At 35.8% G+C, this 72,089-nt stretch overlaps 2 pseudogenes; both read right to left on the bottom strand.

Moving 5' to 3' along the window:
- Positions 1–14,884: 14,884 nt before the first annotated feature.
- Positions 14,885–15,026, bottom strand: LOC123387141 (annotated as a pseudogene).
- A 3,556-nt stretch (positions 15,027–18,582) lies between these two features.
- Positions 18,583–24,207, bottom strand: LOC101693709 (annotated as a pseudogene).
- Between the last annotated feature and the right edge of the window lie 47,882 nt (positions 24,208–72,089).

Here is a 72,089-nt window from a genome sequence, read left to right as displayed (position 1 = left end):
GCCTGATGGTAATATTGTCAGTTGACATAGGGTTATAGAAGAGATGGCAAATAATTCATTGAACTAGCCAAGATCACATTTCAGAAACAGGAATTCTCAAAACTTATTGGATTAAGATAACCCGTAGATTTTGAATACATTAAAGTTTTCTCCAGGTGCTTTTTTTTTTTTTTAAGATTTTATTTATTTATTTGTCAGAGAGAGAGAGAGAGAGAGCGAGCGTGCACTGGCAGATGGAGGCAGAGGGAGAAGCAGGCTCCCTGCCAAGCAAGGAGTTCGATGTGGGACTTGATCCAGGACGCTGGGATCATGACCGGAGCTGAAGGCAGCTCCGCAACCAACTGAGCCACCCAGGCATCCTGTCCAGGTGCTTTTTAATTTATTGATGAATCTACAGTAGTTCCATTGCTAAGAACATGCCATCATAGTGATAAAGGATTTTGCCCAAAAATATGCAAAAGGATTCATATGTTGAATATATCAGCATATTCCATAATCTTAGTTGGATATCGTGATCATTTAAATACATGTTGGAAAATGAAATATATAAAAATGTCACATCACTGATTTGTAGAATGATAATATGTGATATAACTAGAAATTTACCTGGGAAGGTATGTGTGGTAAGGGATTTTCAGAATCCTTGAGAAATTTTTGGTTGAGTGTATTTCCTAAGGATGATGGATATCTTATATTTTAGATTTTGTATCAGACATGTTATGATAGTCCTGACCTGCTTTATTTATAAAGGAACTTAAGTAATCAAAATCTATCTTGAAAGAGTTGGTTCTTTTATACTTCAGGGGCCAATAATATAAAGATAAGCAAAGCATCAGGATAGTGATTGTCTCTGAAGATTGCTGAGACAATTTAAAAAAATTTATGTATGGAAAAACAGAATAATGTAAATATTTCAAAATTTCAAATTCAGCTTTTCTATTTTTTCTTTATTCTGGTTATTTCAAGGAGGCATGTATGGTCAGATACTATGTATAAAAACTGAAGGAACCATAGTTTTCCTTGAGTGAAAGAAACATTTTCTCTAACTACAAGTTTATGGTAATTTTGTATCCTCCTTTTTTCCTTCAGAGATAATTAAGATAGCGTCTTGTTCTAAATAGTAGAGTATTATGAAATTTTAGTAGAATCACTGAGAATTAGGACTTACATGTGGTCTTGATTTAGGTCATGTTATTATCTGTTGGTCCTGCTATTTTTGTGAGCAAAGCTTAAAGTGAAAATTACTCTGTGGACTCTAATGAATCTCTGTATTTTGTAGACATTATGACAACTAATCCTATATTAATCCCATCAGATAAGAATTATTAGCATTTCAAAAATAAGAAAATAAAAGTTTGAAAGACTGTATAACTTGTATGAGCTACAAATTATCTAAGGGTGTCAGAATTGAAACTCAGTTCTATGCCCATCTAAAGCCCATGTTCAGAAACAGTAGTCATTACTAATTCTGTCATGTTTCTGCTCATAATCTTGGGACCGTTTTCTTAACATTGTTCATTTTTACCACGAACACTTTAAAATGTTTATTTGAGTAGGAAACAAATGTTATCAGTTTATCTTTATTGTTAATTCCCAAACCCATGATTTTGATCCTTTAGTTTTCCTTGTTATAATCTGAAGCCAGAGAGCCAGAAGTGGATTGAAAAATGGCTTGAAGTGACAAGTGCTTCCATTAGTCTTCCTTCTTTTTAGAAAACCAAAGAATGACATCTTTTTTCTTTCCATTGATCTCACTTATAGGCAGGGGTAGGAATCACCAGATAGGACTGTTATATGAATAATGCATTTGCTATAAGATAGAATTTAAGAGTTAAGTAACCTCTTGATTAACATCCAAATTTGTCATTTAAATATTTTTTAGGATTGCAATATTGGAGGATATTGAGCTTTCTCTTCTTTTTTTCTTACCTATTTCTGTAGTTGTAGATACCAACCTACATGCTTAAATCTGATAGATTATCTTCTAACTCAAAACATTTTTTAAAAACTGGAAAATGAATCCTGGAACGTCGGCATCCAATTTCCTAACATCTCTACTTAGATACCTCATATCACTTATCCCAGTAACCACTATCCTAACACTAACCTACTATCCAAACATTTCAGCTTTAGAGCAGTCAACAAGATTAGTAATTACAGTAATTAACCACAATTATAATAAAACACATGAGATAACCACACAGTGGACCACAGACTTCCTCCACTCTGACCAATAAAGACCTTAGTCTCTTTGCTGAGCCATTCCACCAAAACAAATATGGTGTAGAGCAAGTACTGACATTTGACCAAATATATTAGCAGAACACAATGGAGAAGATGAGGGAAATAAACACTGTTTCAAGAAACAGGAAAAAGATGTACTATAAAATATACTTTATAAACAAACTTTTATTTTATTTTATTTTATTTTTTAGAGATTTGACACAGAGAGAGAGAGAGAGAGAGACAACAAGAGAAGGCCATAGTAGGGGGCGTGGGAGAGGGAGAAGCAGGCTTCCTGCTGAGCCAGGAGCCCAATGTGGGGCTCGATCCCAGGAACCTGGGATCATGACCTGAGCTGAAAGCAGACATTTAACAGCTGAGCCACCCAGGTGCCCCAATAAACGAATTTTTAAGTTTCATCCTTCGTAATCTGTATGTTAACAGCATAGATGTAGATAGATAGTATGTGTATACACACAGGTAAACATACGTATTCTCATTTGTTAATAATGTCACCTTTTTATCTGCTATCCTAATATTGTCAGATTACATTTTTTGATGTTTCTATTAAAAACAAACGCTAAGTGAAGGGTCATAGATATTTTGATGTAGAGTGTGTCACCTTGATATGCACAGTAAAAATTTTAAAGAATCAATAACATTATTATTTAAAGTAACTTTTCTCTAGTCAAGTCTTCAAGTTTAACAAAAAGTCAAGTTGATAATGTAGTTAAGTATCAAGTTGATAATTTGTAGTTAATATAATTACAAATTACCTCTTTAATATGATTGTGATAATTTAATCATAGGCATGTACGTATATATGTTTATATGTGTACACGTGTGTGTATGCTTAACATGTAGGTTTTAATATGCTTATGCTTAGGTTTTAGTTAGGACTATGCTAGTATAAATATTCAAGATAGTTAAAGCAGATGATCATAAATTATGAATGGCTTTACTTGATATCATTTTGACTTAATGCCTCAGGATGTCCCCCAGAATTGAGGGGGTGTATTTGAAGAATCTGGTCTGCCATACGTTTTGTACCTGACCTAGTACCATTTCTATAGAGACCCATTGCCAGGAGATTGCTTTAGTTGTACATGCTGTGAAAGTGTTAAGCAACGTCACGATGAACACAGGCCAGACTAATAATCTCCCTGTGAAGTATTTTCCTAGTTTTAATGAGAGAGTGGTTTTTGAACTTCTGTGTGGAAGAAGTTACATTTTGAATAACTTTGAGTTTAGTCAGGAAAAAAAAAAGGTGAAAATGTTGGGAAAATGTGCTGTATTACTTAGAGGCAGCAAAGGCGAATCCTGGACAGCATTTTATCTTTTGTGTTTATCTTCTAGCCTCTTTCATACTATGTGTTAAGTGGTGTGTGTGGGTGGGGGGGAGCAGTGCTATTAAGTTAATATCCTAAGAGCCAGCAGTACAACTCCATTTAGAAGGGAAAAAATTTATTCCTTAAAAAAAAAACTTGATACGTAATTGGTGAGTTAATGTTTTTGAAAAACTTAGGTTTGCTAACCTATCATTTTCAGAAGTCCATCATAGAAATCTTTGGACAATTCTGTATTCTGTATGTCCTATATGTGAGAATTCTGTAAGATGAGCACATGTCCCATATCTAGGCACCTGGTTATAAGAAGCGAAGCTATGTTGGTGTTAGGGAAGGATTATTGAGCTGGGATGGCTAGGTTAGATACCTAATGGGTTAATGTTTTACAGGGCCAAGGCATATAATCTTGGGGACATTTTCTACCAGACAAAATCATTTACATTTGTGTCATACAACAATCTACCAGTTAGCCTGTGACTTTGCCTTCTAATTAATAGTATATACTGTCAGTCAAAGATGCTGTCTCATAGGTAATTAAACAGTCCTTAAATGGGATTGCTCCCATGTAAATGCCCTAGTGTAAAATTAAAAAGATCTTCTGCTTTCCCTTTGCCTTATTTCTAAGTTGTGAACATTTTTTTTTTCCTTAACAGAATAGTTATTCGTGTGTGAGTAGCACTCTGTAAATGTTTTTAAAACATAGGAAAATGATTTAGGTGGTGACACACTGGGAGCTTATGCTCGGGGCTAAACTTTGAGTATAAAACCCATCTAAGATAGGAATTTCTTTTTTGTTTCCAAGAGGGGGGAGAGATGAGATAATGGAGAAGGGGCCAGAAAGAACGCGAGTCAGGGAGAAAACATGAGACTGAGCACTGCATGGGGGAAGGCCAAGAGAAACCAATAGTTGTGACATTACCAGAAGGAATTTTGAAAACAGAAATATCTAAGACTTTGAGTTTTTGTACTGTGCAGTAGGAATCTAATCTATTTCTCTTGTCTTCTATTCTTCAGTAAATTCTGTGCTCATGAATGCTTTATGTGTGCTTTTTAATTTTATTTTTAGAAACTGATTAAAGGGCTCAATTACACTGGTAGATTATTCATTTATAAGGCATTTATGTACTAATGACATTTGAACCCAATTGGGTGCTAAGCATGTATGATTTTCTGGATATACTGTGTTTAATCAACTGCAGAAAACAAAGAGCCTTTATGGATCGTATAGCTTAGCACAGAAGTCAGGCAATAAATAAACACATAAATATGTAATTATAACTTTTGGTGAGTGCTATAAAAATAGGATTTGGTGATAGAGATTAGTAGGTTTAGAGATGTGTTTTAATGATACCATCAAGGAAAGCCCCTCTAGGAGGAGGCCTTGAGGCAGACCTGAAATAAAGGCCACCCAAGGAAAAGGAGGTGTCCCTGCATTTTTTATTTTTTAAATTAAAAAAATTTTTTTTTATAAACATATATTTTTATCCCCAGGAGTACAGGCCTGTGAATTGCCAGGTTTACACACTTCACAGCACTTAACCTAGCACATACCCTCCCCAATGTCCATAACCCACCTCCCCTCTCCCTCCCCCTCTCCCCCCAGCAACCCTCAGTTTGTTTTGTGAGATTAGAGTCACTTATGGTTTATCTTCCTCCCAATCCCATCTTGTTTCATTTATTCTTTTCCTACCCCCCAAACCTCCCACGTTGTATCTCCACTTCCTCATATCAGGGAGATTATATGATAGTTGTCTTTCTCTGCTTGACTTATTTCACTAAGCATGATACGCTCTAGTTCCATCCATGTTGTCGCAAATGGCAAGATTTCATTTCTTTTGATGGCTGCATAGTATTCCATTGTGTATATATACCACATCTTCTTTATCCATTCGTCTGTTGATGGACATCTAGGTTCTTTCCATAGTTTGGCTATTGTGTACGTTGCTGCTATAAACTTTTGGTGCATGTGCCCCTTCGAATCACTATGTTTGTATCTTTAGGGTAAATACCCAGTAGTGCAATTGCTGGGTCATAGTGTAGCTCTATTTTCAACTTTTTGAGGAGCTTCAATGCTGTTTTCCAGAGTGGTTGTAACAGCTTGCATTCCCACCAACAGTGTAGGAGGGTTCCCCTTTCTTCACATCTTTGCCAGCATCTGTCATTTCCAACTTGTTAATTATAGCCATTCTGACTGGTGTGAAGTGGTATCTAATTGTGATTTTGATTTGTATTTCTCTGATGCCGAGTGATGTGGAGCACTTTTTCATGTTTCTGTTGGCCATCTGGATGTCTTCTTTGCAGAAATGTCTGTTCCTGTCCTCTGCCCATTTCTTGATTGGATGATTTGTTCTTTGGGTGTTGAGTTTGCTAAGCTCCTTATAGATTTTGGATACTAGCCCTTTATCTGATATGTCGTTGGCAAATATCTTCTCCCATTCTGTCAGTTGTCTTTTGGTTTTGTTAATTGTTTCCTTTGCTGTGCAAAAGCTTTTGATCTTGATGAAGTCCCAATAGTTCATTTTTGCCCTTGCTTCCCTTGCCTTTGGCGATGTTCCTAGGAAGAAGTTGCTGCGGCTGAGCTCAAAGAGGTTGCTGCCTGTGTTCTCAAGGATTTTGATGGATTCCTTTCGCACACTGAGGTCCTTCATCCATTTTGAGTCTATTTTCATGTGTTGTGTGAGGAAATGGTCCAGTTGCATTTTTCTGCATGTGGCTGTCCAATTTTCCCAACACCATTTATTGAAGAGGCTGTCTTTTTTCCATTGGACATTCTTTCCTGCTTTGTCAAAGATTAGTTGACCATAGAGTTGAGAATCTATTTCTGGGCTCTCTATTCTGTTCCATTGATCTATGTGTCTGTTTTTGTGCCAGTACCATGCTGTCTCGATGATGACAGCTTTGTAATAGAGCTTGAAGTCTGGAATTGTGATGCCACCAACTTTGGTTTTCTTTTTCCGTATTCCTTTGGCTATTCGAGGTCTTTTCTGGTTCCATATAAATTTTAGAATTATTTGTTACATTTCTTTGAAAAAAAAAAAGGATGGATTTTGATAGGGATTGCATTAAATGTGTAGATTGCTTTAGGTAGCATAGACATTTTCACAATATTTGTTCTTCCAATCCAGGAGCATGAACGTTTTTTCATTTCTTTTGTGTCTTCCTCAATTTCTTTCATGAGTACTTTATAGTCTTCTGAGTATAGATTCTTTGCCTCTTTGGTTAGGTTTATTCTTAGGTATCTTATGGTTTTGGGTGCAATTGTAAATGGGATTGACTCCTTAATTTTTCTTTCTTCTGTCATGTTGGTGCAAAGAAATGCAACTGATTTCTGTGCATTGATTTTATATCCTGATATTTTACTGAATTCCTGTACAAGTTCCAGCAGTTTTGGAGTGGAACCTTTTGGGTTTTCCATATATGGTATCATATCATCTGCAAAAAATGATAGTTTGATTTCTTCTTTGCCAATTTGGATGCCTTTAATTTCCTTTTGTTGTCTGATTGCTGAGGCTAGGACTTCTAGTACTATGTTGAACAGCAGTGGTGATAACAGACATCCTTGCCTTGTTCCTACCCTTAGTGGAAAAGTTTTCAGTTTTTCTCCATTGAGAATGATATTTGCAGTGGGTTTTTCGTAGATGGCTTTGATAATATTGAGGTATGTGCCCTCTATCCCTATACTTTGAAGAGTTTTGATCAGGAAGGGATGCTGCACTCTGTCAAATGCTTTTTCAGCATCTATTGAGAGTATCATATGGTTCTTGTTCTTCCTTTTATTAATGTATTGTATTACCTTGATTGATTTGCAGATGTTGAACCAACTTTGCAGCCCTGGAATAAATCCCACTTGGTCGTGGTGAATAATCTTCTTAATGTGCTATTGGATCCTATTGGCTAGTATTTTGGTGAGAATTTTTGCATCTGTGTTCATCAAGGTTATTGGTCTGTAATTCTCTTTTTTGATGGGATCCTTGTCCGGTTTGGGGATCAAGGTGATGCTGGCCTCATAAAAAGAGTTTGGAAGTTTTCCTTCCATTTCTATTTTTTGGAACAGTTTCAGGAGAATAGGAATTAATTCTTCTTTAAATGTTTGGTAAAATTCCCCTGGGAAGCCATCTGGCCCTGGGCTTTTGTTTGTTGGGAGATTTTTTTTTTTTTAAAGATTTTATTTATTCATTTATTTGAGAAAGAGAGAGCACTAGCAAGCAAAGAGAGAGAGGAGGAAGCAGGCTCCCCGCCGAGCAGAGAACCCAATGCAGGGCTCGATTCCAGGACCCTGAGATCATGACCCTAGCTGAAGGCAGAGGCTTTAACCCACTGAACCACCCAGGTGCCCCTGTTGGGAGATTTTTGATGACTGTCAATCTCCTGACTGGTTATGGGTCTGTTCAGGTTTTCTGTTTCTTCCTGGTTCAGTTGTGGTAGTTTATATGTCTCTAGGAATGCATCCATTTCTTCCAGATTGTCAAATTTGTTGACGTAGAGTTGCTCATAGAATATTCTTATAATTGTATGTATTTCTTTGGTGTTGGCTGTGATCTCTCGTCTTTCATTCATGATTTTACTTATTTGGGTCCTTTCTCTTTTATTTTTGATAAGTCTGGCCAGGGGTTTATCAATCTTATTAATTCTTTCAAAGTACCAGCTCCTAGTTTAGTTGATTTGTTCTATTGTTTTTTTGGTTTCTATTTCATTGATTTCTGCTCTGATCTTTATGATTTCTCTTCTCCTGCTGGGTTTAGACTTTCTTTGTTGTTCTTTCTCCAGCTCCTTTAGATGTAGGGTTAGGTTGTGTATTTGAGACCTTTCTTGCTTCTTGAAAAAGGCTTGTATTGCTATATATTTTTTTTTCTCAGGGCTGCCTTTGCTGTGTCCCACAGATTTTGAACCATTGTGTTTTCATTATCATTTGTTTCCATGAATTTTTTCAGTTCTTCCTTAATTTCTTGGTTGACCCATTCATTCTTTAGAAGGATGCTGTTTAGTCTCCATGTAATTAGGTTCTTTTCAAATTTCCTCTTGTGATTGAGTTCTAGCTTCAGAGCATTTTGGTCTGAAAATATGCAGGGAACGATCCCAATCTTTTGATACTGGTTGAGACCTGATTTGTGACCTAGAATGTGCTCTATTTTCAATAATGTTCCCTGTGCACTAGAGAAGAATGTGTATTCTGTTGCTTTGGGATGAAATGTTCTGAATATATCTGTGATGTCCATCTGGTCCAGTGTGTCATTTAAGGCCTTTATTTCCTCATTGATCTTTTGTTTGGATGATCTGTTTCAGTGAGGGGAGTGTTAACGTCCCCTACTATTACTGTATTATTGTCAGTGTGTTTCTTTGATTTTGTTATTAATTGGTTTATATAGTTGGCTGCTCCCATGTTAGGGCCATAGATATTTAAAATTGTGAGATCTTCTTGTTGGGCAGACCCTTTGAGTCTGATATCGTGTCCTTCCTCATCTCTTATTATAGTCTTTGGCTTAAAGTCTAATTGATCTGATATAAGGATTGCCACCCCAGCTAAAAGCTGGTTTTTTGAAAGAGTCAATAAGATTGATAAAGCACTGGCCAAACTAATACAAAAGAAAAGAGAGAGTGCCCAAATTAACCAGTGCCAAGAAAAGTTGTGATAAAGAGCTTGGCATGTTCAAGGAAAGGAAGAACATTTAGGATGAAAGGAAGGACAGATCACATTGAGTTGATGTGGTAGGCGATGTTGTCCTGTTGGCAGCTACATCAGTGACTAGAATTAGAGAATGAGCCTTTTGTGAGTTTTTAGCTATATGGGGAATAATTTGGACTTTACCCGATTTGGAATGGGGATTAAAGTTGTTGGTGAAATTCATTTGATATTCAACTAATATTTATCGCTTCTATCCAGTATTCTAAAATGCCTTGTGCTTGCTTTGACAGCACATATACTAAAATGCCTTGTGACTTATACCAAGCTTACTCTAAGAGGATATGCTCCATACTTATGTGTAAATTATCTTCAAAATTACCACTTGGCTTGTTTATTCCAAAGACGTCATTTTTTTTTAATGGGCTCTGGCCTCTCTTATTGTGACCATATCCATTTCTGAGGTTGATACCTAATGGTATTTTTTCTATTTCACATTCATGTGAAAAAGAGTGAAGCCTCCGACAGTGCTATAGTATTATTCAGGTTACACAGACCAAGCCTTGTCCTGTGATGTCTAAACACATGGCACTGCAGAGAATTGTTATAGATGTATATGTCACCAATTAGAAAAGCCTATTGAGGTTTCTTTTTCAAGATAGGCCAATGGAATTTAGCTTAGAGTATGAAATAATCTGCTCTGGAGTCTTACTGAGTCTGAAAAATTCCTGTCCAGGTAAATGAATTCCATTAGCATCAGTTTTGTCTCCTATTACGGAATTCTTTTTAAAACTCTTTACTTCGGGAGCATCACTTTATATAATTGAGGACAATTTGTAAGAAGGTGGCAGTATGCAGCTGGATTATAGCCGATGGCTTCATTAAATACAAATAATAATAATGATTAATAATAAACAACAATAATAAAAATAAACAATATAATAAAAATAAAAATAAATAATAAAGAGATTTCTCTTAACCCCTTAAATATGGCTTTTCTACATCCCTGCCTACATGCCGAGATTGCTGATGTGTCCTGATAGCAAAACTTCCTCCATGTAGGGTTATAATCATTTTTGTACATTTTAGGGTGTATATCTTTAATACTGTCAGCCCCTAACTTCAATGCTGAAACACTAATAACATTAGTATTAGGAACAAAACTAGGAATACTACAAACAATTAGGAATCAAACAATAGTATTTTTTGCATTTCTGAATAGTTTCTACTAACAATTTCTACTCTTTATAATTTCCTCTGAAAATAATTTAACAGCAGCATCCCCATAAAGGAAACTACTTGATGAATAATCTAAGTGCTGCTGAAAAAATAATTGAGAAGTAGGCTAGAACAAAGTCAGTTCACTCTAACATATACCTGTGTCCCTTCATTCTGCAAAGAAAAATGGAAAAAAAACAGGTTATAGTTGGTCTTTCTGTCAGACAGTTTAAGGACTTTATTTTTTTTTATTTATTTTAAAGATTTATTTATTTGACAGAGATCACAAGTAGGCAGAAGGGCAGGCAGAGAGAGAGGAGGAAGCAGGCTCCCTGCCAAGCAGAGAGCCCAATGTGGGGCTTGATCCCAGGACCCTGGGATCATGACCTGAGTTGAAGGCAGAGGCTTTAACCCACTGAGCCACCCAGGCACCCCAGTTTAATGACTTTAAAAAATAATTTATAAGATACAGAAGTCTGTCCTTAATGAGCATTTTCCTCAAATATGCATTGATATGTGGCATGCACATTTAGGGACTTCAGGGACCTAAAATTTTTAATAATTGGAAAAGTACAGCAAATGACAATTTAAAAATTAAAAGCACAGGGACGCCTGGGTGGCTCAGTGGGTTAAAGCCTCTACCCTGGGCTCAGGTCATGATCTCAAGGTCCTGGGATTGAGCCCCGCCTTCAGCTGTCTGCTCAGCAGGGAGCCTCCTTTCCCTTCTTCCTCTCTGCCTGCCTCTCTGCCTACTTGTGATCTCTGTCTGCCAAGTAAATAAACAACAACAACAACAAAAAACAAATAAAATTAAAAACACAGAAGATGAATTAATTCACTTGACCTAAGATGTTTGTACATCAATGAAAAGAGCTAACACCTGGCTTCCCATGGAGGAGCAACTGAGATGTATCTCATGGCCATAATGAAACCTGACCAATAAAGGCAGTTTGGGAAATAAGATTGTTGAGATGGCATTTAAACATGGTTAAGAAATCACCCTGTGTTAGGACAAATGTTAGATTGTTTAGAATAATTTACTGAATAATATTTTGCTGAAAAGTTTAGAAGATCATGCTCATGTTAGCTTTTTATTTTCCTTTGAAATGTAAAAAGCTCAGGAATTTCTATCCCTTAAGAGAGTTGTCAGTTACTCGTTTGTTGTATTTCGTATGTTTATCTTGGAAGTTGTTTGTTTGTTGTTACTCAGTTGTGAATAATGAAATAATAAGATTAAAGCAATATTTGATTACATCTGTCTCTGTTTTGTTACCTTCCTTCTTTCCCTTTTAGATAAGTAAATATCTTTTATAGTGTTGGGACAATATTTAGAGAAGAAGAAAAAAATAATAGAAATTGTAAATGTTTTTCAGTTCACAAAGCCCCTTCGAACAAATAATGTTACTAGATAAAATAGAGATTTTTGGTGAAAAACACAAAATTTAAGAGCATGAGGTATTATTTATTAATAAACTTCATAGAAAATGCAATCAGAGGACTTAATTTTCCTTTTACAAACAAGTCCATTTAAAAATCTAGTCTTAAAACTACAACAGTAGGCATAGTTAGGTTATAATAAATAGAACCTATAAAGAGTCATGTCTTAGAAAACAGTTGTCATAATCTTCTGGCTCTTCCTTCTGATCCCACAGTAAAGTTTTACCTAGTTAGTCTTTCTAGCATAATTGGTTGATTAGTTCAGCTTCCTTCTCAAAGTAAAGGAGAAAACTTAAGCTCAGTGGCATCCTTTTTTTTTTTTTTTATCTATCCCATTCTCATTCTACTAGCCTCATTTTCTTCTTAGTTAAAAATAAGTCAGAGGTTTATATACTTCCAACAGCTAAAATTTACTACTCAGCAAGATAAGAATATGGGATTTAGTATGGTGTATATTTTTATTACAGAATATTATTATCTTACAGATTATTCTTTATTTAGAACTCTCAAAGGAAAACTGCCCTGGATAAGTTAAACAGGTAAGGAAAACACTCTTTAAGATTATTGAAATAGAGGTCAAGACCATTGCAGTAGGAGAGAGAAGCTGAACTCAACTCTGATCGAAAGGCTGCAAAATTTTTGAGCACCAAGGTGAGCTAGTGAAAAACTAATGGGGGAATGCATTAGAAGGTAGGTTTATCAAGGTGACTAGGTTAACTGTGTTTGCCAGTTGGGGATTATGGAAATTAAGCTCTACCCACCACTTGGAACACTGTCTTTCTGGATGATTATATTTCAAAGGATTTGGCTCCTAGGTCTTTGAGAAAGATGTTCCTTGGTTATAAAACTGGCAAGATGCTGAAGGATTTATATTTCAAAGAGGCAGAGAATGAATTTCCAATAGCAGGTTTTCTAAAGTAAGAAAACTTACTCCAGTGTTCTGAGCAAGAGTACTAGTTTTCTGAAGAAAAAAAAGGAATGTTAGAGGGCTAGAGTCACAAAAGAACCTGTCTAAAGTTTAATCAAGCTGAGGGTTGTTTTGATCAAAATGAAAATCAAGATCAATTGGCCATGTTTCCAGAGGTTATCTAATACTCTTTTTATAAAGGCTATTTTATTTCCAAGTAGTTGTCAAAACTAATGAACCATTGTGTCTATAAAATATATGAATACAGTTACACTGCTGCTGTCATTGATCACTGTAGCTTTATCTCTAGATTCTAAATTTCCAAAGTATAATTGCTTCGGGACAAAGCTCTCCCCACCAAAATTCATATGTTAAAGTTCCAACTCATAATGCAACCAATGTTAATAAAACTGTATTTGGAGATATGGTTTTTAGGAAAATGAGGTCCTGAAGGTGGGATCTTAAATCTGTAGGTCTGGTGGCTTTATATAAGAACAGAAAGAGAAGGATATCATTATCCTCCATGCAAGGACATAGGGAGGAGGTGGCCATTTGCAGACCAGGAAGAGAGCTATCATTAGAACCTGACCATACCTGCACTGTAATATTGGAATTCAAGCCTCTGGAACTCTGAGAAAATAACTGTCTGTTTAAGCTGCCCAGAATGGTATTTTGTCATCGCAAGCCAGGTACAGTAATGACAATAGCATACTTCAAAATGTACTGTATAGATGGGTTAATGTATCCTGAAGCATAGTCTTCAGGAGTACTTATCTGATAACTTCACGTCTAAGATGACTTTTCTTTGCAAGAGGATTGATGTGCATTTTCAGTGAATGAAGACCACAGTCCATTTGGTAATTTATTTCCCAAGTTTTTTGCTTGTATTTATCAGGTAGTAGACTTTTTTTTTTTTTTTTACATTACACCTTGGAGTGCAGTTAGGGGAAGGATAAAGGCAGCTAGTGGTAGCTTTTGACTCAGTACCTTTCAACAAAATCACTGGAATCCAGTCCCGCTTGTGGTGTGTCTTTGGGTCAGTTTCAGCTGCATATAATGGGGTGGGTGGGAAGCAAGACCATTTTCTGAATTTCTTCCACTACTATGAGTGAGTGGTTGGTGTGGGGATGAGGAGGGTGGACCCCTATACATAGTTTTTTCTTACTTTAAATCATTTCCATGAGATGGTAATCCCACTGGATGAGGGGACTTGACTGCCTTGTTTATCTGTATGGAGATAACTTCTAAAATAGTGTCTGGGACATAATCTTTTAATCAGTAGTTTCTTAACACACGAATGAAGTAAAGAGTAGAGGGAATTAATACTGCAAACACAGATGAAGGCCATTTTATGAGCTATTATTTTAAAAATGTTGAAAAAATAGATCTTTCTGTAGGTAGTAAAGAACTATTGAAAATTTCCAAGAGGAGACTTATTTGTTTTGCACTAATTATGTTTTTGTTTGTTAGACCAAATCAGTGCCTTTTTTCAAAATAATCATTTACCTTTTTATAGATGCTGAAAGGACAATTAAGAAGTGATTACTTTAAAATTCTTTGGATTTGAAACATTTTCTGTAAAGTTTTGAAGCTAGGTTTATTAAGAAAGACGGAGATTAACTGTATAAAATTGGCTAAAAATGAGGCAAAAACATTTATGGTAGCAGTCTAGGACATGAGTCTATTCAGTTAGTTGGAGTACCAGTGCAATTTTTTTCTTTTGGTTTTGAGTGAAACTGAAGGAAATTATATGTGAGGTATAATATACATACAGAAAACTGCATGTATCATAACCCCTTCAATTAATTTTCATAAAATGAACATTTTCAGTTAATCTTTGACTGGGAAGCTCCCATCATGTAAGAGTAACAATTCCTCTGCCTTCTAACATAGATTACTTTAGCTTGTTTGCATATTTTATGTAAATGGACTTAAACTACATGCACATCTTTTTTTCTAGCTCTTTTGCTCAATGTTATGTTAGAGTCAACCATATTTTTTCCTGGTTTGTAGAGTGCTAATTCTCACTGCTGTATGAAAATACATGCATGCATTTCTACTGAATATACACTTAAAGAACTACTGTATCCCAGAGTATGTAGCTGTGGCCAAAATTTTTCCAAAATGACACATTCAGTTTACCCACTAAACAGGAATTTTTGAAACCAGTATTTGAGACCATTATTTCACATCATTCCCAACACTTGGTATTACCTTTTAAAAATTGATTTTAGCCTTTCTACACTTGATCTTAGCCAAAAGGCTGAGAAGCAATTGATTTTAGCCTTTCTAATAGAGATTTAATGATAAATGAATTGTGGGTTTTGTTTCCTTATTTAAATAAGTATGTGTGCACCATTTCACCTGAATGTGCACTGTTTCACCAGAATGGCATTCTGGTCATTAAGAAACTTTCTTTTGTGGGGTATCAGGTCTTTGGCAGAAGTCTTCAGTTGAGTTGATATGTAAGAGATCTTTATATATGATGCATGTAAGTCCTTTGGGTATGTGTAATGCAAATATCAATCATCACAGTTTGTATTATTTTCCTTATTGTTTAATGAACAAAACATTCTATCTTAATGTGGTTCAATTAATTTTCAGTCATTAAACAACCCTTTTTATCCCTTGTTTAAAAAATATCTCCCCACTCCACATTCATATAGATGTTTCATATTTTATTTTAAAATATGCATTGTTTGGGGGCGCCTGGGTGGCTCAGTGGGTTAAAGCCTCTGCCTTCGGCTCAGGTCATGATCTCAGGGTCCTGGGACTGAGCCCCACATCGGGTTCTCTGCTCAGCGGGGAGCCTGCTCCCCTTCCCTGTCTCGCCTGCCTCTCTGCCTACTTGTGATCTCTTCTGTCAAATAAATAAATAAAATCTTTAAAAAAAAAAATATATATATATATATATATTGTTTTAACTTTTGTGTTTGGGTTGGCAGTCAGTCTGGATTTGTGTGTTGTTAATGATGGATGGGTCCAGGTAGATTTATCCCATTAGAACATTTACTTTATCTCATGCCATTTATAGAAAAGACCACTTTTCCGCATTGTACTGCAGAATTATTTTGTCATAAACTAGGTGACTGGAATGTCTACACAAATTTGTGCACCCTCCGTTTTTTTCCATTGGGAAGGTTGTCTGTCCTTGTGCCTATCCCACATTGTCTTAATACAGCTTTATAGTGACCCTTGATACTTGGTAATGTTAGTACTTGAGATTTATTCCTTTGGAGATTGCTTTGGCTATTGTTGGCCTTTTACATTTCTGTAATAGTTTTAGGATCGTCTAGTTTCCACCAAAATTCCTGAGATTTAGATTGGGATTTATACCACTGATCTACTGCTGCACAATGAATCACCTTCAAATCAAACAGCATAAAGCAATACGTGTTCTCTCAAACACTTAGCTATCTGATGGTTCTGGTATCTCTCAGGAGGTTAGAGGCAAGATGTCATTTGGGGCTGCATGCCTATGAAATGTGGACTAAAGCTAAACTATCCACGTTTGCTAAGACTCGCTGTTGACTCACTCAGTTCCTCACTATTAGCTGGGACTCTCTGCCGGGGAGCTTGAGTGATCTCAAGGCATGGTAGGTAGATTGTTTTCCTCAGAGCAGATAATCCAAGAGAGAGAATGGTGAGAGAAAGTGACCAAAATGGAAGTTGTAGAATCTTAGATAAACTAGTCTCTGAAGTGATAAACTATCATTTCTGTAGCATTCTGTGTGTCACGTAGACCAACCCTGGTATAATGTGGGAGCCCATTACAAAGGGGTATTAATATCAAGGGATGAGGATCATTGGAAATCAATGTAGAGTAAGGGTTTCATTAAATCTGTAGATAAATTTTGAAAGAATTGGTATCCAAACATGATTGAGTCATATAACCAAAAACACAGTACAACCCTACATTTATTTAGCTCTTTTTAAATATTTCTCAATCATGCCATTTAATTTTTAGTGTCATTTTCACACATCCTTTGTTAGATTTACTTCTAAATATTTGGCTTCCAATGCTGCTATAAATTATTTCATTTCTAATTCCTATTGCTGCTGTGAGCAATACAATTTAGCACATTGGTCTTATATCTAGTGAAGTTTCTTAATTTGCTTAGGGGTTTTAAATTTTTTCTAACCATTATTTTACATATTCTAAGTTCAGAGATATGTCATCTATTAATAATACTTTTATCATTTTCCAATCCTTAATGCAATTTTTTTCTTCTTGCCATTATTACATGGATGAGGATTTCTAGTAAATATTTAAGAGAAGTGATGATGATGAATATTATTGTCCTTTCTACTGATTATTGAGGTATAATATGCATACAGTAAAGTGAATATCATAAATGTATAGTTTAATTTTTGCAAGCAGAACACACCCATCCAAAAACTCAACATTAACAGTTGGAAGTGTAATCAATGTCTTGACTTCAGACCACATACTTTTACCTGCTTTTATATTTGTGTAAGTGGAATCATACAGTATATGATCTTGTTCCTTAAATTTTTTGCTTTGCCACTCATATTAGAACTTGTAGATACTCTTTATATGGTAAAGTAAATTCCCTTCTATTTCTGGTTTGACAAGAGGGCTTTTTAAAAATGATACATGGGTGGTGACTTCTATGAAATTCTTTTACTGTGTCTATAAAAATAGCTGTTTTTTCCTTTATTTTTTCTGTTAATGTGATCTTTCATAGTGATTTGATTATTAAATCAGCTTTTCATTTATGGATAAGTCCCTTTTGGTCATGGTGAACCATTTCTTTTTAATTATCACAGAATTTGACTTGCATATATATTATTGAGGATTTTTGTCTATATTCTTGAGGATGATTCCTTGGTACTTTGCTTTTTTTTTTTTTTTTTTTTTTTTTTTTTTTTTATAATGTCTCTATCATGTTTTGGTAGCAGGATTCTTCTGGCTTCTTAAAATATATTAGTGAATCTTCCCTATTATCAGGAAGAGTGTTGTGTAACATTAGTATTTTCTGTGTATATAATATTTCATAGAATTCACTGATAAAAACATCTAAACCTAGGTTCACTTTGGTGAGAATGTTGTCAATAACAGATTTAATTTCTTTACTTGATAAATGAAGTAATTCCAGTTTTCTATGTGCTCTTACCCCTCCTATAGTTTTATTTTGAGGAGTTTTTGCAGTTCCTTCCAATATTCTAATTTACTACTAAAAAGTTGTTCATAATCTCTTATGATCTTTTTTGATCCAGTGAGGAAAAGTATAGATGCTACTGTATTGCCATTTGTCATCCTTGATTTCGTTGTCTTATTCATTCTATTTTTTTTTTTTTTTTTTTTTTTTTTACTCAGTCTTGCTAGGGGTTAATCAATTTTATTCATGTCTTCAAAAGTTTAAAGATTGCTTCTTTTGAATGTTTGCATTACATTTTATTGATTTGATTTATTCTTTTAATTATTTCTTTTCTTTTATATTTCAGATTTGATTTAGTTTTTCTTTCCAACTTTTTGAAAGAAAAGCATATATAATTTATTTTCAAGTTTCCTATTGTCTAGTACAGGCATTTAAAGTTATACTTCTGTTCCTGATTTTAGAGGAAAAGCTTTCTCAGCTTTTCACTGCTGAGTATGATGTCAGCTGTGGGCTTGTCATATGTGGCCTTTATTATGTTGATAAAGGTTCCCTCTGTACCCATTTGGCTAAAGACTTTTATCATAAATGGATGTTGAATTTTGTCAAATTCTTTTTTTTATTAAGATGATCACATCAACTTTTTTTTTCCAATTTGGAAGTAGTCATGTATTAAGTGACCAGATTACAAAAATAATCTTGGCAGACACCTTAGTTCATCCTACTAATAGTCCTACTGATCTGGTCCTCTCTGTCACCAGCATATCCACCTTCAACAAAATGGATGGTCTTTTTCTTCATTCCCCTCATGGAGTAGGTAATTTGAAGGGCTATAAGAAGTTGTTTGCTTCTTTGAAATGTTTTCCCACATTATAGACCTTGTGAATCAGATCCTCCCCCATGCAGATGCTGCCATATATACCAAGAGATTGCTCAATCAACATGTTGTCTGTCAGGGCAATGCACTTCTTACTTATTTTGCCATCACCACACTCATAGATAAATTTATTCACTGGTTTCAAGTTTGGATATCCCCATGCTATATATGGTTCCACAATTGTTAGGATGTTAACTGAAGCCTTGTTGAACTTACCAAGGTGCCACTGAAGATCTGATGAAGGCAAAGAAGCAGCAACACCTTTCAAACCTTTGAGTTCACACCATTGACATCTCTGATCCCAAGAAGATGCCAGTTTGTATTCCACAGGTACACAGAAGTTGCCATTTGTTCTTGACATTCTCACCATTCACATCTAAGTTCTGTACATCTGCCTATATTCCTTGTGGTAATGGTTAGCTTTTTTCATAGATAAGCTTCCTTCTTGCCTTCTGAAACATCTTGTGGGCAAACTGCTTTTTTCAGACACTCGGTCATCAACTCTGCATAATTCTTTTGCTTTTTCTTAAGGTTTTCTGGAATAGCCAGTAAAAAAAAAAAAAAAAAAATGATCATATAGTTTTTATCCTTCATTTTGTTAATGCAGTGTATCACATTAATTGGTTTGTATATCAGTGAATCATTCTTGTATCCCTGGAATAAATTTTACCTGGTCAGGGTACGTGATCTTTTAAATAAATTGTTAAATTCAGTTTGCCCATATTTTGTTGAGTTTTGAATCTATGTTTAGAAGGAATATAATGTAATTTTCACTTTTTCTAGTGTTCTTGTCTGATGTTGGTATCAGGTTAATGCAGGCCTCATAAAATGAATTTGAATGAGTTCCCTCCAATTCTGTGTCTTTGAAAGAGTTTGAGAAAGACTGGTATTTATTCTTTAAATATTTGGTAGCATTCACCAGTGATGCCTTCTGGTCCCAGACTTTAATTTATTGGAATATTTTTGATTACTCATTCAATCTCCTTACTAATAATCAGTCTGTTCAAATTTTCTATTTCATTATGATTCAGGCTTGTTAGGTTGTTTGTCTGTAGGAATTTATCCATTTTTTTTTCTATGTTGTGTAATTTGTTGGTTTTGAGCTGCTCGTAGTAGTGTCAAGGTCCCTAGTATTTCTATAGTATTAGGTGTAAATATCTTTCATTTCTTTTTTTAATTATTGAATCCTCTCTTATTTTCTTAGTGAGCCAATGTGGGTGAACCTTAGGGACATTCTGCTAAATGAAGCAAATCAGAGAAGGACAAATACTGTATGATGTCTCTTAATGTCATCTAAAGGAAAAGGAAAGAAAAAGGCTTATGGGTAGAACAGATTAGTGGTTTCCAAAGCATAGGCAAGGGTTCTGGCATGTAAGAAATGGATGAACTGTTTATATTATTTTTAATTTAAATAAATTGTTTTAAAAACAACATAACAAATTATTACTTTAAGCCTCAAAAATAAAGCTACCATCTCTCTCTAAATGCTGCTTTAACTATATATTTCAAATTTTTTTCCTCAGAAATTTTGAAATGTTGAGTTCAAAGTATTTTGTAACCTTCTATTTTTGTTTCTTTTATCTTTTAGAGAAATATTTAATTTCCAGGAAATCGGGAATTTTCTTGTCTGTATGTGCCTGTTCTCTTTCTCTGTTTTAATTCCTAACTTTCACTGTGGTTAGTTAACATACTCCAAATAAATGTGGAGTATAATATACTCCAAACCAATTCTTTGAAGTTTGTTGATGCCTGCATTATGGCATTGCCAGTGTTAGTAATATTTAATATGCACTTAAATGTAAATCTTCATTGTTGGATGCGGTATTCTAACCATGTGAAATATGTTCATTCTACTGTTTATGTAATCAAGAACTTGAATGATTTTCCATATCCTTTCAGCTTCTGATTATCATGAATTGCTGGTACTATGTGTAAGTCTTCCATAGTGATAAGTTTGTTTCTTCTTTTAGTTCTGTTTTTACTTTATATATTTTGAGATCATGTTAATAGAATCAAACAAACTTAAAAATTTTGGTAGCCTCCTTTGTCATTATGAGTTGTTATTCTTTATGTCCAGTAGTGATTCTTGAAGTCTACTTGTTTGGAAATTAATGTAGCTACATTAAGTTTCTTTTGGCTATTGTTAATCATCTTTTCACGAAACCTTAAATTATCTGTCTGTTGTGTTTCTTGAAAGGATGCCTCTCTTCCAGCATCACAAACATTTACTCTCTCTGCTTTTGGTTGCTATGATGAAATCATAGCAAAAGGGTTTCTTTCTTAAAAAGGATAACAATGCAAAATAGAAGTAGCACTTGTAGGTGAAGGAGCTTGGAGGCTAATGTTTCCCTGAAGTTGTAAATCCTTGGGAATTAAGACAAATCTTTCCAAGTCCATGAAATTTGTGCACTTGCTGCTTCTGCTTCTCTTCTATAAGGTCATAAAATCTATGACAAGAATTTCTTTTCCACTGATTGCTGTAGCCCTCAGTACTCAGAGATGTGCCTTGCTAATATTGGAAGTATATAAATATCTATAACATGCTGTGGAATTTAATTTTGCTTCCCAGCAGTTCTCTGAGGAAGGTTCTATTATCTCCTTTTTGCTAATAATATAATTGAGTCTGAAAAAGGTTAGGTAACTTCATTAAGGTGAATAAATTAAAGAGTGGAAACAGAATGAGGTCTGTCTGATAGGAGAGGAAAACACTTCACCCTCATCGTTGTGGTGGTGGGGAACCTTAGCTAACAGACAGTAAAGTAATATGGAGGCTCAGAGCTCCTGCTCTAGTCCAGGTTACAGACCATTTGCCCCTGTGGTTTTAGGCAAGTTACTTAACTTCTCTCTGCCTGTTTTCTTATCTGTAACGAGAGGCGACAGTACCTCTGTCATTGAGTTGTTTTAAGAATTAGGTCAGTTAATACCTAGAGAAAATTTCTTACTTATAAGGCTGGTTTACTTTTCCCCCCACAGGTAGTATCGGATCCAACTTTAGAGGAAAAGGAGAGATGATCTTATTGGATTGCTCTCAGCATCTCTAAATTTTGTATACTTGGTTTTGGACTCCTATTTTCTTCTGTTATAGGGAGGAAGGGAAATGCCTTTTTTATAGTGTACATTCCTTCTCCTGTGGATCTCGACTATTTATTTAGTTTGGACCTTAGGGATGGAGTTTTTGCATTTGTCTTTCATAACCTCAATCTCTCCCTGTTTGTTGGATCTTTCCCATAAGCACTTATATATGTTAAAAGATTTTTTTTTAATTTTTTTCAAGATTTTATTTATTTATTTGACAGAGAGATCACAAGTAGGCAGAGAGACAGGCAGAGAGAGAGGAGGGGAAGGAGGTTCCCAGATGAGCAGAGAGCCCGACATGGGGCTTGATCCCAGAACCCTGAGACCATGACCTGAGCCAAAGTCAGAGGCTTAATTCACTGAGCCACCCAAGCACCCCTATGTTAAAAGCTTCTTATCCTTAGAAACTCTTCCTATATTTTTAACTAACCACCACCACTTTGAAAATCAACAAATTGGTTATATTTCGTCTTACTTTCCAAATCCCCACTTATTAAACCATCTTACCCCTTGATTTCCATACTTTGTCTGTTGCTCATCTTCAACACAGTTTTTAAATACTAAAATTCCTAAAGGATAGGTAATATCTTCTGATTCATTGTCAGTAGCTCTCAAACTTGGCTGAGTGTCAGAGTCACCTTAGGAATTCTAGAAAAATTACTAAAAGGTGAACATCTCCCTCAGAGGTTGTGATTTAATTAGCATGGGTAAATTCTAGGCCTCTGCCTTTAAAAAAAAAAAAAAATGAAGCTATTCTAATAGTTAGCCAAGTCAGTATTTTAACCTTTCCCTCCAGTTGATTTCACTTATAGGTGTAGCTTTATTTACTATATCTGAGTAACAAACTTCTCCATTTATATTTTAGATTTGGGGAACTTTTGTCATACGGCTATTGACATTTTTAGGAAATGTGAGATCTTGAACCAGACCATGCACATCATACTAACACTTAATATAGCTCACTGTAAAAAACCTGAGGAGAGTTTTGCAGTACCTTGGTGGCTCAGTTGATTAAATAACTGCCTTCACTTGGGTCCTGATTGCAGGGTCTTGGGTAGGGCTCCAAGACCTACTCAAGTGGGGAGTCTGCTTCTCTCTCTGTCTCTCACCCACCTCATGCTCTCCCTCCCTCTCTCTTTCCCAAATAAATAAACTAAACTTAAAAAAAAAAAAAACCAATCAAACAAACAAATACAAAACTTGAGGAGTGTTTTAGCCATGCTAGAAATAGATCTAGCAATCACCTTTATGCATCATTTTTCCTGAGCCCAAATTAGTTTGTATTTGGAGTTTGTTACAGAATACAGTTCAAAATGGTGGCCTTATAATAGGGAACAGAAAAGGAACCCTAGAGAATGGGTGAGCTCTAAGACAGGAAAAGACCAAAAAAGAAGTTTTTAAGTGAGCAAGTTACAGACAGTGAAATACTTAGTCTTTTTTTCCCCCCTCTCTGCTGAAAGTTTGTCACCTTAATCTCTCAAACCTGTTTGTGTTTCTTAGGATAACTTGATATGAAAGCTTAGTAACCATACAGATAAAATAAGGCATGTATAAACTGTTTCTGGCAGTTTAAATATGTCCCCAAAAATATTTCTGACAGGGTTATATGGAAGGGAAAATGAATTACTAAGTGTGAATGAATCTGACACAGTGCTTGCAGAGAGCTTTGGCTTACCAAAGTAAATTTGCCTTTCTTGAAGAACTATCTATGGACAGCCTCTCTCAGCTGATATTTTTACCAATAAATTTTAAAATTCTGTTGATTTATGTCTCCTATATAAACCACAGAACTATAAAGTTTCCTCTTCTCATCCTTCCTTCAAGTACTTGTGAAAGATGCTTTAATTTGTCATATAGATTTGCACAAGGTAAATAATGGAAGGAAGATCAAGAATTTTCAGAAATCTGCATTAGATAAATTTCCCCCCTCTGCTATCAATTCAAGTTCATTAAATTTTCCTATAGTTCCATTACTGTTGATGTTTACAACATTGTTTTCATAAGCCCAACTCTTTAGGTCCTTGAGAATGCCAACTCACTAATTAATCATGTTTATTCTAGTTATATGTTCTTTCCTAAAGAATATAAAACAAATCCTTTATGATACCATTATGATCCAGAATAATTCACAATTCTTCTGGGAGGAAAAAAAAAACAAAAACAAAAAACTGTCCCAAATGTCATATCCTCCACTCAGAGACCCACACTAAAATCTTGACATTCCTAAATCAAGCTGAAAGGGATTTTTTAGTGAATATGATATCTTGTTTCTGCTAGTTAACTGTTACCAAAACACTTGGGGCAGATTTTAAAGTTGATAGAGCCTCTAGTTTAAACTATCTAACAGTTAAATATAAATTACTATTTCTTACTATTCCTTCCATTTGTTTCCACATTGCTATAAAAATTGTACCAATATATACACATACACATATGTAACTTAGCAATCAGAAGAAGCATTTTTTCTAAATAAAACCATCTATTTAAAAGTAAAAATAAAGTTGCTTGCTTGATTTTTAGTTAATTTGGAATGAAATAATTCCATTGGACATTGTTTACTGTAGGTTGGTAGATTCTGTAGCCAAGCTGAAATTATATAAAGTTCCCTGTAATCATTTGAAATAGCATTTCTAGGGACCTTAAAGATTAAATTAGCCTACATCAAATGATACTCAGGATGTGGTAATCCTTTATTACCATGTAAGCTAACCTAAGTTTCTCCAGTTATCTGTTTGATTACCTGATTTACTAGTAAAAATATACTAAAAAGTGAGTTGTCTGGTATTTTTCTAAACCACTTTCCCTTAACCATCTATTGTCAGGTCAGAATAAACCCTTCTGAGAGGGTCAGAATAAATTTATACTAATTATTACTTAATTAGGCAGAAAAGTGAAGTGACTTCCCCAAGAGCACCCAATAGGTTAGTGACAAAGCTCAAAGAGGGTGGATGCTTTTATTTTTTTTGTTTTGTTATTTTTTAATTTTTTAAATTTTATTTTATTTTTTTCAGTGTTTCTGGATTCATTGTTTATGCACCACACCGGTGTTTCATGTAATATGTGCCCTCCTTAATCAAAGACAATGTTCTTTGTAATTAAATTTTCTATAAATTACTGTAAAAAGGGAGGGAAGAAGTTGAGGAAGCTATGTCATAGATTTTTTTCAAATTCATTCTCCTTAAATTTAAATCTTTTAAAAATCTCTAGTCACTTTTTCTGCACTTTTGGTAAATAAAGCAGAATTATTACTTTATGAATAAATTTGAGGTTTCATTCCTTGGTACTATGTGTTTTGTTTCCTTTTTGATATTGTATACATATGGAAGTTTGTCGTATTTAAAAAGATTTAAGTTCTAGCATTCTTAATTTGGAATTCTCAGTGAATTAACTAAGATCTGAAATCAATATGGCCTTAAAGAATATAATTATACTTGGATAAACTTATAAGAAAATCATTGATTAAATGTGACAAAAATTAAATATTTGAAGATTTATGAATATGACTGATACATATTTCCAAAATTTCAAGCATTATAAAATCCTTTATATTTTAAGAAATATAGTTACTAAAAAACTAAAATGAGAAGTCTATATAGATAAGTGTTAGAGCCAACACTTGGATTAAGAAATTTTTTCTGGTAAATAATTTTAGACTGATGGTAATGTTTGTATTTAAATTGAAAGAGAAATTTGTACATTTTCTTTTCTTTTTTTTTTTTTTTGACTTTTGTATCAACCTCATAGTACAAGTTATAGAACATAATAAGTACATATGGCGCAAGCTTTTGATGTATAGATTATGGGACCTAGATTTAATAATTGTGTCAAGAAAATCAAAGAATAGTTTGAACTTTGAACATGTTTATGCAATTATAATAAAATGCATTTCAAATGTTTTTTAGAAGAAAATGATTTTAGAGTCAGTGTCCGTCATCCTGGAAACTGCTGGAACTTTCCTTGAAAACATCTTGTTACTCTAGCATGAGTTTCATTTTTGTTTGCTTGTCTAACCCTGTCTTACCTAAACAAGGAGCTTGACTTGATAATTTAATTGCTTAATTAGAGTCTTGCCAGCAGTTTTCATGTTGCCATGTTCTTAAAAATTCTGAGTACGCACTGAATTGAAATGTATGTCCCATATATTTTGGTGTTCTCATGTATTTCTCTGTACTAACTTTTTGGGCTCTTTAACATTTAGAGAGAAAGCATTAAATAAAGTCTAGAGGAGAAACTGTAATTCTGAGAATACATTTTCTCTCCTTTATTACCCCTGAGTAGGAGGCGCGTGTTGAAGACAGGCTGTGACCTCAGTTGCCCTCAGCCACCCGCCTTCCTCCCTACGCTTCCCTTCCTCCTGCCTACCCACGCACATCGTTCTTCTAAATTAAATTGTTCATTAGCAGTATTACAACCTTTGAATCCTTTGTTTTTTAACACAACATTTATAATATTAATTCCCGTTGAGTTGTCAGCAAAATTGTGACAATTAAAACACAGATCTTTTGAAAGCTTTCTTGTGAAACGAAGGCTGACTTCAGGGCAGTTTATATTGGCACAGTTTATATTCGATACTCTTCATAAGACTGGTTTTCCCAAATGTGGCTCTCATTTCTCAGCATGGATTGTCCAGTTTTGCACAGATAGAAAATTTCTAACATCTTGGGAATAATGAAGGTGATTTTTAAATAGAATGTATAGTAAAGCTATTATTCAATTATATTGATATTTTCACATTTTAGCTTATGGCAGGTGAAAATTAGTTCATTTGAATAAGTAACTGAGGGCATCTTTCTGTAGGAAAAAGGAAAAGAAAAAAATGAGAGGTAAAATAAACAAGAAAGGAAATAAATGTTTTATGGGTATGTTATAAATACATGATTTTAGTACTACTGTATATAGTAAAACTTAGATGCTGAAACAATTTTATTGATGTTTTTGTGTTGTCAGTTTTTAAGAAGTTTGGTGGGACAAGAAACTAATTTACTTAATGCTTATTGTGTTTCTAGTTAAAAACCATTCCGGGTTGTTCCTTTTCATGATTTTAGAAAGACCCTCTATAGGTTATATCTTCTTAAAAAGAGTAAATTATGAACATGTACTGCTTTTAGAGTTGTTCAGATATCACTTAATTATGAGTTACTTTTCTCTTATCCAAAATATGAACTACTCTTTGACATGCTTCTGACTGAAGCATGATAGACATGCTTCTGACTGAATATTTTCTGCTCATTTTCTAAGTCTAAAACCTCACTGACATCAAGAAAATAAAATCAAAAGTAGGAAGTAAGAAGCTTATTAATTTGTTTTGCAAATTTTGGTTGAATGTTTGGCTCAATTTAAAGTAATAAAATGGTTTCTTTCTTGCTGATTATGACATATACCTGAATTAGGGAACATCTTTTAAAATGACTAAATAATATACCTCATTAGAGCATATTTGAGTCATTTTATTCTTACATAATAATTGGAAGATCCTTTACTGTTTTATTTTAGCACATGGTAATGCAAAGTGTGTGAATGACCCTAACTTAGATGAAAAGTCAGTGGTGGAGTTACCATTGCGAATTCCATTTTAAAAAGTTGTTTCTTAATTAGAAATTTACATATGACATTTAAAACCATGGCTAGAATTGACTATGCACCTTACCCTGGGAAAGATTTTGTCCCAAGTCAAAGCAGGAAAGAGTGCTTAATTTCTATTTGTATTGTAAAACAAAACAGAACAAAATACCAACCTCCCAAAGCCCCAAAAGCAACCCATAAACCTTACTTACTTGAGTGTTTCTTATGTTCTGTCTAAAAATAAATTATTAGTATTAATTTGGAAGATCAGAGAAAGCATCTTAGAAAAGTTTCAAAATGTTTTGTTTTTAAATAAGTAAACATTCAATCATAATTTTAAGAAGACATTTCAACAGGCTACATTGATTTGGGAAAATATCATGAAGTGTAATGATTCTAAGCTATATCTAATTACAAATAAGAATAAGGAGAATTAGAACTGTGTTTGTGATAGACAAAATCAATTATTCTACAATTTATCAAGGAGAATTTTTTGCCTGATGTTCATCATGTGTGTCGAAGTCCCCATTCCCAGAAATGTGGACAGCATTTAGAGAATTAAAAAAGTCATACATATTTACCTGTGAGAGTACTGTATTTGTGAAATATGCAAGAAAGGGTACTGTAAAGCATCCATGTGGCTCAGCAGTTGAGGATCTGACTCTTGATTTTGGCTCGGGTCATGATCTCAGGGTCATGAGATAGAGCCCTGGGTCAGGCTCTTCGCTGAATGTGGAGCCTTCTTAATGTTCTCTCTCTCTCCCTCACCCTCTCTCTGCCCATCTGTCTGGCATGCATGTACTTTCTCCCTCTCAAAAAAAAGTTAAAAAATAAAAATATTTTTTAAAAAAGGATGCTATACTTTTTTTGAATCTCTCAAAAGAAAATACCAGGGAAGAAGCTATAACACAATTGACTGTAAATGATCAGTTTTAAGACCAACTTTCCTTAATGCGGAAATTTGGGCCTGCACCATGCTGGAGTTTGTTTTACTCTTGGGTATCCTAAGTTCATGCTCCAGGATGTGTAACTGTCTCATTGCAGTGTCTCCAAAAGGGGAAAGTATGTGGAAACTTCGATAATATTTCTTGGAGTTTTGCCCCTTACATGTCTGTAGGTTTTTCACTTGTCTCCTCAGGAAGTCCACTTTTCATACCTCATCACTGAGGGACAAAAGAATATATTAAGAATGTGAGGAAGGCTTGTAACCATTTTGTACTCATTTTTTTTCATTACCAGATGTTTTATTTTGCTTTAATATAGAAGCACTCACAGCTCTGTGGTTCACAGTATTCTAAGTGGAAAAAAAGGAGGTGAAAAAGAAAGAAGTATCATAGCTTTTTCTTGAGTCACTACTGAAATAAAACATTTTAGTTTTGCAATTCTGTTCTGCCCCAAAATGCCCTTTTCCTTACTATGTAAAAAAATGTAGACATGGTAACTGAAATAAAATATGAAATGACATTTTCTTCAAAAAAAAAATGAGACTGGCATACTTTTGAAGAAATAGAAAAATAAATGTCACAATAGTACTTGACACTCAGAAGCAATATTTGAATGATGAAGAGCCTTGGGTAAGTTTGGTTTCATAGTAGGTGCTAGTTTCCAGTGAGCTTGCCTTCATTGAGGTGATTCATTGTAGTCATGTAATTTGACTTCTCTGGAACTAAAGAGTACACCCTCATCTCACTGTCCCCCTGTCAGCCCCCTCAACAGTACAATCTGGAGACTAAAAATGCAACAGCTCATGGGAGAATCATTTTGCAGGAGACTTAATTTACTCTACAAAGTGATTACCTATTGTACTGTCTTACACTACTGATTGACTTGAGTGTTTTTATGTTAGGCTCAGATCATTGGCAGCTTAAATTGCCTGGCAAACTAGTAAGTAAAGATGTCTTTGCCTTCAGAAATATAATAATGGCTTCTGGAGTAATATTTTAGCAGAAAGACTCCTGAATATTTTAAGCTGAGTGCTGCCTTTGCTGTTTTAATGTACTGAGTGCGTGAGAGTAATATTGTGCATTTCTCTAGTCATGCAGCCTTTATTTATACAACCCCTAGTATACACTCAGTGTTGTGCTAGGTGTCAGGGATATAGCTCGACAAGATAAAGTCATTCTCTTTAACAGAAAAAAAGAGGAAAAATAAAATATACTGAAAGAAAACTGAGAACAAAGGAAAACATTTACTCCTCATTTACTGGCGAACAACTTGGAGTACAAAATAGTCAAGAAGAGTGGCTGTAGGAACACTGTTATCAGGGAGAAGGAAACATATTATTCAGCTTTATACTTTAGGAAAACTAATTCTTTGCAAGTGTTAAAGTCTTCACTCTGGCCAGAGACTGAATAGGAAGGAAAACTGAATGAGAGTTGTGTAAGTGAAGTTAGAGCAGAACTCCAGGAGAATATTGGAAGCCAAAAGCCCATGCTTTTTTTTTTTTTTTTTTTTTTTAAACCATGCCTATAAACAATGTTTCCAAGGAAATGCCTTCTAAATGATCCTTTGGGAAGCTTCACTCTTTTTTGACTTATATACAGACCGTATCATTTCACACTTTTCTGTGGCAGATAAAATTGGTTTTACTGCAATGACATACATTGTCTCTACATCTACACAGAATACCAGTAAGCATTAATAAAGTATCACTAGAAAATGTCAGTAATCAGGTAGCAAATGAGATTGTGTGAAAGGTGTAGTTGGGAGTTCTTTCCTGATCTGTGCCTTTTCTCTTAACCTGAAAATAAGACTACTTGGCTATTTCACTAGCAAAATGGGTTTATTCAGCAACAGTGAAGGAGCAGGAGGCTGGCTGAGGACAAAGCAAAGGCTGGCGCCTTGCACCCCCCCCTTCACCCGCTCCCCTCCATATGTGTGGTGTTCCTCAGGCACCCCTGACTGCCATAAAATGATAAATGGTTAACTTGCTGAGATCACAATCCTGCAAGACAGGAGTCTCCCTTGGTTTGCAAATGTCCTTGAGATTTACAAACAAAGAAGTTACCTTATCAATAGCCCAATTTCCAGGGACACAGAACTCAGTTCCTCAAGCCCTAATGTCACCCTCCCCTCCATAAAAAAACCGAAGGAGGTGGAGGTAGAAGGAAAAGTAAATAAAGTTAAATTTCTTCTAAACCTAAATCTCATTAACAAGGATGCTTGATAGCAGGAATGTAACATTCCACCAGGAGACTCCCAATTGTCTTTACTTGATAGTAACCAGGCCTTCAATATCCTGATAGTGCTTTTTTCACATGCGCGGGCTAACCGGCCAGTTCTGCTTCTGTAAGATTGCTTTGTCTGCTTTCACGTGGGGTCCCCTGACCCAATTCACTGACACCAAGTATGCCTGTTCAAACTGTCAATCAATCAGCTCAGCCCCACCCGAAACTTGTTTGTACCTGTCTATAAAAACCCTGCACCAACCCAGCTCTGGACCTCTCGGCGTTATTGGCAACAAGCGGCGCAGAGGTCCAGGTTCAAACCTGCAATAAACGACCCTTGCTGATTGGCTTTGACTCACGTCTCTGGTGGTCTTTTAAGGTGGGGGTAATATTCAGTTGACATTTCAACAGCAGAGAATTGCAATTTGGGGCAGGCAAGCTAAGGTAAAACCATACCCAACCACAGAGCGAAGGGAATGAAAGTTCTTTATAGAGGAAAGGAGGAAGTTGGGAAGGCTGTTAGACACAAGAAATCCACTGAAGTAAACTGGGAGTTCAAAATATAATGGCTCTTCCTTGGCTGAGTTGTGACAGTCTTTCATTGGCTGGGCTGTTGCCAGGGGAGGAGGAAAGCCTTTCTTCCTCTTGCTGAAATAATAAAGTAGTTACCTACATGCAAGGTCCATCTTTTCTTTTTTGGGTCTGCAGTTGGCTAGGAATGGTAGCAGATAATGTTCTTTCCCTGCTGGCCTCCTGACTCCATTGTAAATGAGGTTTCCAATAAAATTTTCCTCATTGAAAAACAACTCGCAGTTAATTATTAGAGTTTTTTTCTTTTTTTTAAAATGAATGTGCTGTAGCCAACAAGGCAAATGTGACAAAATTAGAAGTTACATTACTTAAAAATTAACTTTTAATGCATTTCTCTGTTCTTATGGGACTGTTTCTGTTAATGTATGTTTTGTTTTCTAGATTCCACATGTAAGTGAAATCACATGGTATGTCTCTCTCTGATTTATTTCACTTAGCATAATACCCTTTAGGTCTACCCATATTGCAAATGGCAAAAATCTCATTCTTTTTTGTGGATGAGTAATATTACATATATATGTATGTGTGTGTGCATACACACACCACTTTTTGTTTTTTATCTATTCCTCTATCAGTGGACATTTAGGTTGCTTTCATATCTTGGCTATTGAAAACAGTGCTGCAGTAAACACAGTGCTTTGTATTTCTTCAGATTAGTGTTTTCATTTTGGGAGGGTAAATATACACCAGTGGAATTTCCAGATCTCATGGTTTTTCAAATGTTAATTTTTTGAACATCCTCTGTATTGTTTTGCACTGTGGCTGCACCAGTTTGCATTCCCACTAGCAGTGCCTGAGGGTTCCTGTTTCTCCACATCCTCACCAGCACCTGTTATTTCTTGTCTTTCTGATACTAGCCGTTCTGATAGGACTAAGGTGATACCTCATTGTGGTTTGGATTTGCATTTTCCTAATGATTGGGGATGTTGAACATCTTTTTATTTTTCTGTTGGTTCTTTGTTTTGTTAGGGTCCGTGATCAAAGGAACGAGACTGATACAAAGCGAAGGTCAAACAAAACTTTATTTTGCGCCAAGCATCAAGAATCAAACTGACCGGTCAGGGCTATCTCTTACGAAAAGGCGATGACGATGATCCCGACAAGGTCACTCCCAAGAAGGCTGCTCCGGAGGAGGCTGCTCTAGATGAGGCTGCTCCGCAGATGAGCCTGCTCCAGCATCGGAGCCGCTCCCAAGAAGAGGCCACTCCCAAGATGAGGCCCCTGCTCCATGAGGTTGCTCCCCAGACAAGGCCGCTCCCAAGAAGAGGCCATTCTGGACAAGACCGCTTCCCGGATGAGGCTGCTCCTGACGACAAAGAGGCAACGATGACAGCGACGATGACAAGGAGGACAACCTGGATGACACAGACTCTGCTCCCCATGATGCCACTCTGACAAGGCTGCCACCCAGAGGAAGCCACCGCTGCGGACAAAGCCGCTCGTGGCTCGGGGTGGCAAGGCATTTTGCGGCGAGGCTGCTGGCGTCTAGGGGCCGTTGGCATCTCAGGGCCGCTGGTGTCTTGGGACCGCTGGCATCCAGGGGCTGCAGGCATCGGGACCGCGGACCGCTGGCCTCTCGGGACCGCTGGGGTCTAGGGGCTGCAGGCGTTGGGACCACTGACCGCTGGACCGCTGGCGTCTCGGGACCACTGGCGTCTAGGGGCTGCAGGCGTGGGGACTGCTGACCGCTGGACTGCTGGACCACTGGTGTCTGGGCAGCTCGGGGCTGCTGGAAGCTGCAGGTGGCTGAAGGCTGCAGGTGGCTGCTGGGGGCCTCGAGAGGCAGGGCCTCAGGCGGCTCGAAGCTGCAGGCGGCTGGAGGCTGCAGGCGGTGGCTTGGGGCCGCCAGAGGCAGGACTGCAGGAGGCGGGACTGCCGGAGGCTGGAGACTGCTGGCGCAGGGACCGCCAGTGGCGGTTATAGCTCTTACAAGAGCTATTACAGCTCCTCCACTCCACCGACTCTTACGCTCCTGTGGACTCTTCCGCTCCCATGGACTCTTCCTTCTTCTCCCGTCACAGCTCTCCTCTTCCCCTGCTAGCCTCGCACAGCAACCTTTATGCGGTTGGTTGAGCCCCACCCCTATACAGGTGGCCAATTGGATCTCAGTTCACCCTAGTGGATATACACATGCTGCACTGATTGGACATCTCTACCTGGCCTGCCCCACCCCTACATCCGGGGGCCACAAGCAAGTTCCTCTGGGAGGGGCAGGCCCTTACAGTTTCTCTTCTGTGGATACATGTCTGTTGAGGTTCTCTGCCTCTTTTCAAATCAGATTATTATTTTTTTAATGTTGAGTTGTTGGAGTTTCTTAAATATTTTGGATATTAACCCTTTATTGGATATAACATTTGCAAATATCTTCTGCCATTCAGTAGGTCATCTTTTAGTTTTGTTGATGGTTTCTTTCACTGTGTAAAACTCTTTAGTTTGATGTAGTCCCAGAAATTTATTTTTGCTTTTGTTTCCTTTGCCTGAGGAGACAGACCCAAACAATGTTGCTAAAATCCATGTGCAAGAGATTAATGCTTGTGTTCTGTTTTAGGAAATGTATGGCTTCAGGTCTCATGTTTAGGTCTCTAATTTATTGAGTTTATTTTTGTGGATGGTATAAGACAGTAGTTCAGTTTCATTGCTGTGCATGTAGCCATTGAGCTTCTATAGCACCATTTATTAGACTTTTTTCCATTTTATCTTCTTGCCTCCTTTGTCATAGATTAATTGATCATATAAGCATAGCCATTTATTCTAGGCCTCTATTCTGTTCCATTGATCTGTTTGTCTATTTTTGTGTTAGTACAGTACAGTTTTGATAACTATAGCTTGAAATCTGGAATTGTGATACCTGCATCCTTGTTTTTCTTTCTCAAGATTGCTGTGTTTATTTAGGATCTTTTGAGGTTTCATACAACTTTTAGGATTATTTATTGTAGTTTTGTGAAAAATCCTATTATATTTTGAAAGGAATCGCAATGAATTTGTAGATTGCTTTGGGTAGTGTGGACATTTAATGATACTCTTTGAATCCATGAACATGGTCTATATTCCCATTTGCTTGTGTCTTCACTTTATTTTTAAAATAAATAGTATCTTACAGTTTTTAGTGCATGCCTTTTATCTCCTTGGTTAAATTTTTTAAAATCTTAATTTTAGGTAGTTAACATACAGTGTAATATTAGTTTCTGGAGTAGAATTCAGTGATTCATTACTTACAGCACCCAGTGCTCATCATAACAAGAGCTCTCCTTCATACCCATCACCCATCTAGCCCATCCCCCATTCCCCTCCCTCCGTCAACCCTGTTTGTTTTCTATTGTTAAGAGTCTCTTATAGCTGTTTCCCTCTCTCCTTTTTGTCTCTCTCCCTTCCCATATATTCTTCTGGTTTCTTTCTTAAATTCCACATATGAGTGAGATTATATGGTATTTGTCTTTCTCTGACTGACTTATTTCATTTAGCATAATACACGCTAGCTCCATTCATGTCATTGCAAATGGCAAGGTTTCATTCTTTTTGATGGCTGAGTAATATTCTGTATGTGTGTGTGTGTGTGTGTGTGTGTGTCTGTGTGTGTACCACATCTGCTTTATCCATTCATCAGTCAGTAGGACGTTTGGGTTCCTTCCATAGTTTGGCTATTATTGATAGTGCTGTTATAAACATCAGGGTGCATGTGTCCCTTCAAATCTCTATTTTTGTATCCTTTGGGTAAATAATAGTGCAATTGCTAAATCCTAGAGCAGTTCCATTTGTTCTTTTTTAAGATTTATTTATTCATTTTAGAGAGGGCACATGTGAGCAGTGGGGTGGGGGGGTAGAGCAGAGGAAGAGGGAGAGAAGAAGAATCCCTGCTGAGCACAGAGCTTGTAGCATGGAGCCCAATGGAGGGCTTGATCACATGACCTGAGCTGAAACCAAGAGTTAGAGGCTCAGCCATCTGAGCTACCCATGTGCTCCACTTAGTTCTACTTTTTAACATTTTGAGGAACCTCCATAATGTTCTCCAGAGTGGCTGTACCAGTTTACATTGCCACCAACAGTGCAAGAGGGTTCCCCCTTCTCTGCAGACCATACGGTTTCCTTTTGCCAATATCTGTTGTTTTCTTGTGTTGTTAATTTTAGCCATCCTGATTGGTGTGAGATGGTAACTCTTTGTGGTTTTGATTTGTATTTCCCTGATGATGAGTGATTTTGAGCATCTTTTCATGTGTCTGTTAGCCATCTGGATGTCTTTTTTTGGAAAACTGTCTATTCATGTCATCTGCACATTTCTTAACTGGGTTGTTTGGGTTTTTTTGGGTGTTGAGTTTGGTAAGTTCTTTTAGATTTTGGAATCTAACCCTTTATTAGATATGTTGTTTTCAAATATCTTCTCCCATTCCATAGGCGGCATTTTGGTTTTGTTTGTTGTTTCCATTGCTGTACAGAAGCTTTTTATCTTGATGAGGTCCTGATAGTTCATTTATGCTTTTGTTTCCCTTGCCCGTGGTGACATGTCTAGTAAGAAGTTGCTATAGCCGAGTCGAAGAGGTTTCTGTCTATATTCTCCTGTAGGACTTTGATGGTTTCCTGTCTCACGTTAAGGTCTTTAATCCATTTAAAATCTGTTTGTGTATGTTCTAAGAAAGTGGTCCAATTCCATTCTTCTGCATGTTGCTGTCCAGTTTCCTGACACCATTTGTTGAAGAGACTGTCTTTTTTTCCATTGGATATTCTTAGTTGATCATATACTTAAAAAATATATATATATTTATTTATTTGACAGAGAGAGAGAGATCCCAAGTAGGCAGAGAGGCAAGCAGAGAGAGAGGGGAAGCAAGCTCCCTGCCAAGCAGAGAGCCCGATGCAGGGCTTGATCCCAGGACCCTGGGATCATGACCCGAAAGCAGAATTTTAACCCACTGAGCCACCCAGGCACCCCGACCATATACTTTTCTTGGTTAAATTTATTCCTAGGTATTTTATTCTTTATCATGCAGTTGTGAATAACATTGTTTTTCTTAACTTTTTCTGCTACTTTTTCAGTGTATAGAAATGAGACATATTTCTATATATTAATTTTGTGTCCTAGAACTTTACTCAAATTTATTAAATTAAGTGGTATTTTGGTGAATCTCAAGGGTTTTCTATAATGTCATGTCATTTCATCTGCAAATAGTGACAGTTTATTTCTTCCCTACCAATCTGGGTGCCTTTTATTTCTTGTCTGATTGTTATGAGCAGGACTTTCAGTACTATGTTTAATAAAAGAATCTGTCATGCATTTTTTAAATGTATTTTTAATGTATCCTGTGATTGTAAAATAAAAACATCCATACTGTTGAAATGTGATAAAATAGGGTCAGAAGTGTCTGTAGAAATTTTAAAAATCATTTAGAATTCTAGGACTTACAGATAGTCATTGAACATTAAAAAAATGAAATAAAATATTTTGGGAGAGCTACCTTCAAAATTTAGACAAACACATCTAAATAGCTGTCTTAAAATCACTTTGGATCTAGCTGTATAAGTGAGATTAATCAGTATACACCTGGTCTTCATTATATGTATTCGTATAAACATACTCTTTATTGTTAAGTCCCTTTTTTTAAACCTCTATCAAAAAAAAAAAAAAGTGCAGAGGGGCGCCTGGGTGGCTCAGTGGGTTAAAGCCTCTGCCTTCAGCTCAGGTTATGATCCCAGGGTCCTGGATCAAGCCCCGTTTTGGGCCTCTGCTCAGCAGGGAGCCTGCGTCCCCCTTGCTCTCTGCCTGCCTCTCTGCCTACTTGGGATCTCTCTCTGTCAAATAAATAAATAAAATCTTTTTTTTAAAAAAAAGAGTGCAGAGAAAGCTATAGTTCTTCCCAGTGCCTTGTTGTATGTACATGATTATTTTAAGAAAACCTCAGACACTATATTTTTGTATCTGTAAATATTGATTCCTTAGTATATATCCATCCTAGAGGACTTTTTAAAAATACAGCCCCATAGCATAACACTATTTAGCAATAAAATTTAAAAATATTAAACCCATAATTTCCCCCCAGTCATCTCAAAAAAGGCTGTTTGCAGTTGGTTTCTTCCAGTCTGGATCCAGACAAGGCCCAAACAGTGTATTTTCTTGGCATGACCTTTCCTTTTTCTTGTTGCTGTTTATTTAAGCATGAACTATAAGAGACTATCCTAACCATGGAAGTGACCCCACCACAAAAATGAGAATCACAGCTGAAAGTGCTCAAAAAGAGACTGAGTGAGCATGTAGCAGAGGTAATTTGTGTATTGGTTGTTTTGAGGGCCCTCCCACCTCTAATAAGACTGTTGTTTGTAGAAGTAAAGTAACCATGGGTGCGATATTCCAGCTGCTCTGATGGAAGCTTGTGTATCTCCCCCTGGCAGCCAGCCAGCTCCTCTTCAGCTGCTTCTCCCGCCAGCATCGATGGTGGGAAGGGGGGGATAGTCTTGGCTTCAGTTCTTCCAGTGTCCAACACTGGCCAGAACATGCATTTTCTTACCAAGGTGATTGGGGCAATGGAGATGATTAGGCAAGCCACTGGGAACACACCTTCATAGGCATTGTTTGATCATAAATAGGGCATTCTCCCCTTCATTGTCATTCTAATCCTTATTAGATTAGACTTCTGGACCTCTGGACCTCTATTTTTTATGATGAAAACTAAATCTTATCCTTATACAGCTTACTCATTTGTTACTCTCTGTCCTTTTACCATAGTAATTCAGTGTCTGGCTATATTTTTATTATTTATTTATTTATTTTTAAGATTTTATTTCTTTATTTGTCAGAGAGAGAGAGTGAGGCAGACAGAGGCAGAGGGAGAAGCAGGCTCCCTGCTGAGCAAGGAGCCCAGGACCCTGGGATCATGACCAAGCCAAAGGCAGCTGCTTAACTGACTGAACCACCCAAGCATCCTTATCTTTTATTTTTATTGTATTTTATTTTTAAAAAGATTTTATTTATTTGAGAGAGAGAGAGACAGAGCATGAGAGGGGAGAAGGTCAGAGGGAGAAGCAGACTCCCAGTAGAGCTGGGATCCCAATGTGGGCCTCCATCCCGGGATTCAGGGACTATGACCTGAGCCGAAGGCAGTTGCTTAACTAACTGAGCCACCCAGGCATTCTATATTTTTATTTTTTTAAAATACGAATTCATTATATTCCTTAAATTGCTGGACCTCTGTTTTTTATGATGAAAACTAAATCTTTATTATTCAGTTTTTAAGGCCCTGTGCAATTAATCTCTTATTAAATAAACACCCTGCTTCCCTTGCCTTATAGGACTGATCTGTCTTCCACAATAAATTGTATAGACTCAAGGGCAAACAGCTTCAGGCAATACATAAGATCTTAAACCATTCCCTTACCCTCTTTGATTTTTGTTTTCTAAAGATTTTATTTATTCATTTGAGACAGAGAGATACAGAAAGAGAGCATGAGCAGGCCGAGAGGGAGAGGGAGAAGCAGACTCCCCGATGAGCAGGGAGCCCGCTTGATCCCAGGACCTGGAGATCGTGACCTGAGCCAAGGGCAGATGCTTAACCATCTGAGCCACCCAGCCGCCCCTCCATTACTCTCTTTGAATCTTTTTATAGTTATCTCTAAAGTGAGAATAATGCATATTAATTTATAGGATTATTAGTGTTAAATTATTAGAGTGAAACACTGCACTGTGGTTTGAAGAAAGCTCTTTTTAGTAGTATCAGTTACCTTCTGTCCTCTTCTTGCTCTCCTTCATTGATTATACCCAAAGTTATTTTAATTAGACCTACCATTCATTTTGTGCTTAACATAAGCTCTATACATATTTTCATAACTTATCTTTTTTATGGTCTACCATTGAAGCAAATCAGGCTGAAACTCGTACTATTTATTATCTATGTTGCAACTTGAAAGAGTAGTATGTGCTGAGTTTTTGGGAAAGTCAGAAAACCTGAATTCCTTTATTCTCTTGCAAAAGATTAAGTGTAAAAAGAAATTTTACATAGTGACTAAAGAAAAGTCATTGGTCCTTATTTTATGTAACCATGCATGGCTATGATAAGCAGTGACAGTTGGAACACCAACTCTTTGACAGTGACATAGTTCAGTTGTGTCTGTAGAAATTTTCTAGCCTGAATAAAGAACTCTTAATTATTTTTTGATTGCACTTGGCATTGGTGTTCCTGCATAGCTCTTGTCCCTTGTTTCTCAAAGTATCTCCTTTTAAGGTGAGCTGGTTTAAGGAGTTTTACAAAAAACAGCAATGATGATTAGGTGATCTATGCCCTAGAAGTGTTTTCTAGCAACAAAAAGATTTTGTGGACATTTCAAATAATCCAAAACATATGAAATGATATCTTCACTCCAGAGTTAAGAACTCCTAGGAAATAAAACTTTTCTGAGACCACAACGTGGGAGCTTTTAATGTTGCTTTTTTTTTTTTTTTTTTTTTTTTTTTTTTTTTTTTTTTTTTTTTTTTACCATTGATGCTTCTTTTTTTCATCATTGTGCTGTTTTTGTACTTTAGTGTTTTCTTTGGTCAGTTATACATTTTCTGGTAGAGCAAAGTCAGTTTCGTTTCATCATCATAGACAACCATTCATTCCAAGCTGCTCAAAGAGGTGTTATATAAATACTTGATTAAAAATAATGGCTTTCTGGCTCTCAAGAGAACAGGTGTAGAAATCATAGCCCCATTTATAGACCCCATCCACTCAGTCTAATAAAACAGCACTATCTTTGAGAGCCTGAGAAGTTGAAAGTAAGTTCTGTAACTACAGCTGTACTCTGAATTCATTTTAATTCCTTCCTTTTTTTTTTTTTTTGGTTATACTTTAGATATAAATTTTTGTCCTCACTTAATTTGGAGATTCCTGTAACATGTATAACTCTAGACTAATTGCTCTGAGGGATATAGGCATTCCTGGGAGATTCTGTGGGTTCAGTGCAGGCTACTACAATAAAGTGAAAATGCAATGAAGTGGGTCACATTAATGTTTTGTTTCCCAGTGTGTATCAGTTATTTTTACAGTATATTGTTATCCACTAAAAGTCCGATATCACTGTCTAAAAAAAGTGCACATATCATAACTTAAAAATACTTTATTGCTAAAAAATGCTGACCATCATCTGAGCTTTCAGCAACTTGTATTCCTTTGCGGGTGGAGGGTTGATGTTGAGGTTTGCTGACTGATCAGGCTGGTGGTAGCTAAAGGTTGAGGTGGCTGTGACAGTTTTGTTTTGTTTTGTTTTGTTTTTTAAAGAAGAGAGAGAACAGTGAAGTGTGCTCTATCCGTTGACTCTGACTTTCACAGATGATTTTTCTGTAGTAGGGCAGTGCTGTTCTATAGCATTTTAGCCACGGTAGAACTGCTTTCAAAATTGGAGTCAGTCCTCTCAAACCCTGATGCATCTTATTAAGGAAGTTTATGGAATATCCTAAATCCTTCATTGTCATTTCAACCCTCATCCCAGCATCTTCAACAGGAGTAGATTCCATTTCAAGAACCCAGTTTCTCTGCTTATCTGTAAGAGGCAACTTCTCACCTGTTCACATCTTACGAGATGACAGCAGTTCACTCCCTCTCCAGGCTTCACTTCTAATTCTAGTTCACTTGCTGTTCCTACCAGATCTGCAGTTATTTCCTCCACTGAAGTCTTAAACCCTTCAGAGTCATTCGTGAGGACTAGGATCACCTTCCAAACTCCTGCTAGTGTTGATATTTTGACTTCTTCCCCTGCATCACACCTGTTCTTAATGATGTCTGGAGTGGAAATTTCTTCCAGAAGGTTTTCAACTTCCTTGACCAGATCCATCAGAGGAATGACGGTCTATGGTTCCTATAGTCTTATGAAAGGTGTTTCTTAAATCATAAGACTTGAAAGTTGAAATCACTCCTCAAGCCATGGGCTGCAGAATAGGTACTGTGTGAGCTGGCGTGAAAACAATAGTGCTGTCAGTGTACATCTCTGTCAGAGCTCTTGGGCGACTAGGTGCATTGTCAATGAGGGGTCATATTTTGAAAGAAGTCCTTTTTTTTTCAGCAGTGACCTCAAAATATTTAGTAAGCCATGTTGTAAACAGATGTGCTGTCATCCAGACCTTGTTGCTGCACTTCTGGAACACAGGCAGAGTAGATTAAGAGTAATTCTTATGGGCCCAAGATTTTTGGAATGGTGAACTTCGGCTCCAGCTTGGAAGTCACAGGGAGCTGCATTAGCCCCCAACAAGAAAGTCAGCCTGTCCTTTGAAGCTTTGAAGCCAGGCATTGACCCTTCCTTTCCAGCATGAAATTCCTAAATGGCATCTTCTAATACAAGGTTGTTTTGTCTACACTGAAAATCTTCTGTCTAGTGCAGCCACACATGCTTGTTGTCTTGGCTAGATCTTCTAGATCTTCAAGATCTTCTAGGTCTTGCCACAGCTTCTCCACCAGCCCTTGCTGCTTCATCCTGCACTTGGTGCTATAGTGATGGCCTTTTTACTGAAGCCTTGTGAACTTCTCTTCAGCTTCCTCGCCCCGTCAGCCTTCACAGTATTAAAGAGAGTTAGGGCCTTGCTTTGGATTAAGTTTTGGCTTAAGAGAATGTTGCGACTGGTTTATCTTTCTATCCAGTCAACTGAAACTCTCTACATATCAGCAGTAAGGCTCTTTTGTTTTCTTATTCTTAGTGTGTTCACACTGGAGTAGCACTTTTCCTTCAAGAACTCCTCTTTTGGGGCACCTGTGTGGCTCAGTCTGTTAAGCATCTGCCTTTGGCTCAGGTTATGATCTCAGGGTTGTGGGTTTGAGTTCCACATCGGGCTTCCTGCTTCTCCCTCTCTCTCTCCTTCTGCCCACCCCGGCTTGTAATCTCTCTCTCTCTCTCTCTCTCTTGCTGTATCTCAAATAAAATCTTAAAAAAAAGTTTTGTGTGTTCACAATTTGGACTGGCACAGGAGGTCTAGCTTTTGGCCTGTCTCAGCTTTTGGCATACATTTATCATTAAGCTTAATCCTTTCTAGATTTTGATATAAAGTGAGAGACACATGACTCTTTTACTTGAACATTTAGAGGACATTGTAGTGTTATTAATTGGCCTCATTTCAGTATTGTCTCAGGGAACAGAGGAGCCCAAGGAGAGGACAAGAGATGGGGAATGGTCAGTTGGGGGAACAGGAAGATCATACACAACAGGTCATGATCTCAGAGTCACCGGATTGAGCCCCACGTTGGGCTCTGCTCTGGGCCCGGACCATGCTTGGTATTCTCTCTCTTTCTCTCTCTCTCTGCTTCTCCCCCTGCTCTCTCTCTCTCAAAATAAAAATATACATATAGAAAAAGAAAAAGGATGAAAAATAAAGAGCTATTAATAGAGTGTAGAAAAATTTCCACTAATTGAAAGGCTATTCTAACTAAAATTGGAACAGAAGCCACGTCTGCTCACACCATACTGCATAAAATAGAACATACGTCTTGGTGTGAAGGAGGATCATATGTACTTTTCTCCATCCATCCTCTCTCCCAGTTCAGAAATGAATGTTTTGACAGAAGGGAATGATGGACAACCATCTGCCTACTTTCTTAGTGATTTTTTTTTTAATTGAAGTGGAGTTGGCATACAGTTATTTTAGTTTTAGGTATACACCGTAGTGATTTGGTAAGTGTATACATTACGCTCTGCTCAACACAAATGTAGCTACCATCTGTCACCATACAGCACTATTACAGTACCACTATGTTCCCTGTGCCTGGCGTTTTATCTTCATGTCTTATTCATTACATAACTGGGAGCTGCGCACTCATTCTGACCATCTCTCCATTCTCCTCTTGGGCAACCACCAGTTTGTTCACTGTACTGATGGGTCTGTTTCTACATATATTGATTGGTTTTTAGATACTACATGTAAATGAAATTATATGGTATTTGTCTTTCTCTGACTTTTTTCACTTTGCATAATATCTTCTAGATGTATCCATGTTTTTGCAAATGGCAAGATCTCATTCTGTTTTATGCCTGAATGGTATATATGGGTGTGCATATCTATCTATCTATCTATCTATCTATATGTATGTATGCATGTGTATGTAAATATATGTGTGTGTCTATATATACATATATTCTGTTTTTTACATATATGTGTGTCTATATATACATATATTGTTTTATATATATATATACACATATACACACACACACATACATATATATACACACATGTATTCTGTTGTATGTGTGTATGTATATACAACATCTTCTCTATCCATTCATCTAATGATGAAATTGTAGCTTCCTTCCATATCTTAGCGTGCTTCAGTAAACATAGGGGTGCATATACATCCTTTCAGATCAGTGTTTTTGAGGTTTTTTTGGAGGGGGGAAGGTAAATACCGAATAATAGAATTACTGCACCATATGGTATTTTCAATTCTTAATTTTTTGAGGAATCTAGATGTGTTTTTCATGGTGGCTGCACCAATTTATATTCCCATCCACAGTGCATGAGGGTTCCTTTTTCTTTGCATGCTTGCTAGCACTTGTTATTATTTTTGTGATTGTAGCCATTCTGACAGATGTAAGGTAATATCCCATTGTGGTTTTGATGTGCTTTTTCCTTATAATGAGTGGCATTGATGCATGTAGTATGAGGGACATGTTTTTTTGTGTTTGTTGGTCATCTCTGCATTTTCTTTAGAAACCTTTCTCTTCAGGTTCTCTGCCCATTTTTTAACTGGGCATAATTTTTAAATTATTTTTTGGTGTTGTAGGAGTTTTTTGATTGTTTTGGATATTAACCTCTCATGAGTTGTATTGTTTGCAAATATCTTGTCCTGTTCAGTAGGATGCATTTTCATTTTATTTATGGTTACCTTTGCTGCACAAAAGCTTTTTATTTTGGTGTATTTGCAATTGTTTATTTTTTATTTTGTTTCTCTTGCATGAAGAGACCTTTCTAGAAAAATGTTTGTAAGGCCATTGTCAGACTACTGCCTATATGTTTTATGGTTTCAGGTCTCACATTTAGATCTTTAATCCATTTTGAGTTTATTTTTGTGAATGATGTAAGAATGTGGTCCACTTTCATTCTTCTGCATGCTTCTGTCCAGTTTTCCCAGCACCATTTATTGAAGAAACTCTCTTTCCCCCATTGTCTTCTTGCCTCCTTTGTTGTAGATTAATTGACCGCATAGGCTTGGGTTTATTTCTGGCCTCTGTTTTGTTCTGTTGATCTGTGTGTCTGTTTTTGTGCCAGCATCATACTGTTTTGATTATTATAGTTCTGTGGTACATCTTGAAATTTGAGATTGTGATATCTGTAGCTTTGTTGTTGTGCTCGAGTGCTTTGGCTATTCAAGGTCTTTTGTGGTTCCAGCCAAACTTTAGGTTTATTCTGGTTCTTAAAACGTGCTGTAGGTATTTTCGTAGGGATCCCATTGAATCTGTAGATTGTTTTGGGTACTATATACATATAACCAATATTCTCCCAATTCATGAGCATAGAATATCTTTCCATGTGTTTGTGTCATTTTCAGTTCATTTCCTTAGTGTCTTACAGTTGTAAGTGTATGAGTCTTCCAATTTCAAAAGTTAATTCCTAGGTATTTTATTCTTTTTGGTGCAATTAAAATTGTAAATGGAATTGTTTTCTTTATTTCCATTTGTACTACTCTGTTGTTAGGGTATAGAAATACAACAGATTTTTGCATATTTAATTTCGTATGCTGTGACTTAACTGAATTTATTGTTTCTAATAGTTTTTTGGTGAAGTGCTCAGGGTTTTCTGTGTCTAGTATCATGTCATCTACAGATAATGACAGTTATACCTTACCTGTTTGGTTGCCTTATGGTGCTGCTCTTAAACAGCAGTAGGGCTACTGTCCTCATTCTGTGCCTGTCTCCATACCAGTATTTTATACTCATTTGTAATTAAAGTTCTAGAAAAAAGCGGTCAGTAGGCAGGCAGTGGTATGACACTTAAACTGCTCTACCATATTTGTAGATAAAATATGACCAAAGAGGTAAGACAGTAGCAGTTCATATTAAGTATTATAGATTTTCATATATCTCATATGTTGTTAAAAAGCAAAGTGGTAGTTGAGTTTGCCTGTGACAGTCCCATCTGAGGCTAATAAAGACTTCTTCCAAGGTCTCTGTTCACCGAGAGTTAGCCCAAGAAAGTAGATACAGTTATTTGATGTCAAAAAAACAGAAGACCAAGGACAGACCACACACCATATTTTATTGGTAATGACTGGGCATCAGTAGACCCCTCTTCATTTGATGAAGAATGAATAGAAAACTATAACCATAGACAGACTTTGAGCCAGCTGGAACATTTAGAGGAAGAACACACTTTCAAAAATTATTTTCTATAGGAATTAGGAGAAATTTTAGAAATGTTTTTGATCAGCTCACTAGCATTCAGGTAGACCAATTGTGAGAGAGAAACGTGTGTGGTTTAAGCCACCCAGTCTGTGGTCTTTTGTTGTAGCAGACCAAGCTGAGAAAGACAAGAGGAAATGTCCAGAAGTACTGAGGGAACTAATGGACATCAAAAAGATAAAGGCAATGACCAAAAGAAAAATGAGTAAAACATATAAAATATATGAACATATGTATATAAACAAAGGCTAACACAGCTCACCAGTAATGAAAGAATTATAGTTTAAAATAACTGACATACTACTTGAAGCTGAATAAATTTTTACACATTAGAAAACTGAGTTCTTAGTTAGGAAGTAGGGTGTATTTATGCACTTTTGGATATATGTAAACTAATATAGGCTCCCTGGAAAGGAATCTGACAGCATTTCATGGAATTTAGCATGCCAGAATCTTAAAACCCAGCAATGTTATTCTGTTTAGATGGCAGAGTGCTTAATAGACCCACAGGGGAGCTTGTGTAAATGTATTCAGTTATAGCGCTGCTTGTGCTCTCAAGAACAGTTAGAAAAGGTGTCCATCACCCAAAGGATGGATATATAAGAAGAGATTGAAATAACAGCAGAGGCAGTTGTAAAGAACTAGATGTACTTTGGTTTTATGAGTTGATTTTTGAAATTCAGTTGTGAGTGGAGGGAAGCAAGTAAGTAAGAAACTGTGGCACACTTCTTTTTAATAAATAATTCTGATAATGCATCAAATAACATGTGTTTTTCAAAGACATATATCTATCAAGGTATACATAATAAACATGAAAGTGGTTAGAGGGTGACAGGGGATTAGAGGAAAAATATGTGAGAGGTTTCCTATCAACCAATAATATGGCATGACATAAACTGAAGAGTATGATTCATTCAATGATCTCTGTCTAAAATTCAAAACAAAAATCAAAAAGATTTTTAAAAAGAAATGAATAATCTGAGACATGTTGGCAAATAGGAAAAGACCAACACATTAGAATCCAAATTAGTTTTACTCTAATTTGGAAAGTAACATTGAGGATTAGCAATGTTAGGAGTGGAGAGTCTTTCCAAAAGCAAAACAACATAAGGAAAAAAATGAGAGATTTAAGAAAAGTTACATAGGTCATGGAATTCTTGAAGAAACCAGCAAAGAAGGAGTAGCAAATCATATCAGTGTGGGGAAGTTTTTGGGTGCTAATTATTTAGCTCAAAAGAGCCTACCACATTCTGATAAATTAATAAAGTCAAATAAGTAAAAATAGATACATACTTATATAGATTTGTCACATTTGTTTTTATATTTTAAGAATATGGGGGGATTTGTAGTTTTGTTGAGGAAACTTTATTTATAATGACCTAACAAAATACTTAGTTTTGTGTACAGTACAGAAACTATGTTATAGTCTGCTTTTGTTGGAAAGGAGAGGTGGAAATTAGAATTTGAGATACAACAAAATACGATATTGATTTAACTGATGTAAAAGTGTATACTAAAATGCAGAGTCATTATCCCTAAGAGATTAAATTATTTGAGATTGCTTTTATATATTTTTCCCCAAATACCTGCATGTGCATGTATTTCTGTTGAAACCAGAAAAATAGATTTCTAATTCATAATAGAAAATACTAATCATAACTTAATAGCAGGTTAAAAGATTCCATTACTCAGTAGGTTGAGCTAGCCTGGGTAGAAGAGAAAGAAAGAACATGTAAACGAACCCAGGTATGAATCCAATAGTGAGAGCAAGACTTACTAATTAATTATATGCTTGAACATTTACAGGTATCAACAGCCCAAATGAGAAGAGTTGAGGACAGTGCCTTCTCTTAGAGAACTAGCTTCACAAAGTATTATTTTTCCTGTTCTGGCACATTTGAGAATTGAAGTATTAACAGTTCTGATGAACAGATTATTTTCAATATACTAAAGCTTGTGTTTCAATACTATGAATTAATGGAATAACAAATTACACATTAATTCTCGGTATCAGATTTCTTAAAGGATTTTCTTGAGTGTTGCAATATGCTCTCAGTTATTAAAAGTTCTTATTTTATTAGTTGTTATTTTGAAGATCGTAAAACCCATGTCAATTAATATGAAACTAATAATTTAGTCCCCAAAGAATGCCTTCCTATTTCCAGATCTTGTATTCCCTCTACATTAATATCTACAGTACATTTTGAATTTAAACTCTAATTAAATGGGGATATTAATTTGTATTACTACTGTAGCTGGGGGCAGCTGTCATTATTAGTAATCCCCTGAAGCCTGGGATTTTTCTTTCTTTTCTCGGAGGTGCCTCAGGGCTATGTATCTGACAGAGGTGGCCCCGAGGGACTTAGAGTAGACAAACACCTTTCTGTGGACAAACCATTTAATATCTTTGTTTAGAAATCCTTCTGTTTCTTCTAAATGTGGCTCCCATGTTCCATTCTGCTTTTCATTTGTAACTTTAAGACCATCAGAAGCACCAGGAGAAAACCGTAACATTGATGGTTATTAAGGAGAAACCTGGGGTTTGACTCCAAAGAGCAAAGAAGTAAAAAAGGATTGAGTGTGAAGTTGGGGGCTACTAAGTTTATAAGGATTATCAAATGCTCAAATAGCAGACTTTAATACTAATCCGAAGAATGTCTAATATTTAACAGAATTGGAGTGAACTAGAAAAGCAGGTGGAACACTGTTAAGGTTGCCTCTCCCATCCAAGGATCTTACATTTTCTGGAAAGCTCAGTTGCTAGTCTTCGAAATGGTTTTTCTCTATCTCCAGATACTGTCTTGGAGCACTTTGCTCCACATCCTGCTTTATTCACCTCTTCGGCTTTTGGCGTTGCATGCCACTACATCTATGTAGTATAAGATTTTTATTACATAGATGCTGGATACCAGAGAGGGTGCACTGAGAAAATAGCCATAAAATGGCGGTTGACAGAAAACTGTTAAACTGTTTAGGGTGAGATAAATACAGACTTTGGGAGTGAGTGTTTGGAAACTTTTATGGCAATTTGACATTGTCGTGATATCTAAATGGGCTGCTAGTGACTAGTCTGGTTGAAGGACTTGAGGGCAGAGTTACAGACAGCACAAGTAAATTGCTCTCATTATTTGTAACATGTCATGTTTCAAGATTAGTCCTAACTGCAACTCATACAAAATTTGGAATCCCCTCACTTAAAGATGTAAATTTAGTTACAGGATAAGTTGCTGAAACTGACTATTGATAACATATGGAAGATTGGTTGAAAATACCGTGTTTCTTACTCTGTTTTTGGATAAAAAGGCAAAATTAACATCCTGAGTTTGATTAAATTGGTTTAGGAGCTGTTCATCCTTTCCTATCAACATTCCTGTGTGAGAGTGATACGAGTTTTACAACAAATGTAGTAAGATTTTAAATATACATTATGGCCTACAAGTAGCATTGCCATTAATCCAATATGGGTTAGAAAGATGACAAGGTAGAAGGGCATTTTTCATGCAAAAAAGATCACATATTTTTATACATGGTATTTGTGTGCCAATTGTGTGTGTAGGTGTGTAGTACGGGGAATTACATTGCTTGGTACTTTTTAATTTATGATTGCAAACAGAAAAGTTGGAAGAGTCATGGTGGTTGTCTGTATTAATTACCCATGTGTATATTTTCAACAAACACTAATTTCTTTTTTCTTAAAATCTTATCCTATTAGGTTTATTATTATATTATTGAAATGTATTTCAAATCCAATGAAATTTAGAGCTTGCAGTATTCATTGCTTTTTCAAATAATTTGTTTTATTATGTATACATATAAAACTACTTGAAAAAAATTATGTGGAAGGAGAGGTTAGACAACATTTTTGAGGATGCCATAGACTCTGGAACATCAGGGATAGTATCAGCTACAAAAGGGTTAAGTATCAGAAGTACCCTTGGCTTTCTTTTCAAATAATGGGATGGCAGGTACAGTGTATTATACTTTCCCCTTTTCTCCTCGGTTTGGTAGCTTCTTCTGGCCGCTGCTACCCCATCTACCACATACCTACGCAGAATCCATGATTTCCAGGGCTGGCTTTATGGACGCGTGTCTTCTACGGTTTTATAAGATTCTACCTCTGTTTTATTTTTTTAAGTTTTATTTTTATTTTTAAAAAGATTTTATTAATTTATTTGAGAGAGAGAGAGAGAAACACAAGCTGGGGGGAGAGGCAGAGGGAGAGTCAGAAGCAGCCTCCCCGCTGAGCAGAGAGCCCGATGCCCCTGGATATGACCTGAGCCAAAGGCAGACACTGAGTCACCTAGGTGTCCCTCCACCTCTGTTTTAATACCCTGTTGTGGCCCTTTTAAACTTCTAAATTTTTTTTTTTTCTTAAGTATTTATTTATCTGTTTGTTTGACAGAGAGAGATACACACATAGTGAGAGAGGGAACGCAAGCAGAGGGAGTGGGAGAGGGAGAAGCAGGCTTCCTGCTGAGCAGGGAGCCCCGGTGTGGGACTCGATCCCAGGACCCAGGATCATGACCTAGGCCGAAGCAGACACTTAACGACTGACCTACCCAGGTGCCCCAAACTTCTTAATTTTTGAACAGAGAAACGCACCTTCTCATTTTGTACTGGGTCCCACAAAATTCTATAGCAGTCTCGGGTAGTAGCTTTGTTAGCGTGATACAATGCCATTCCCTTAGGCACACTGATGTGTTCAAGGCTGGGTGCCAAACTGAAGTTTTGCCAGTCCTGAGGCTTTCCTGGGAATTTGAAGTTGGGGAACAAGAAACTTAGGGGCAGGCCTTAGACCAGGTCTCTATCATGGGAGGAGCCCCAAAGATCCAGAACCTTCTGCAGAGTTAGTCTTACCCTTTATTTTCTTTAGGGCTTCATTGTTGCACTACATCTTCTATCTTGTGAAAGATGCTATTATCCTTTTACTGAGCTCCCTTTTTTCTCTAACTAGTTGGAATAGGTTTTGGTTCTTGCAACTATAAAAAATATTCTAAAATATACATGTTGGATGAAGGGAAATTAAAAAACAGCTTTGGAAATTGTACGCAGTAACAAACCCGTCTTAGTCTACAAAATCCCCTCCTCTCACCCCTCACTGGGGAGAACTTGAAACAGGTGGACTCAGAGAAATCAAGAGAGAAGTCTCAAAGACAACACCCTGAACTTGAGAGAAACCATGTAAATCTTCGAGGTTTCTCCCAGGACATGAGTAACCCCTCAAGTATGTCCTGGTACAGGTCATTTCATAAAACGCGCGGAATGGAGAACTGATTTCAAACGTCTTTCTAAGATTTGACGCTGCATTATGATTCTCCGTTGTCCTCAGCCTCATTCTCTCAAACCACAGAAAAATGGGCGGACAAAATTTACACCAAGTTCCCCAATCTAAAACCCCATATTCGTGGGGAAGCATTCTTCACCATAGAGCAGAAAGGAAATCAGTACATCATCTGTACCCTGTCAGTGAGCGTGCAGGGTGTTGGAAGAGCTGTGCGTTCATGGCTGCTCAGGTCAGAAGTGTTGGCATGGCATTTATGCAAACCCAGACAGCAAAAGTCAAACAACATAAAGCAAAAACTGCCAGTGGGAATGACTATGAATAACTAAAACTTAAACTCTAAAAAAAAAAAAGAATAAAAAATAAACCCCTAAACTCTATAAACATAGCCCCTAAAGTAGAACAAAATTGTCCAAAAGTGCTTCTAGCTACAACAAAGTATTCTGTGAGCATGAATGGAGTCTGGGACCTCAAATGTGAGATGTTAAAATAGGCGGACACAAAAATACTGAGCACTTGAGACAAGTGATGACTAAAACAGCAAATCTTTCCCTGCGGGTAGACATGTTTCTGGCAACATTGTTCATCTTTTCCATCATAGGATAGTGACCAAATTCATATAAATTTTTGCTGTGCATTTATTCAGAAAGTGAAATGGATCTTCTGCCTGGAGGAGTTTATGTGGTATTTTCCTAAGTGAAAAAATATTTCTACAATAATATACACAGTATGATATCATTTAAAAAAAAAGATTTTATTTATTTATTTGTCAGAGGGAGAGCAAGCGCACAAGCAGGCAGAGTGGCAGATAGAGGCAGAGAGAGAAGCAGGCTCCCCGCTGAGTAAGGAGCCAGATGTGGGACTTGATCCCAGGATTCTAGGTTCATGACCTGAACCAAAGGCAGTGGCTTAACCAACTGAGCCACCCAGGCATCCTTGATTTCCTTTTTATAATGCAAAGATTCCCTTTTATGTAAACATATGTTAGAATGATCTTGTATATTTATGTAAAAATAGACAAGAAGTGAGCAAGTAATACTTGTCACACATTATACGGGCTGTGAAAGGCAGAATAATGATTTGAATCAGTTATTTTAACCCCAATCTCATCTATTTTTGTAAAATCCTATTACATAAAATATATTGAACAGCAAAGTCGTGAAGGAAAATATAACCCAAGGGGTTTTTGTTAATGAAAACATTGCAAATCATGCATTTCAAGGTTTTGTTTTTCATTGATATGAATGGAATTTGATAAGTTAGTCTGTAGTTAAATATAAGAATTTGACTGCCTTATGTTATCTGGGGAAAAAAGGTGATTTAACCTAGAATCTGGAGTGGTTCTTGATTTCATAGGGCCTGAGGCTAAAATAATTTCAAGGTTATCTTTAAGAAAAAGTATTCAGAATTACTACTGTATTCATTCAGATTTTTGAAAGAGACATGGAAATGAGGGACCCTGAAACATGCTTACTAGTTATGTGGTGTATTAGCTTTTCCTCCTTGGCGAATAAGCTGACCCTGTGTCCTTATAACATTTTTTGCTGTCACATGCAAATTAGTTTTTCTTCAGAACAGTTAGTGATATTGTGGTTTACATATTTTTGAGAGTTTGAGAATATCAAAACAATGTAATCTCATTTACAAATTAGAATGCATTCATGCCAAATTGTGACCAAATCTTGAATGAGTTGCAAGTTATAGCCCAAGTATTATGCAGTAGTCCTTAAAATATGATAGACTAACCTGTTCCACAGCTACGTCTGAAGCTCCACTAAAACTGAGAATGGGGTTGTATCTGTTCCCTTAAAGTCCTGCAAAATGCATACTCACTGCCTGTAAGGCATTTATTTTTTTTATTTTTAAATTTTTAAATTTTTTATTTTAAGGGATTTGTCTTTTTAGTTAATGGTGACAATAATCAGCAAGCTGGCATCTCAGAAACCCTTACAGGCTGTGAGTATGCATTTTGCAGGACTTTAAGGAAACAGACACAACCCCATTCTCAGTTTTAGTGGTGTTTCAGACCCCGCTGTGGGTACAACACCATGAACAGAGGACAAACTGGGGAAAATATAGGTTGGAAATACTGAAAGGGGAACAAAGTGGGGGACTGTAATTGTACTCAGAAGCCGTGTTATAGGCAGGAATATCGTAGTTCTTATAAAATGTAAGCCAAGAACAGAAATGTGAATGAGAATCCTCTATAGCACCATTGTCAATTTGAAATATAATGCAAGTCTCAAATGTGACATGCATAATTTTTAATTTTTTGGTAGTTAATACAAAAGTAAAAAGAGGCAGGAATTAATTTTAATAAACTCTTCCATTTCACTGAGAAATCCCAAATGTTTCCAGATATAATCAATATTAAAATTACAAATGAGATGCTTCACTTTTGCTTCCTATTCTCAGTCTCCACAGTCCATTTTATATTTTGCACTTCAACAGCACATCTCATTTCCAAGTAGCTGAATTTCACGTGCTCGGTGGCCATTGTGTTATACAGTGTAGAACTGGAGTCATGCAAGTGACTAATAGATTAAGTTATGAGATTTTGGTGGTGCCAGGGTCCTTCTTGTTTTATTGCACATAATGGGAAATGCAGCTGACTAAATGATGGAAAGCCTCAGTTCTCGTGATTTTGGTTACTCACTTTCTGAAGCTCAGATTCATTGCCTATATAAACGAGAGAACTGTTACATTATATACTCATTGTATAAGCCTGAAGTAGGTATGAATGGTCTCTGTTATTTAAAATATTAAGTAATATAATAATATGTTACAATATAATATAACATATGTCATATATGTTATAATATAACACTTTGTATTATATAATTATATAATATTACATACTAATATTATATGTTCACTTGTATTAGTATATATTTATATCTTATATATTATAGTAATATATAATATGATATAAAATTATAAAATATCAAATGATAAATAATATTAAGACAATATATAATATATAAACATATATAGTATTATATTACATATAGTATATGTAATTACAGAGTATATTATATGTAATTGTATATATGCAATTACATATAATATACTCTATATTATAGTATATACTATAGTATATACTATACTATATAGTACTATATAGTACTATACTATATATAGTACTTATCTCTAATTATACAGCATATAGTACTATATGCAATTACATATAGTATTATAATATATATTAATATAAATAATATAGAAATATTAATATACATAGTAAATATGTTATATATTAATATATAATATGCATAATTATGTATTAGATATATTAAATATGTATGTTTTGATTATTCTATTATTTAAAATATTATATAATTCTTAGCCTGTTAGAAAGTTGGGAGTGAAAGAGAATATTAAAATTGAGAATATATGTCTAACCAGGACAAACTACATTTTACTTTTGATTTTTTTCCCTGTAGCTTTTATTAAATAGTTAAATTATTTAAGTAGGACCTGGAATTACTGTTTCTAGCAATTAGCTTTTAATTATACAAAACAAACAAATATATATTAAAATACAAACCAAAAATAATAAAAAAATTTGGTTCTGTTCTAACTAAAAGTGAACATAAAAATTGATAATCTTACATTAATGCTACTCATGAGTATTATTTATTACTTCATAAGCAAGAGGAAAAAAATTCAGCTCAAGGGAAGGTGGAGTTAATAAAGAGTAAAACAAACTTGAATCATCCCAGTGGGATGAATAGACAGAAAATCAATGATCCAAGAATTCCCTTGTTCCTTCAACAAAATAAATGTATACAAATATATATTAAAATACAAACCAAATGGCAGTTTTTTTTTTGTTGAGTGCAAAAAATAAATATAAAATTTATTAAAACACCCACAATATTTTAAAGATACCAGGAGTAATACAGTTCACAAACCCAGTTGTTTGTGTAAATTATAATAAAACACAAATTGAAAAAGGATACATACTTGCAATTTCTAGGCACCCTAAATTAAATTTACTGAAACACTGGGGGAGAAGGGAGGGTAAGGAGGGGTAGCTCAGGAGGCAAGCCAATAAAGTGGGAGGAAAAAATATTAACAAAAAGGTAAAAATTATACAAAATAAAATATATATTTTTTATGTTATTAAGAGGTGTGTGCTTTTTATGCTATATAATTAGAGATAAGGGAAATGAAATAAACTGTTGGCCTTCCATCTCTTCATTTAAAATTATAACCCAGTTTAGCGGAGTTATAACTATAACAACTTTAAACAAAATGAAAACACATAATGAAAGTTAACATCATGAATGCTTAATGGGAACTCTGTGCCTTTTCATGGCAGTTCATATGTGTTTAATTTGGAAGATTACATTTTTGAACTCAAACAAAAAGTTATCTAACTTGGGATAAAACTAGGAATTTTGAAGTGTGGTTATTTCAGTATATATTATGCCACATTATAATTTAAATTTGAGCCCAGAATGACCTATTATGCTAGGAGAGGGCAATTTCTCATGCTTGTTAAATATTCTTGATACTCTGTGCAAGAAAGTCTTTCTGTCTCACTTATTTCTCTTGACATTATACCCTCTAGGTCCATCCATATTGTTGCAAATGGCAAGATCTCATTCTTTTTTATGGGGGAGTAATAATTCCATTCCTCTGTGTGTGTGTGTGTGTGTGTGTGTGTGTGTGTATATGTATATATACACACATACACCCCTACATATATACCACTTCTTTATTTATTCTTCTCTTGATGGACAATTAGGTTGTTTCTGTATCAGGCTATCGTAAATAATGTTGGAGTAGTTACATGCATCTTCTTTTTAAAATATTTTTAATTTTTAAATAAACATATAATGTATTTTTATCCCCAGGGATACAAGTCTAAGAAACACCAGGTTTACACAGTTCACAGCACTCACCATAGCACATACCATTCCCAATGTCCATAACCCCACCACCCTCTCCCCACCCCCCTCCCCCCAGCAACCCTTAGTTTGTTTTGTGACATTAAGAGTCTCTTATGGTTTGTCTCCCTCCTGATCCCATCTTATTTCGTTTATTCTTTTCCTACCCCCGAAACCCCCTACATTGCATCTCCACTTTCTAATATCAGGGAGATCATATGATAGTTGTCTTTCTCCGATTGATTTATTTTGCTAAGCATAATACCCTCTAGTTCCATCCATGTCATCGCAAATGGCAAGATTTCACTTCTTTTAATGGCTGCTTAGTATTCCACTATATATATATATATATATATATATATATATATATATATATATATATGAAACCACTTCTTTTTTATCCATTCATCTGTTGATGGACATCTAGGTTCTTTCCATAGTTTGGCTATCGTGGACATTGCTGCTATAAACATTCAGGTGCACGTGTCCCTTCAGATCACTACGTTTGTATCTTTAGGGTAAATACCCAGTAGTGCAATTGCTGGGTCATAGGGTAGCTCTATTTTGAATTTTTTGAGGAACCTCTATGCTGTTTTCCAGAGTGGTTGCACCAGTCTGCATTCCCACCAACAGTACAGAAGGGTTCCCCTTTCTCTGCTTCCTCACCAGCATCTGTCATTTCCTGACTTGTTAATTTTAGCCATTCTGACTGGTGTGAGGCGGTATCTCATTGTGGTTTTGATTTGTATTTCCCTGATGCCGAGTGATGTGGAGCACTTTTTCATGTGTCTGTTGGCCATCTGGATGTCTTCTTTGCAGAAATGTCTGTTCATGTCCTCTGCCCATTTCTTGATTGGATTATTTGTGCTTTGGGTGTTGAGTTTGCTAAGCTCTTTATAGATTTTGGATACTAGCCCTTTATCTGATATGTTGTTTGCAAATATCTTCTTCCACTCTGTCAGTTGTCTTTTGGTTTTGTTAATTGTTTCCTTTGCTGTGCAAAAGCTTTTGATCTTGATGAAGTCCGAATAGTTCATTTTTGCCCTTGCTTCCCTTGCCTTTGGCGATGTTCCCAGGAAGAAGTTGCTGTGGCTGAGGTCAAAGAGGTTGCTGCCTGTGTTCTCAAGGATTTGGATGGATTCCTTTCTCATATTGAGGTCCTTCATCCATTTTGAGTCTATTTTCACGTGTGGTGTAAGGAAATGGTCCGACTTCATTTTTCTGCATGTGGCTGTCCAATTTTCCCAACACCATTTATTGAAGAGGCTGTCTTTTTTCCATTGGATATTTTTTCCTGCTTTGTCAAAGATTAGTTGACCATAGAGTTGAGGGTCTATTTCTGGGCTCTCTGTTCTGTTCCACTGATGTGTGTGTCTGTTTTTGTGCCAGTACCATGCTGTCTTGATGATGACAGCTTTGTAATAGAGCTTGAAGTCCGGAATTGTGATGCCACCAACGTTGGCTTTCTTTTTCAATATCCCTTTGGCTATTTGAGGTCTTTTCTGGTTCTATATAAATTTTAGGATTATTTGTTCTATTTCTTTGAAAAAAAGTGGATGGTATTTTGATAGGAATTGGATTAAATGTGTAGATTGCTTTAGGTAACAAAGACATTTTCACAATATTTGTTCTTCCAATCCAGGAGCATGGAACATTTTTCCATTTCTTTGTGTCTTCCTCAATTCCTTTCATGAGTACTTTACAGTTTTCTGAGTAAAGATTCTTTGCCTCTTGGGTTAGGTTTATTCCTAGGTATCTTATGGTTTTGGGTGCAATTGTAAATGGGATTGACTCCTTAATTTCTCTTTCTTCTGTCTTGTTTTGGTGTAGAGAAATGCAACTGATTTCTGTGCATTGATTTTATATCCTGACACTTTACTGAATTCCTGTATAAGTAAGTTCTAGCAGTTTTGGAGTGGAGTCTTTTGGGTTTTCCACATATAGTATCATATTGTCTGCAAAGAGTGATAGTTTGACTTCTTTGCCGATTTGGGTGCCTTTAATTTCTTATTGTTGTCTGATTGCTGAGGCTAGGACTTCTAGTACTATGTTGAATAGAAGTGGTGTAATGGACATCCCTACCGTGTTCCTGACCTTAGTGGAAAAGCTTTCAGTTTTTCTCCATTGAGAATGATATTTGCAGTGGGTTTTTCATAGATGGCTTTGATAATAATGAGGTATATGGCCTCTACCCCTACACTTTGAAGAGTTTTGATAAGGAAGGGATGCTGTACTTTATCAAATGCTTTTTCAGCATTATTGGGAGTATCATATGGTTCTTGTTCTTTCTTTTTTTTAATGTATTTTATTACCTTGATTGATTTGCGGATGTTGAACTAACCTTTCAGTCCTGGAATAAATCCCACTTGGTCATGGTGAATAATCCTTTTAATGTACTGTTGGATCCTATTGGCTAGTATTTTGGTGAGAATTTTTGCATCTGTGTTCATTAAGGATGTTGGTATGTAATTCTCTTTTTTGATGGGATCCTTGTCTGGTTTTGGGATCAAGGTGATGCTGGCCTCATAAAATGAGTTTGGAAGTTTTCATTCCATTTCTATTTTTTTGGAACAGTTTCAGGAGAATAGGAATTAATTCTTCTTTAAATGTTTGGTAGAATTCCCCTGGGAAGCTGTCTGGCTCTGGGCTTTTGTTTTTTTTGGAGATTTTTGATGACTGTTTCAATCTCCTGACTGGTTGTGGGTCTGTTCAGGTGTTTTGTTTCTTCTGGTTCAGTTGTGGTAGTTTATATGTCTCTAGGAATGCATCCATTTCTTCCAGATTGTCAAATTTGTTGGCGTAGAGTTGCTCTTAGTATGTTCTTATAATTGTTTGTATTTCTTTGGTGTTGGTTGTGATCTCTCCTCTTTCATTCATGATTTTATTTATTTGAGTCCTTTCTCTTTTCTTTTTGATAAGTCTGGCCAGGGGTTATTCAATCTTATTAATTCTTTCAAAGAACCAGCTCCTAATTTTGTTGATTTGTTCTGTTGTTTTTTGGTTTCTATTTCATTGATTTCTGCTCTGATCTTTATAATTTCTCTTCACCTGCTGGGTTTAGGCTTTCTTTGTTGTTCTTTCTCCAGCTCCTTTGGGTGTAGGGTTAGGTTGTTTATTTGAGACCTTTCTTGTTTCTAGAGAAAGGCCTGTATTGCTATATATTTTCCTCTCAGTACTGCCTTTGCTGTGTCCCACCAATTTTGAACCACTGTGTTTTCATTATCATTTTTTTCCGTGAGTTTTTTCAATTCTTTTTAATTTCCTGGTTGACCCATTCATTCTTTAGACGGATGCTGTTTAGTCTCCATGTGTTTGGATTCTTTCCAAATTTCCTCTTGTGATTGAGATCTAGCTTCAGAGCATTGTGGTCTGAAAATATGCAGGGAATGATTCCAATCTTTTGATACCGGTTGAGACCTGATTTATGACCCAGGATGTAATCTATTCTGGATAATGTTTCCTGTGCACTAGAGAAGAATGTGTATTCTGTTGCTTTGGGATGGAATGTTCTGAATATATCTGTGATGTCCACCTGGTCCACTGTGTCATTTAAGGTCTTTATTTCCTCATTGATCTTTTGCTTGGATGATCTGTCCATTTCTGTGAGGGGAGTGTTAAAGTCCCCTACTATTACTGTATTATTGTCAATGTGTTTCTTTGATTTTGTTATTAATTGGTTTATATAGTTGGCTGCTCCCATGTTAGGGGCATAGATATTTAAAATTGTGAGATCTTCTTGTTGGACAGACCCTTTGAATATGATATAGTGTCCTTTCTCATATCTTGTTACAGTCTTTGGCTTAAAATCTAATTGATCTGATGTAAGGATTGCCACCCCTGCTTTCTTCTGATGTCCATTCGTATGGTAAATTGTTTTCCATCCCCTCACTTTCAATCTGGAGGTGTCTTCTGGACTAAAATGAGTTTCTTGTAGGCAGCATATTGATGGGTTTTGTTTTTTTATCCATTCTGATACACTGTGTCTTTTGATTGGGCCATTTAGCCCATTTACATTCAGGGTAACTATTGAGAGATATGAATTTAGTGCAATTGTATTGCCTATAAGGTGACTATTACTGTATATTGTCTTTGTTCCTTTCTGACCTACTCCTTTTAGGGTCTCTCTTTGCCTAGAGGACCCCTTTCAATATTTCCTGTAGAGCTGGTTTGGTGTTTGCAAATTCTTTCAGTTTTCGTTTGTCCTGGAAGCTTTTTATCTCTCTTATTTTCAATGATATCCTAGCTGGATATCGTATTCTTGGCTGCCTGTTTTTCTTGTTTAGTGCTCTGATTATATCATGCCAGTTCTTTCTGGCCTGCCAGGTCTCTGTGGATAAGTCTGCTGCCAATCTAATATTTTTACTATTGTATGTTACAGACTTCTTGTCCTGGGCTGCTTTCAGGATTTTTTCTTTGTCGCTAGGACTTGTAAATTTTACTATTAGGTGGTAGGGTGTGGATCTATTCTTATTGATTTTGAGGGGGGTTCTCTGGGCCTCCTGGATTTGGATGCTTGTTCCCTTTGCCATACTCGGGAAATTCTCTCCAATAATTCTCTCCAATATACCTTCTGCTCCCCTCTCTCTTTCTTCTTCTGAAATCCCAATTATTCTCATGTTGTTTCTTCTTATGGTGTCACTTACCACTCGAATTCTCCCCTCATGGTCCAGTATTTGTTTGTTTCTCTTTTGCTCAGCTTCTTTATTCTTTGTCATTTGGTATTCTATATCACTAATTCTTTCTTCTGCCTCATTTATCCTGGTAGTAAGAGCCTCCATTTTTGATTGCACCTCATTAATAGCTCTTTTGATTTCAACTTGGTTAGATTTTAGTTCTTTTATTTCTCCAGAAAGGGCTTTCTCTGTGGACATGGCAAAGACCCAAGGAAAATGTGCTTTAACCAAATCAGAAGAGACCCTGAATTGTGGGAGGGAGAAAGGGGATTAAAAAGAAGTTCAGAAAAAAAAATGAAACAAAGAAAACAAATGAAGAAAAAAATAAAAAAGAAAAATATATATATATATTAGATTGGTGACTAGAACAGGGTCACCCACTCAATTTTGAGAGTATTTTGGAGTCTTAGAAGAAACTACCTCCCAACGTTTTAAAGAATGAAAAACATATATAAGGCAAAATACCATGAAGAGATGGAATATGCCTATAAAGATGAAAAAATTTTTTTTTTGATTTCTAATAAAGGAGTTGATAAAGTAAGTTTGTTGGGAGAATAAAGAAAAAGAAAGTGGAGAGAATTTGCTCAGGCTGGAGACTGGAATGAGCCCAGAGCTAGATTTAGGGTATATTTTGATCTATTAGAAGAAGTTGTACCCCAAAATTTTTAGAAGAAAAATCCCTCTATGTGTATCAAAAATAAAGTTAGATACAATGAAGGAAAAAACATGACTATAATAATGAAGTTTCAAAAAAGATTATTATTTTTTTTCAATGAAAGTTATTGTTAAGATAAACTAGTTAAAAAAATGTTAAAAGAAGAAAGGGTAAAAGTTAAAAAAAATTTAGCAGAAGGAAGAAAAATAATAAAACAATTAACTGAAGACTGTAGAATCATGGGGAGAAAGCCATGGATTCCATGCTTTGCTTTCTGTTTCTCTGGAATTCCAATGTTCTTCTTGGTAAATGAACCTGGTCTTGGCTGGATTTCTTACTGGTCTTCTGAGGGAGGGGCCTGTTGTAGTGATTCTCAAGTGTCTTTGCCCAGTGTGGAATTGGACCGCCCTTGCCAGGGGCCAGGTTAAGTAATCTGCTGGGCTTCACTTTTGGGAGCTTTTGTTTCCTGAATGCTTTCCATAGTGTTCCAGAGGACAGGAATGAAAATTGGTGGCCTCCCAGTCTCTGGCCCAGAGGAGTCGAGAGCTTGGGGCTCCAGTCCTCACTGCACCCTCAGAGAAAATTGCCCAATCACTCCCATCTCCCTGGCCTCCAGCCACACTCTGAGCTCATGCAGCCTGTGACCGGTTCAAGGTAACCCCGAGATGAGAGCTCACTCTTCTGCTCTGTCTCTGTAGTTGGCTTCCCCGCTCTAATACCTGCATGCTCTGTGACACTCAGACACCCCCAATCCTTTTGTGACCCCGCAGGACCTGGGGCCACACTGACCCCATGTGGGCTTCACCCCGGTTTAGCCTCTGGAGTTATGTCCCTCAGTGGAACAAACTTTTAAAAGTCCTGATTTTGTGCTCCATTGCTCTGCCACTGGCCAGGAGCTGGCTCCTCCCCCCACGGTCTATCTTCCCATTGCTTTGGACTCATTTCTCTGCTGGTCCTACCTTCCAGAAAATGGTCAATTTTCTGTTTCTAGGATTGTTGTTGTTTTTCTCTTTGATCTCCTGTTGAATTTGTAGGTGTTCGCAATGGTTTGATAAGCTATCTAACTGATCTTCTGCTACATGATGTTGTCTCAGCCTGCTACTTCTCCACCATCTTAACTCCTTCCCCCTACATGCATCTTTTCAATTAGCATTTTCATTTACTTTGGGTAAATGCCCAGTGGTGGAACTATTGGTTCATATGCTAATTCTCTTTTTAATTTTTTGAGGAACCTACATAGTGTTTCTGGCATTGCTGTACCAGTTTGTGTTCCTACCCACATAGCATAAGAGTTTACTTCTTCTCCATATCCTCACTAACACTCGTTATTTCTTGTGGTTTTGATTTTAGTCATTCTGAGCAGGGTTAAGTGCTACCTCTGTGGTTTTAATTTGCATTTTCCTTATGATTAGGGATATTGAACATCTTTTCATGTGTTGGTTATCTGTATGTCCTTGGAAAAATGTGTCTTTAGGTCCTCTATCCATTTTTGATCATATTTTTTTTGTGTGTTGTATGAGTTCTTTATATATTTTATATATTAACCCTTTATCAGATATGTCATTTGCAAATATCTTCTTCCATCTCGTTGGTTGCCTTTTTGTTTTGTTGATAGTTTCCTTTCTTGTGCAAAAGCTTTTTATTTTTATATACTCCTAGTAGTTTATTTTTGCTTTTATGTCCCTTGCCTGAGGAGACATAACTAGAAAAACATTTTTATGATTGATGTCAAAGAAATTACTATGTTTTCTTCTAGGAATTTTATGGCTTCCCATCTCACATTTAGGTCTTTAATCCATTTTGAATTTATTTTTGTATGTGATATAAGAAAGGGTCCAGTTTCATATTTTGCATGTAGCTGTCTCCTTTCCCAAGACTATTAGATGAAGAGATTTTCTTTTTTCCATTGTATATTCTTGACTCCTTTATAATAGATTAATTGATCATAAAAGCATGGGTGTATTTCTTGGCTCTCTATTCTATTCCGTTGATCTCTATGTTTGTTTTTGTGCCAGTACCATATTGTTGTGATTACTACAGCTTTGTAATATATCTTGAAATCTGGGATTGTAATAACTCTAGCTCTGTTTCTCTTTTTCCAAGATTGCCTTGGCTATTCAGAGTCTAGTGTGGTTCCATACAATTTTTGAATTATTTAAGTTCTGTGAAATCAATCACAAGAAAATATCTGGGAGTAAATGATACATGGAGGCTAAATAACATGCTATTAAACAATGAATGGGTCAGCCAAGAAATCACAAAGGAAATTCAAAAATATATGGAGACAAAGATGAAAAGACATGGTCCCAAATCTTTGAGATGCAGTAAAGCTACTCTAACAGGAAAGATTAAAGCAATGCAGGCTTACCTCAAAATCAAAAAATAAAAAATAAAAATAAAAAATTAGTTTCTTAAATAGGTTTTGAAGTCAGGTGGCTGGATTATGAAACCCAGGTACAGATAATAGTCCCAGAATCCATTTGGTTCTGTTTAGATAGGGTAGTATTATTTTGTTTAGTCACACACTCTTCTAGTTGTCCTGTACTATTTATAAAGGCGTAGCAAAAAGTATTAGCTATAGCTATATAAACTTCCCTTCAGCTGACTAGGAGAAATTAAGAATATAAAATTTCCAGTGACAATCCTAGTATATTTATTTAGATTAATTTGGGGGAGGTTTCCAGAGCAGAGGTCTTTATTACTTTTTTCTAAGAGTAGAAGTTTTGAGGGATGCTTTGGTAGCTTAGTTGATTAACCATCTGCCTTCAACTCAGGTCATGATCCCAGGGTCCTGAAATCGAGTCTGGTGTCAGGCTCCTTGCTCAGTGGGAAGCCTGCTTCTTCCTTTGCCTGCTGTTCCTGTATTCCTCTGTTATTGCATTTTTGTTAAATATTTCATAATATTTCATTCCTCTTGTTGTTCCATTTACTATTTTTTAGTTACTTACTTAGTGGTTGACCCAGGAATTATGATTAACAATTTTATTTAGAATTGTCTAGTTCATATTAATAACAAAGTTTTAAAATTCTATAACATTCTTCTCTAATACAACTTCATTTTTTGCTCCTCTTTCCTGCTACTATTGCCATCAAATTATATTTTTTTCATTGTAAGCTATCAAGAGGTTAGGTTTATAATTTCATTTAGCATTTTATAAGGCAAATCTCTTAATGTTTAAATCGTTGCATTTTTTGGTTTGTCTGGAGATATCTTAATTTCTCCTTTGCTTTTGAAAGATAAATTTGAAGGACACAGCATTCTTGGATGACCAGTCTTTTTCTTTTAGCACCTTGAGTATATCATGCACACTGCCTTCTGGACTCCATAGTTTTTATTGGGAACTCAGCTATTAATTTTATTGAGGATTTCTTGTATGTGATAAGTTGTTTTTCACTATATTCTAGATTCTTTGAACAGTTTCACTATGATGTTTCAAGGTTTAGATCTCTTTGGATCTGTTTCCTACTCAGATTTACTGAGTTTCTAGTACATGTACATCAATGGTTTTCATAAAATTGGGGGGCTTTTTTGACTTTTAAAAGTATGTATACTTTGTATTTGAGATTCTCAGTATGTCTCCTAGGGTCTTTTTTTCTTTTCTTTTTCTTTTTTCTTTTCTCCTTGCTTTCCTTTTTTTTTTTTTTCCCCCCTATTCATTGGACAGGAAAATTTAAATTGACATATTTTCAAGTTCATTGACTGCTGCTCAAATCTTTTGAGCTCCTGTAAAGAATCTTTCATTTCAATTAATGAAATGAAACCTACATTATATTTGGCTCTTTTAAAGAATTTCTCTGTTATTGATACTATTTGGTGAGACATTGTGCTCATACTTCCTTTAATTCTTTAGGCATGGTTTTTCTACTTATCCTAGCTATCTTCTGAGTCCACCATCAAGACTTCCTCAGAACAGTTTACCTCTCTTCCTTTTTATCCCAAATATGTACCACACATTCATGTTTTTTTTAATGAATCTTGCTCCCCCTGGGTCTTTGTTTTTGCTGTTTGTTACTGCTGCTGCTCTTGGTTTATGTAGTGATGTTCCAGGACTAACTGTACAAGCTTATATCCTTCATTATGTTTGGCCACTGAAGTGTCTGCGACATTAGCTTAATGGTCAGCTAATGATCTGGCAAGATATATTTTTTTAAAATACTGAGAGTGAAAGTATTTCAGACTTTGCCAAGGGGTTCTGTGTTTGTATTGGAGCATTTCTTCAGTTTTTCATCAGAGAATTTACATTTCTGTCATTCATTCCTGCTTGCTTAGACCTTCAAGGACAGCCAGAGATTAGAGATCATGACCTTCTCCAGTCTTTTTTGGACATGCCAAAAATTCTTTATGTGCATGGCCTTCTGTATTTCCAAGGATATGTCAGAGATTTTCAAAGACATGTACAAACATTTTATTTTCCAGTTTTTCCTTAAAAATTATTTTTACCACAGTCTCTTTTAGCCCTAGTTGATACCATACTCTACCCCCATCCCCCAAAGTGAGTCAGTTGCAACATTAAACTATTGTCCACATTTGTTTTCAACAAATGCTGTAACAAAATGCTGTAGGGATTGGCTATTTATACAGAATGAAGTCTTCATCAGGTCAACTAAATACTAGCCCTGAGTATGTCAGGTATCAGGTAGGTCAGAAAATGATAATCTGCAGAGGTGGCATTTGCAAAGCTCCAGACTTAACCTGCCACTCTAGTGGTTGCTTGTTTGCTTATTTGCTTATTTTCACAGCTACTGTAGTTGCAAGGCTGTTGGTTTTCAGGGTTACCAAAAAACAAAAATGAAAGGGAAAATTAAACTTGAGGATTTTAATGAGATTCAGCTACTTTGCTTGAATAAACATTCTTTGGATCATTCCAAAACTTTGTTTTAATTCCCGAGTTCAGAAAAACTTAATTTTGACATTCTTTGTCGGTGTATTTGTTGGTCCTATGGGTAAGTGATTTTTTTTCCCCCAGGCCCTCACTTTGCCTTTGCAGAAGTGCTTTTCTTTTACTCAATTTTTAAGTTAATATTTTTATAATTCTCTGCCTAAATTCCCCAAATTGCATTTTAACTATATAGAAATGGTAATTGTAGCTATTTTAAAGCTTAGAACTGATAGCATTATTATTTGGAGTGCCTACAGTCTGTTTTGTTTATGTTATGTTCTTGTAGGACTATCTTTTTTCTTTTCGCATTTGCCAGATTATTTTGTGCAAATGTCTTGAATCCCTAGATAAAATGAACTTTCTTCAAAGAGGAGTAACATTTCATTCTTCTAGATATATATTTTTGTAATCCCAAAATCACATTATTTCAGTTTTAGGGATTGAAATGATTAAAAGGTGGATTGCATTCTGTTTTTTGTTGTTCTATTCAAAGCAAGGAGTTTCAGTAGGGAGTTTTATGTGGGCATTGAACCCTAATTTCTATTCCAGGACTCAATAAGACTATCAAAACTTCTTAAGTCTCTCAGCTTCTTCTGAATCCACAGAGAAACTGGGCTCACCTCTCTTTCAGATCTTAGCCTGATAATTTTTCATTATTATTGCTCTGACTTCAAGCAGATGATTCTTATGTATTTCCCAGATTAGTAATTGTCCAAAATAGGAAGATTGTCTGAATTACTTAATCTACCATTACCAGGTACAGAAGCAAAATGTTTTTTTTTTTTTTTTTTTAACTGAAATGCAGTGTCATAAAATTTTCAGTTGCATTGATCATAATGGAATAGTGCCCTGGAAAGTTAGCTGTCCTCAGATCTTTTTAAATTATTCGATGAATAATAATAATTATTCATATTTGAGTTAAACTATCTCCAGGTTTTCCTAGTGGATTTAATGTCTCATTTGCTGGATCACATTTAGCAGTTGTTTGTCTTTCTTAAAAATTAAGGCACAAGTTATTTAAAGATAATAATGTTTCCTTCCAACTTCCTGAGATAGTCATTCCAGACTATGTTCTCATAAAATGTATTTACCTCTGTATACCTCACACTGTGCTTTGAAAATTTTTTTTATTAAACTAGCCAAGGGCATGTTTCTCTCCTTTGTCCTTGTTTTCTCTGGTTAAGGAAAATGTAATAAGAAACATAAATACTTCAAAAAATTATCTGCTGTATTATCTGCTATGCTACTAAGTGAAAAGACAAGGTAAATAAAATGCATCCAATATGACCAGCTTTTTGTTAATAAAGGAAAATATGAATATGTTTATTTGTATGAACATAAGTAGTAGTGTAGAATGATGTATAAAAAGTGATTTCCTCAGAGTTTAGGTCTTCAGTGTGGCAGGGAACAGGAACTATTTTTCTTTATACATTTTTCAGATTACTTAAGCTGTGATAATAATAGCTAGTATGTTTTGAGTGCTAACAGGAATCAGATAATTTTCTAAGTTCTATATTTGTTTTAATAATTCAAACCTCACAAGTGTACTAGGCAGGTTCTGTGATTTCTCCATTCTGTAGACAGGGAAATCCAAGAACAAATTTTAGGGACTTTTCCAAAGTGGCACAACACTTGGCAGAACTGGGACTCTAAGTCGCTTGCTTGTTTGATAGCTTGCTCTTTATTTTAGTCATTTAAAAAAAGAGACATTGAATAAGCAACATTCTTGTAATAGAATCCGTTTGCTTAATTTAGTTACTTTAAATCATTATACATTTGTACAGTAGGACTTAATTCCATTGAAGAATGAAAGGATTTTTTTTCCTAGCTAACATTATAGGCCAGTGAGAATAAATGCAACTGTTAAATAACAAAAATTCATTGGAATACATTTAAAGATCAAGTTGGCTTTATTCAACAATTCATGACTGAGACTGTAGTAGATTAAGTATTAAGTCTTAGTTTACTGATTTAGAATTGAACACAATTGACACAATTTAGAATTGACTCCATTAAAAGCCTGCTCTCTTCTTCTTAGCACAAGAACAACAGAAAATTTCTATAAAACTTCTCTTTGACAATGGGAGGGGTGTCAAGGGAAGCCGAGTGCATTAATTCTTTGTGTCTTGAGACTGTCTTTGAGCGTATTCTCTAATTTTTAATCTTATGCATAGTTAACCTGACTCTTGACTTACCCCACAGGACTGAAAGAGACTTGGGAGGAATAAATCCCATCCCCCAACCTTTTTTCCCCCTGAAACACCCTTTAGGGTCCTAGAATAAAAGATACTTTGCAAATGTTGGAGGTTTTTGTATAAAAATTGACTACACTGGGGGTGCCTGGGTGGCTCAGTGGGTTAAAGCCTCTGCCTTCGGCTTAGGTCATGATCCCAGGGTCCTGGGATTGAGCCCTGCATTGGGCTCTCTGCTCGGTGGGGAGCCTGCTTCCTCCTCTCTCTCTCTCTCTCCCTGCCTCTCTGCCTATTGTAGATCTCTGTCTGTCAAATAAATAAATAAAATCTTTAAAAAAAAATTGACTACACTGCAGGTAAAGGTCTATGGTGAGTTCTACCATCTGGTACACCTGTTTAAAATAGGAAAGAATTTTAAATACGACAGTTTTGACAGTCATTTTTAATGCTCAAGCCAGGGTATCCTCAAAGGTACTGAATAGGGAAAACAGTCCTATATTCAATGGCTTTAACTTTCCTACTTTTAATTTCACATTTCTCCATAACCGTTTTGTAATTTGCGTTCATCTCTTTGCTAATTGCTTCATTAATGTCTTGGAAATGAGGATGTTTGTTACACTCTGCAATTGTTAGGTCACCTAAGGTTGAATAAATTCTAACTTTAAAGCTCAATAACATTATCACTGGAATAGTACCATTTGTAGTTTTTTGTGCATTTATACTTGAGAGATTCTATACTGTTTGAGCAAGACTCTGGAATATACTTATTCATATTTAGGATATTATGGAAACTTGTTTCAGTTTAGAACTCTTTTTAGTTCTATTTTAATATTTAAAAAATTTATACTGTATGTAGACATTTTGGAATAAATATGCAATGTAGAGTAATGCTTATGGAAATTTTCAAAAATAACATTATCTAAGAATAAATATAATGAACAAATATTAGAGAGAAACTAGGTGATAGGAAGATCTGACTTTGTATTTAAATCTAGTCCCACAAAGTGTGAGTGTGAATGAGAGGGAGTTTGTGAAATTGTGTTATCATCATGCGATAAATATGTTTTAGGTATAAAATAACTTGATTGAAGTTCTCTTTTTTAATATTAGACACAGGACTTGTAGTATTTAACAGTATTAAAATCTCCACGTAGCAATTTCAGACATATTCACAAGTATTCTAATGAAAATATAACCTCATTTTTGGACAAAGATGGAAAAAATGTTAAGTGTTACAGAATATTACATGAATTAATTGACTGGACTGTGTATGAAAGGACATATTATCTTATTGACCCTCTGTTTATATTTTATAAATTCAGATAACCTTAAAAATAGGGTTTTATGGAGCACTTTTTCATGTGTCTGTTGGCCATCTGGATGTCTTCTTTGCAGAAATATATGTTTATAAAAAATAAAAAATTAATAAAAAAATAGGGTTTTAAGGTGGATGCTCTCATTTTTTATTTTATTTTACTCAAATACAGTACCATATTTTTGCCAGATAAAAATGTCAGATTTTTGAAGGAAAAAAATTTGTCATAATATATATTTTTAAAGTATTGTATTTAAAATATTTTATTATTTTTCCCTAATAAATAAGATAAAATCCACTTACACAAAGATATTCTCTAATTTAATAATTTTATTTGGCTTTTTATTACATAGCTTGGTCTTCAGAACAATTTTCTGAGCTAAGGAACATTAGTTTATAATTACAGACATTGTAGAGATGAGAATAGGCACAGAAATTAAGTGGATTTTTAGAGGGGTGGATTGGGTACTCAGCTGTTCTGAATACTACTGTCCTTTTAATGATATTGGTTATGAAGAATGGCCAAAAAATTCATTATAAAATTGTAAGAGTGAGTAATCCTTATACTTGTAATAAAGCATGAGATCATAGAGTTTTATATGTGCAAACATTTTTCTTAGCAATGGAAGAATTTTTTGGATGCACAGGATGAAAGACACCTGATCCAAGGTAGATAAATGTAGGCTTGAATAAATGTAACAAAGGTTCATGAATTAGAATAGCAATAAGAAAGACCTCTAAAATAAAGGCAAAATAATTATGTTCTATCAAATATATAGCACTGTAAAATAACACATAATTGACTGACTGGTTCATTCAGTCCTTCATGCCACAAATATTTATTGAATGCCTACTGTATGTCAGATCCTGTTCTAAGAGCTAGGAAGACCAAATACCTTCTGGAAAGTCTTTTAGAAGCTTATCTTGCAACTTGTATAGTTTCATAACTATGATGAGTACTGACCAATTAAATTCTGTGTACTTCTTTCATATTAGACTCTTTCAAAATAATATAAATTTGTATTATGGGCGGTGGCGTGGTAATGACAGCTGCTACAGCGTCATGGAAAACGAATTGAGTGATGCTGAGTAAAATAAGAGAACCTTGCCACAACAAAAAGCAACTGGCAAATAATCTAAGGGATGATGAGAAAGAGAAATTGGAATGAAGGTAGTTTGTCAGTTCTAATTATCCTAATTTGAAAAAGCAAATAGGCCCACCAGATGTTACTACGTGAGCTAATTCTGTCTTCAACATTAAAAGTAATTAACTTACATGCTTACACTTGTACAATTTCTTAGACTGGAATTAAATTCACATGGTATGACTTTCCATAATGCTGTCTTGAAACAAAAGCCCTTATTAGAGTGATGTAAGTTCCTTGTAAGTGAAAAAATTCTGGCTCTCTCCTCCTCCTCGCAGGAGGTTGCCCAGGCCAGGGTTCGCCATTCTCAGGATTTGTGGCAGGGACCATGTCTTCGACTTTGTCATCCTGCTTCTTTAATTGGCTGGTTGCCCACAGCTTATTGAAGATTCTCTTGATACATTCTTTTTGCTTCCACAATTCTTCCAAGCTCCATAAAAGGAAGGTAAACCGAGGCAGGGATGTTGTGGCTGTATTTTCCTTCTGCTGGTCACCCCATTGGCTCTAATAATAGCTAACATTTATTGAATACAAAACAGTTGTCCTACTGCTCTACATATATCCAGCTTTTTAATTCTTAGTAGTCTTTACGTTAAATTTTTTTCAGGATCTTTATTTTATGGATGAGTGTCCTGAGGCCCAGGGAGGTCAAAAGGTCAGAAACACACACTAGTTTGAGATTTGAACCCGGGTAGTACAGATCATAAACTGTGCTAAACTATTAAAAATCCTGTTTGTGGAGCAAAATTTTTTTTATGATTTAGTTTTTCCTATGTTCATATTTATCTGTCTTTATCTTTCTTACTCTTGATTTTTTTTAACCTTGATTTTTTTTTTTAATCTGTAAAAAGGGGAAACAAATACTTATCCTGGCTTCATCATGGAATTGTCATTGGTAACAAATTTCAATGAATGAAAGTATTGGAAACTACAAAATGCTATGTATGTGTGAAGAATTACTATCATTATTACCACTTTGCAATTTGACAGCCTTCTTTTTTACTCAACTCATTTTTTTTTTTTCTGGCTTTATGACAGCGATCCATTTTAGCTTTTCTCCAGCTTCTCTTCCTTTTCTTTCAATACTTTTAATACTTTCTTTTAATACTTTGCCACCCACCCAAAACACACACCCATAGGCACCAAAAGTAAAAGCCAGAATTCTATCCTTGACACTGGAGAATTGAGATGGCACCTAGTCTGACTTCATCTTATAGAAAAGAAACAAATTTTGATTAGTTACTTGATGGCACAGGTTAATTTTGTCAAAGGTAGTATTTGTTCATAGATTCCACTGCCTAGTTTGAAGTCCCTTCACTCCATATGCTGGGCTGATTCAATGGGAGGCATTTCTGCATTTTCTTTCTTTCCTGTCAGAGGACGTCAGATTTGAAAGTTAATAGCAGTAGTAAATGTTGTAAGACTACTTCTGTATGATTGGAAGCAGTAGCATCAGTTAAAAGCAGACAATGGAAAAGATTAAACAAATTGATTCCACAATAAAAAGATAATGCAGTATCAGGACAGAGTAACAAAAACATCTGTTTTTACGTCTTTCGGGGAGGAAAAA

The sequence above is a fragment of the Mustela putorius genome, unplaced genomic scaffold (assembly GCF_011764305.1).
Source record: "Mustela putorius furo isolate JIRA1106 unplaced genomic scaffold, ASM1176430v1.1 tig00003845_pilon_pilon_pilon, whole genome shotgun sequence".
In the NCBI taxonomy this organism is placed as follows: domain Eukaryota; kingdom Metazoa; phylum Chordata; class Mammalia; order Carnivora; family Mustelidae; genus Mustela; species Mustela putorius.
This window is presented reverse-complemented; position numbering and strand designations above follow the sequence as displayed.